Below are 72,089 nucleotides of genomic sequence, written 5' to 3'. Positions count from 1 at the left end.
TTTTTTTAAAGCAAAATAAAGGCAGTTTAAAAAAAAAAAAAAAAAAAAAAAAAGCAAAACGCAAACCGAAACCGTGATCTCAAAACCGAGGTTCAAACCGAACCGTGAGCTAACTGAACCGTTGCACCCCTAGTAGTATACAACAATACTAATGCTATATACTATTTTTAAGAATTGTTTTGAATCATGTTGGAAAGTCGAAGGCGAAGTCAGTGTTCTGAATCTGTTTACACTCCATTCTTTTGCACTACTATCAGCATTTGACCTCATTGTTTATTTGTGATTTATTATTGTTATTTACATCTTTATTTGTACTTTAAGAATTTAAGTGTTCCAAAATGTTTTTGTGAATTTAAACTTCAACAAATATTTCATTGCTAAATTAGTGAAAAAAAAAAAAAGAATTAGATTGGTCAACTAATCGTGAAAATAGTCGGCTGACTAATTGTGTTATGAACGGCAAGCCGTTGATGTGGATCCCAAACACAGACCAGAAGATCAGGTAGAGTAAATGCTTGTATTTAATAAGTACAACAAAGGGAGCACGCTGGAAAACGCGAGTATAACAAATTACAACTAAGAGCGCACGCTGGAAAACCCGAGTATAACAAATTACAACTAAGAGAGCACGCTAGAAAATGCGAGTATAACAAATTACAACTAAGAGAGCACGCAAGAAAAGGCGCGAATATAACAGAGTAAAAATCCTAACTACAAAGTCCAAAAGAGCACAAACGTAAAAATGATCAAACCAGACCACGACCGTAGAATGTCGGGAAGCACGAAGAACGACGAGGAGAACACAGCGGTAAGCAAGGGAGGTAGCAAGCAATAGTCCGACACTAGCAGATGGTGACAGGCTTCCTTAAATATTGAGCTTTCCTAATCAAGCACAGGTGTGTTGCGTTACCCCGCCAGTCTGGCTCAATCAGGTGCTGAATAAAGCAAAAAGAGCTGAGAACACACAAACATGACAAATTGGGAGAAAATTTGTCGTTTGGGACAGCCCTACATACATATCTGTATGCACACTCTCACATGCACATATTTATACCCCATATATACATATATACAGGGGTGCACATAATTTTTTTGCCCAGGTTCTCATAGGAGGACCTGGAGATGTGACTTGGTCCTCATTGAGCTTGAGAGCCGACCCGCCTGATGCGATAAATTTATGACAAGCTTTACTTAGAGCCAATTAACTTTAATTAATTATATTAACAATTAATGCTTGATTAACATCAACTGGCACAACAAAATTGCCATTACTTTGAAGTGAAATGTAAAGAAATAAGAAGCACCAATTCAAAATAAAGGGTATTATGCGGCTCCCACATTAACTCCAAGCTTTTTTAAAAGTGGGATATCCTCCTCATAAGACCTCATTGAACGTGCATGTTTAGCTTTGTAAAATGCGAGCAAAAACACGTTTGTCAGTGCATGTCGCTGTTCATTACCTTTATTCTGCCACTTGTCCATAGGGCGAGTGGGGTCCTGTTTGACATCGATAGTTTGCTTAATTGCCACATGCTCTCTGTTTTTTTCGTGCTTTTCAAAGTTTGGATGGCTGGAATTCTTTCACCCTACATAAAATGCGCTGCTCTTATCGGCGACATTGGGATTCTCACGGCACATTTTGTACCGCATTTCCGTGCGAGCATCATTTGCTTCTAGCCATGGTACCTCCTGTAGCCACTTTTCAGCAAAAGTCCTTTTTTTCGGTAGCTCCGGTGACGTCTCTGTCGTCTGTCTGTCTTTTGACGGGGGTGGGGGAACACGGAAGTAATTTAGTGATGGCCAAATGAAGCCTCATGAAGCAATGAAGCTTTGCAGCCAATTGGTTTGCACATGTAGCAAAGCTTCATGGTGCTTCATTTACCCTATGGCGCCATCAAGTGGTCTAGAAGCCCAAGAGGTCAACATTGTTAAGAATTCAATGGCTATTTGCTTAAGACAAAGATATGAATGTGCTTGTGTTAGTAATTTAGTATGTGAACAAAATACAACAAGTGCTAAGGGTAATTTGTTATTCATTTTTATTTAGAAATAATAGCTTTCCCACAGTGGCTGGCTTTAAACAGTTTCTTTTTTTGGGGGGGGAAAATATTTCACCAGCTTTAGAAAATATTCTTTCACAAGGCACAGATGAAGCTGGGGTGCAGAGAAATGTGAGTGCCAGTTTATATAAATTTGGGTAGGTATTCTTTTGTGCCTCCCAGTACACTAATGGATTGCTCATTCTGTTGATGTTTGGTTCAGATAGGTACACACACACACACACTCACATTTATATTAAAGTAGTTTTTCTCCCTTACCTTATTGAAAGCAATCAAATCAAAATGTTCCCATACAGGGGAGGATCTCTCTTTTCGCGCAGGTTCCATCCCAAGCAAAGGACAAGGCTCGAAAAAAGATTGCACTGGTTGCACTGTTGCGCACAGATGTAACAAGTACAGAAGCCCGAAATCCACAAAATGTGAGATAACAGGCGATCGCCATTGCGGTTTGCAAACAATTTATACCGTAGTCTGTCCTGTTTTTGCAATGTGCGCCAACCGTTGGATCACTTCCGAAGCACTCACGAGATTCAGCCGGCCGGCGGCCGGTCGCCGGCGAGGCTTCCCACGTCATCATTTCCGGGTTTTGCCGAAATGAAGCGCGCCTCGCTACAAGCTTGGTGGAAACCCCCCTCCCATTACTCGACACAAGCTTCGGAACCTCGGCTCATTTCGTCCCATCACTAAAGTAATTACTCAGTGTGGCCTGCCTCTTCAAAATTTTGAGAAGTTATTTTCTCGTGTCCGCCGCAAATACAGTGGTCAGCCATCGGTACGCAAAAGCGTATGGAAGCCGTTGAGGGCCAGCGCATTTGTCTACGTCCAGTACGCATGTGCGCATGCGGACCACTTCTGTGCACCCCTGCATATATACCCACATATCCTCATATCTATATGTACCATATTGGCCCGAATAGATAACGGTGTTTTTTGCATTGAAATAAGACTGAAAAAGAGGTCGTCTTATATTCGCGGTCTAGACATTATACCCATTCACGATGCTAGATGGCGCCAGATTATCATTACACTTCGGCACGGTAAGTATCTTTCAGTCTGGCACTTACATACTCATACATCTCTCCGGGGAGAGTTGGGGAGGGGCCATACAGTCCCGGCCCGGTTCCCCCCGTTTTAAATGCATCACACACCAAGGTAATGGGATGGTTGGGACCTGTTGTGGGGGGGGGGTTACCTCCTCAAGACAGGCCTCGCCATCCCTGCACCTTTTTTAACGCACCAAACACATCATATTCCACAGGAGAGCTCCGGCAGAGGGCGGTGGGACGGGCGGCTGGGTAGAAATTCCATGCTGCGGTCCCACTGCCCCAAGCCAAGCTCTCCTATTTTAATGCATACTGTACTACCCTCCCCTCACAATCCCATCACGGTGCTGGGTAATGGCTGCCAGCCGGGAACCTGGCAGCCACAGTAATAGGGTGGTAGGTGGGTCCAGGGGTCGCGTTAACAGAATATTTTCCGTCGTTGACCGTTTTTTTAAAACGGTGACGAAAAAAAACTGAAGTCCATCCGTCATTTTGACAGGTTGCAATTCACACCCCAGACCACAGGGTGGCGAGTGAGCATATTAATTAGCTATTGTCTCTCTTGATGCATGACGTCGTTGGCCTTACTCGGAAAAATGTCAAGGCAACTGAGCATCCGAACTAAGGCTACGTTCATACTACAGGTCTTAGTGCACGAATCCGATTTTTTCGTGTTTTTCCGACTCGAGTGAGGCATTAACTTGACGGTCTGAGCGTGACAAGTCGCATAGAACGGGACCATTTCAAATCGATCTGGGTCAGTTTCGTATGTGGTCTAAATCCGATCTGGGCCACATTTTTCCAGACTGTCGCGGCGGTCTGTACTGTCCAGTCCCGCAAATCGGATTTAATGCAGCATTTATGTCACCAAAAAGCGAGAGACGGTACGGTAGCTACGGTAGCGATGCAGCAGTGCGTTATTAGCGCCTAGCTTGCCTTGAACATGGCATTTTAGGAAGGGTCGGACTTGACAAGTCATAAAAGAATAAAAATAGGTTTGAGGATAAGCCTGAGAATGATCGGTGTTCTCTCTGCTCCATATAAGCAATATTTCAACATTGCTTACACGGCCGAGAGTCGGGGCAAACTGCCCGTATGTGTGTGTGACATTCACGAACAGCGCATGCATGCTATCGATCCATATACTTTGAATATAAACCTGTACAGGGATTATTTATGCCTGTTATTTGTGTCCGCTTTTTAACAGCAACAAGCCAATGGCTACGTTCATACTACAGGTCTTAATGCACAAATCCGATTTTTTGTCATATCTGCGCACTAATTCGCAGTCCGACATGCGCTGAGCAAGACGACCCGCATACGCAGAAGCATCAAAACAAATGACCATACAATCACACATGCTGGCTGTCATCTGTCATTCCAGGGATATCATATTTTGCTTATTTAAAAAAAAAAAAATTAATGACTTGTCAAGTCCGACCCTTCCTAAAAAGCCGTGTTCAAGGCAAGCTAGGCGCTAATAACGCACAGCTGCTTGATGTGTGATGGCGGTGTGTGGATTCTCTGTTAAGCTTGTTCGGACAGAATATTAATTAAAGGTGAATGAAAACTGAATACTATTGAATATGTCATTATTAACATTTTTAAAATTTAAGTGACGGGTAAAAATAGATTATGACCGGATTTTTATGACCCTGTCAGTCAAAATGACAGACAACGAAAAAGTCTAGCGCAACCTCTGCTTCCCCCTTACTAAAGTTGTTTTTTTTTTTTTTTTACAACAGAAAAGGTAACTGGCAGTCAGATACCATTTTAATTCTTTTCAGGTCATTTATTGTCAGACAGAAGCAGCACTGCACAACATCACGCTAAGAAAGAAGGCAAGGCAAGGCAAATTTATTTATATAGCACAATTCAACACAAGGCAATTCAAAGTGCTTTACATCACATGAAGATCATAAAAATCACATTTAAATCAACACAACGTAAAAACCAAGACAAAAGATCGCATTTAATCACAGAATAAAAATAAATAAATAAAAATAAAACAAAAATAAAAATAAAACAAAAACTACTACTAATAATAATTGAAATCAGCAATGGAGATAAGCACAAGAGGAATAGAAAGCAGCTAGATTGAAATATATAGAGTTATGGATATGCAGTGCTAAACAAAAGCGTTTTTAGCCCTGATTTAAAAGAGCTAACAGTTTGAGCATATTTCAGACGTTCGGGTAGCTTGTTCCAGAGGTGAGGAGGATAATAACTAAATGCTGCCTCACCCTGCTTGGTTCTTGTTCTTGGAACATGCAGAAGACCGGTTCCAGATGACCTTAGGGGTCTAGATGTCTCATAGGAATCTAACAAGTCAAGCATGTATTTTGGTCCAAGGCCATTAAGTGTTTTGTAGGCGAGCAGTAGTATTTTATAGTCTATCCTTTGACTCACTGGAAGCCAGTGTAGCGATTTCAAAACCGGTGTAATGTGGTCCAGCTTCCTTCTATTTGTGAGGACTCTGGCTGCAGCATTCTGTACTAGCTGCAGCTACCTGACTGATTTTTTATCAAGACCTGTAAATATACCGTTGCAATAGTCCAATCTGCTGAAAATGAATGCATGCATAAGTTTTTCCATGTCTTGTTGAGTCAGAAGCCCCTTAATTCTGGTTATATTTTTAGTTAGTTGATGTTTTACAAGTTAAAAACATCAAAATGGCTTACCTCTTTGTCCTCTGAAAGACCATGCCAACCCAACAAAATGTTTACTGCATATGAAATGAGAATGTATTCACCGAGCTGCCGTTAAAAGCAAGTTAATTGATTCTTCACATTTTTTCCTCCCGAGTTTTTGGTTTCGGGAAACGTCAGAAGAAAACATTCTTCAGATGTCGTAATGTCTAGAGTTGTTTCTACAAGTTCCAAAAAAGCAATGTGTGATCAGCATGTTCATTTTTGAAAGATTATCACAGAAAAGTAGCAAAGATAACATTGTTTCTATGCGAGCGTGGGTCTATATTGTCCCACTTCGGCTTTACTTCCGCTTTACGATGCGACCTCACTGACAATGACATTCTCCTGTTTCAACAATCAATCCTTTACTACCACATGCCCTGTCCATCTTATATATTATATCCTCTGGTTGTCTTTCGTCTCTGACCGTTCTTATGGACAATTTAAATTGCTATTTTTGTGTAGCGGTCGCAAATGCTACTCGTTGAGTGCCGACGAACACTTAATTTTTTAATTAATAACAAATCTTAATATTATCATTTATTTACACTTTCCCCTTACTAAAGTGTTTTTTTTTCTTTTACAACAGAAAAGGTAGCAGTGGTAGTCAGATACCATTTTGATCCTTTTCAGGTCATTCATTGTCAGACAAAAGCATATAAGTTAAAAATACCAAAATGGCTTACCTCTTTGTCCACTGAAGGACCATGCCAACCCAACAAATTGTTTACTGCATATGAAATGTGAATGGCTTTACCCAGGGGTGAAAGTGGCTAGAATTTCTTGCCGGAACTCCCCGACGTGAAGGTCGCCACGGAGCCAGAAATTTTATTTGTTTATTCTTTTTTTTTTATGGGGGGTCAAACCATTTAAACTACTGAAATGCATAGAAAGCTGTTTTAGCTGTTATTTCGATAAAAGTCAAAAACTGATTTTCATTCAAAATTGTATTATTTTCAATGATTTGCAAAATAAACATTAACAAAACAGCAATAACCCAACCTACATCTCATAATTTTTATTTTCCCTTGTTTCTTCACATACAAAATGCCAAATTTTAAGTACTTAAGAATATAGGATATATATTAACATTGAAGTTAACGTAAATATTTTTTTTAATAGTAAAGATATAAGTAACATATATTCTGAAAAATAAGTACAAATGACTTATAATATGCAGTGAAATGGAATACATTTTGATCATCGCGCAAACATTGACTTTTTTAAATCATAAGGAAATGAATAAGTAGCCTAACATAAATGAACAAATAGTCCAAAGTGCACATTGACAGCTAAGATGTTCTGAACCTCCCCATCAGCGTAAATAAAACTAAATATGATAAATAAGCCTCCTCATCTCTTTCGTTGCTCTTAAAGATCTGATCCATTATATGTTGCATTGCCCTTTTTTTTTTTTTTTTCCTCGTTGTTCCAGAAAAATGCACATTGGAACCACTCAGAGCTAACCATCTCTGGTGATCACATGTCAGTATGTCAGCCAAATGGATAAATGAGTCCAGGCGTTCTGCTTGGCTGCGTGCATTCGCACATTGACGTGACTCACATCGTCAGACTCAGAAAACTGCAGCAGCTGGGGAAACTTCCATGCCGTCCGTGGAATACAATCAATGATAAATATTGGTGGAAAGGGATTGCGCTACACAAGCCCTTTATTATGCTTATTTTTAACACTTGTGTATGTAAATCTGATGTTGCTAGATTGTTTTCTTCTAGGAGCTGAAATGCATGTGTGGCAGCTTAGAATTTTTTTTTGACAGTTGCTGTTATAGTTTCAGAATGAAAGCACCATGTTCCAGAACAGCATTCCAGCCCTGAATCTTATACCGGAACTGCATTCCTGACCGTTCTGGCCCACTTTCACCCCTGGCTTTACCTAGAATGGCGTTAAATGTCGGCGCAAGTTGATTCATTCTTCACATTTTTTCTTCCTGAGATTTTGGTTTCGGGAAACGTATGAAGAAAACATCCTTCATATGTCGCAATGTCTAGAGTCGTTTCTACAAGTTCCGTGGTAGCAATTTTCGATCGGCATTTTCTTTTTTGAAAGATTACCGGAGAAAACAAGCAGAAATAACATTGATTGTATGCGAGGGCGTGTCAATTATGTCCCGCTTACGCTTTACGTTGCGACGTCACGGTCTAAAAATAGCATTCGTGCGGTACGCTATTTCTTCTACCGCCTCAATTATCGCCATTGAAGTAGTTCTTTGTGTTCTAAACCCATATTGTCCTGCAGTTAGTAGTTGATGTTTCTCCAAGAACTTTTCAAGTCTAGAATTAAAAAAAGTTTTTCTAATTTTTTTTGAAAATTGAGGCAATAAATAAATTGGTCCATAGTTTGTAAACTTGTGTTTATTGTTGCTCTTGAATAATGGTTGTGGTGACCCTTTATTATATGGCATAATTCCCCCACGGAACTTGTGTGGGCGATGTTGTATATTTGGCCGAGCGCGTTTCCAGCTACGTCACAGTCACGTGACAGACACTTAAGAGCCGTGTGTGTTCCGGCTGATTTAGAGAGAGTTCCTAGCGAGTCACAAGAGACACATGAGCAGCTGAACACGGCAACAAGACTCCATCCAACGTCATCCGCTACATGGTATTACTTTAGCAATTTTAATTTTTGGGGAAAAGCAACCAGACTGAAGTGATAAGTTGCAGAAATATGTTTAGGGCTTTATGATGGAAAATATATATTTTTTTTATTGCAAACACGTTGATACCATGATAATCCATTGATGACTTACTTCGACATTTCAGTACGATAATAATTTCCTGATCATCTGTTGGTGTAAAGAACATGGACGATGGTTTCATTTGACAGTTTTTCTCGAATGTCAGAACACATTTCAGGAAACTGTCCTCCGTTTTCTCTAAACTCTAAACACAAAACACTTTTCTCAAGCTAGCTCCACAAAAACTCGCATTCTCTTTGCAAAACGAAACTCTCACTCCAAAACAGGGGTCGCGTTAACCGAATATTTTCCGTCGTTGGCCGGTTTTTTAAAACGGTGACGGAAAAAACTGAAGTCCATCTTTCATTTTGACAGGTTGCAATTCACACCCCAGATCACAGGGTGGCGAGTGAGCATATTCATTAGCTATTGTCTCTCTTGATGCATGACGTCGTTGGCCTTACTCGAAAAAATGTCAAGGCAACTGAGTGCCTCTGCAGCAATCCCACTTGAGACATTTGATTATGCACAAGCGGGCACGCAATGGCGTACCGCACGCAGACCATTTTTAGACCCATGACGTCGCATCGTAAAGCGGAAGTAAAGCCGAAGTGGGACATTTTAGACCTGCCCTTGCATAGACTCAACGTAATTTGTGCTACTTTTCGCCAGTAATCTTTCAAAAACCAACTTGCCGATCATGCATTGCTTTTTTGGAACTTGAAGAAACACTCTTGACATTAAGACACATGAAGGATGTCTTCTTCATACGTTTCCGGAAACCAAAAACTCGGGAGGAAAAAATGTGAAGACTGAATCAACTTGCGCGGACTTTGACACCAGTTCGTTGAATCCATTCACATTTCATATGCATAAAACATTATGTTGGGTTGGCATGGTCTTTCAGAGGACAAAGAGGTAAGCCATTTTTATATTTGTAACTTATTTTTTTAGAGAAACGTTGTGCCGCACTGCTTCTGTCTGACAATGAATGACCTGAAAAGAAATGCAATGGTATCTGACTGCCACTGTTACCGTTTCTGTTATATATATTTAAAAAAAAACAACTTTAGTAAGGGGGAAGTGTAAATAAATTATAGAATTAAGATGTATTATCAATGAAAAAATTAAAAGTGTTCGTTGGCTGTCACTGAGTAGCATTTGCGATCGCTACACAAAGCTAACTAAATTACCCCCAAGAACGGTAAGAGTCGTAGGACAACCAGAGGATATATAAGAAAGACGGGGCTGATGGTAAAGGATAGCTTGTTGAAACAGGAGAATATCATTGTCAGTCGCGTCGATAAAAAAGCTAAAGCTATGCTTAGGTCAGCTCGTTTTTTTTTTTGTCTTTTTCAGCCTTCGACACTCAAGCCATCTCTTTAACTGAACATTTTTATGTTCTTCCACATCTTTGCCAGTGAATTTGACACCAGGCACATCATTTTTGGAGAGAATTGGTAGGTTTAGCCCTGTGAATATCTCCTTTGTACACGATTTCCATTCATTTCCTATTAGGGACAAACGGTGGCTTGTCCCTAATTAGCAACAGTAGCTAATGTCATGAATATTAATGAGCGAAAGTGACTTGTTGCTTGCGGTACGCCATTCAAGTCCATGCGCACCAGGAGGAAGGTGTAAGACTCCGTTCAGGCCACAGCAGGTGAACTGTTAATTTCGTTGTTCCATATGTAGACTACCTACTGGGGCCACAGTCAGCTGTTTTTGTCACTGTGGAGAAAAAGTTACATATTCATCTGCTTCATGTGTGATGGCACGGTGTGGATTCTCTGTTAAGCTTGTTCGGACGGAATATTAATTAAAAATGAATGAAAACTAAATACTATTGAATATGTCATTATTATCATTTTAAAAATTTAAGTGACAGGTAAAAATAGATTATGACCGGATTTTTATGACCCTGTCAGTCAAAATGACAGACAACGAAAAAGTCTAGCGCTACCTCTGCCCCAAAACCCAAACTTTCACCTCAAAACTGTTGCTCCAATGGCCAAGACCAAACTTTGACAACAAAATGGTCCTCACAGCTTGCAAAAATGTAAACACTATTGGATAGCTGTCGCACACTTCAATAAAAATTGAAAACACAATGTTCAGGGTGTGATGTTCTAAGTACCCCATCATCTGTATAGTAATCAATAGTAAGTCACTGATTATTTTTTAGGGGAATTGAACCCCATTTATTGATGACAACCTGTACAAATGTACTTTTCCCAAAACAAATAATTCAAAAGAGAATAAAAGCATACATGGGGATACATGTCACAAATTCTTGTATGTACAGTAAAGAGGTACAATTGTGTCTGGGGGAGGGGGGGGGGGGCATTGCAGGCTATGTTTTCCCTCGCCAGGCAGCGGGGGAAGAAAGTTCTGGCATGCCGGACCTAACCTGAGTAATTCCCCACATCATCACAGGCCAGGTCTATGGCCCTGAGGAGGTTTTCTCCACTATATGGTTCCCGGTCATACACCTTCCACCGCCACGATGAGAGGAACTCCTCTATGGGGTTGGGGAAAGGTGTGTAGGGTGGCAGACATACATTGAGGAATTGTTGGTGTATATTGAACCACTCTCTAATCTGGTTGGTGCGGTGAAAGCCGATGTTGTCCCAGATGATGACATAGATAGGAGGAGGCTGTGCTGGAACCAGATTCTGCTGCTCACGGTCAATCAGGATGTCCTGTAGCTCTCCCAAGAATGTGAGCAGACACTGGTTGTTGAAGGACCCAAGCAGAGCATCAATTTTGAGTCGTTGTGCATTCTCAAGAGGCCAACGTGTATAGTCTCGTGTCTTCAATTTTGAGTTACCGTGTTTAAGCAATGACCCCCATGCTTTCATTGTGTTCAACTTTTGATGTCTGAGTCTGCCATTTTGCATTTTGTGAGCAAAATGTGTTTAGTGAATTAGAATGTGTTCATATAAAAGTTCATATGAAAGCAAAGTGTGTTTTAGCTAGTGCAAAAGTGTTTAGCCTAAGTGTGAATGTGTTTAGAGAATTGCAATTGTGTTTAGAGTTTTATGAAATTGGAGATTGAGGTGAAATGTGTATATAGTTAAGCCAACTATCGGCCTGATTTAATAAATTGTGTTTCGGCAAATGGTCATTGTGCTCAGAGATCAGTTTTGTGATTGTTTTTTAACCCTTAAATGCATAAGTGGGTCAAAAATGACCCGGTGAGGTTGTTTTCTTGAAATATCTTCGGATTGAAAAATTGTTATCAATTCATATTCCAGGTATTCCCCAAAAACATGTTTTTGACATAATGCCATTCAAATTTTTGATGAACTTTTTATACATTTGAAGAAATTTCCATTTTTGTATTACTACCCTAAGCTTCCACAAGTGGGTCAAAAATGACACACATGCATTTTCTATAGATTCCAATGCGAATCTTTCATTTTTATTTACTTTGACTGTTAGGAATAAATTTGCCGTGGACCACACAGACTAGGTATGTAAAATGTGACATCCCTTAAGATTATTTTATTTATTAGATTATTATAGAAGATTATTTTACACAGCAAGAGCTGATACATGTACTGTAAGTATTATGTCCATATAGAATTTTGTGTGTGTCTTTCATTACTTTTTTTTTCTAATTATTTATCAACAAATTAACCTACTTCATAACTAGCTAGCTAACTAAGGCTAGGTTCATACCGCAGGTCCTAATGCACAATTCCGATTTTTTGTCATATCTGTTTTTTTGGCGTGCCTGTTCAGGCTGCCTTTGTCCATTGAGTCTGTTCAAGTATCACACATGCGCACTAATTCACAGTCCGAGATGCGCTGAGCAAACTGGTACGCATGCGCAGGAGCATCAAAACAAATGACTACGCATGATGCACACACGTACGGACGGTTTGCCCCAACACCTCACCGTGTAAGCAATCTTGAAATATTCCTCATTTGAAGCAGAGAGAAAGCACAGCATACTCAGGCTTATTGGCAACCCATTTCATTTTTTTATGACTGTTGTCAAGCCCGCTCCATCTCCAAAAGCCAAGTTCAAGCTCGGCGCTAACGCTAATGCACAGCTGCACCGCTACCGTAGCGCCCTGTCTCTCTCGCTCTTTGCTGACGTTAATTGCTGCATGAATTCCAATTTGGGGGACTTGGCAGTTCAGACCGCAGCCACATTCTGGAAAAATGTGGCCTGGATGCAGGGCCGGAGTGGGACTCATTTTCGGCCCTGGAATTTCATGCCTCAGACCGGCCCACTCGTTTAAAATTATGTCATTATGCATACACGTGTTAAGTTCAGTGTTCTCTAAAGCCGTGTACTGTAATTCTGTGTATTCCAATTCAGTGCAGGTAATGGTTGTTTAACAAGGTGGCTTTATTTTAACAAGTGCAACACAACATATTTTGAACAAATTTAAAAATGGATTTAAAAAAAAAACTATATTAAATGATACATTTGAAAAATAAATTAGGGCTGTCAAACAATTAAAATTTTTGATCGAGTTAATTAGAGCTTAAAAATTAATCGTAATTAATCGCAATTCAAACCATCTATAAAATATGCCATATTTTTCTGTAAATTATTGTTGGAATGGAAAGATAAGACAGAAGATGGATATATACATTCAACATACGGTACATAAGGACTGTATTTGTTTATTATAACAATAAATCAACAAGATGGCATTAACATTATTAACATTCTGTTAAAGCGATCCATGGATAGAAAGACTTGTAGTTCTTAAAAGATAAATGTTAGTACAAGTTATAGAAATTTTGTATTAAAACCCCTCTTAATGTTTTCGTTTTAATAAAATTTGTAAAATTTTCAATCAAAAAATAAACTAGTAGCCCGCCATTGTTGATGTCAATAATTACTTACGCAATGCTCATGGGTGCTGAAGCCTATAAAATCAGTCGCACCCAAGCGCCAGCGGAGGGCGGCAAAACTCCATAAAACACAATTAACAAGTGGGCATGTCATTGTACTGTCATTTAAATCTGTCTGAGCAGGGCATGTGCGTTAATTGCGTCAAATATTTTAACGTGATTCATTTAAAAAATTAATTACCGCCTGTTAACGCGATAATTTTGACAGCCCTAAAATAAATGAATAAATAAGACCTTTTCTGCAACATCAAATGTTAACAAAATGAGTGCTTACAGATGAAACAAACATAGCAACATAACAATATGAAAAATAAAGAATACGTATTGCACATTGTAACAACTTCTAATGATACTATTATCCATTTTCCATTTCCACTTTAAAAACGCCACGTAATTAATTATATTCATTCTAATGTTCACTCGCTGAACGACATGGCAATCCTACCTTCCAGCTCTGCACCTGTGGTGTGTTCATTATGGCTAATGCTTGCTGCTACATATCCCTTGTGAGGTGCTACAAGAAGCCAAAGTTTCCACAATTACATATTGTCGTATCCCACGGAGCAAGTTGCATTTTATTCGCCATCTGGCCTTACCACTTTCGTTGTAATCCTCTGTAGTTTGAGGCAGCAAGGTCGTTGCATGAAAAAAATTAGCTATTTTCGCGCATTTTGCCGATTCTTTCACGAGTGCTTTTCTCTTTTTAATTATTTTTCAGCGCCACCCTTGCTCTTTTTATCCATCCGAGCACCGAGATAGCAGCTAATTTGGCTCAATATAGACTACAACTAGGGGGCGGAGCTGCATGCTGTATTTTTCGTCTGCACATGTGAGGATTTTTTTTAAGACGGCCCACAGGGACAGCGGTAACAGAATGTAAGTTATACTCAGTGACACTGTCATAAATAAATACCAAACAAAAAATTATAACAGTGTAATTTTTTTTTTTTTTAAATAAAACCCAGACCGGCCCATCTGGCCGGCCGGCCCTTCTGGAATCGTCCAGAAGCTCCCGATTAGTCACTCCGGGCCTGCCTGGATGGAATTTTAACCACATACGAAAGTGACCTGGATCAAATTTGAAATGGTCCACTTTTATGCGATTTTTCCCGTTCAGTCGAGTCGGAAAAACACGAACAAATCGGATTCGTGCCTTAAGACCTGCGGTATGAACCTAGTCTAAGTTAGCTAACATTACTGTATATACAGTATATAGTGTGTATGTGTATTTATTTATACAGCTACATATTGATCTATTGAAAACATTACTCTTATGTTTCCTTATCCAAAATGTCGTAGCTGCTAGATTTACAGCTGAAATGGTCCTACAGATGGTGGATAATGGAGAGTCACTGACCGAGTTGGACTCATGTGTTCAGACTATTGTCTAGGTGGCAGTGGCAGTTGTCCACCTGGAAATCCAACTGAACAGGATCAATCTGACTCATTAGATTCCACTTATGTGTCCTCTGAAGAAGAAAGTGTCCAAATCATGACCAACAGAATGAGTTGGCAGGGCTCTTCCTAGAGCGAATGACCTCCCACCAAGGGCAGAACACAGAGCCACAGAGCCACAATATCCTCAGAAATCAGTCAGTGCCTCCACAAGGGCTTAGCACCGCTGTCTCACCAAAAAGATGCATGGGAGCTCTTCATAATTGATGATAAAATACAAGGAAGAATAAAGCCTATTGCCGTCAAAATTAGCTATGCAATATGTGATCAAATTATTAGCATATCCGGGGAGTCATCCTGCTAGGCAGGTCCTTGAGGAGGTGTGGGAGTGGGGGGCTAACAAGACTGTGCCTTATGTATACAAAATGGGTAAAGAGCTGCAAAGGCTGAAACTAGGAGAGGTGGGTGTGGCTCCGAGTGTGATTTGGACTGGTAGTCCACCATGGACTTTACCTACCCCGGATATTGATATGTCGGTGATGGCACTGGCTAAAGAAGGAAGTAATTATGTGGGGCTTGTGGATAAATTGATGGCGAGTAGATGGGAGGGGTTTCTCCAAATTTACACTGATGGGTCAAAGGACCTCAAGTCGGGAAAAACTGGTTTTGCAATTTACGTCCCTGATTATGATGTTCTTCAGTTTAAAAGTATTTCTAATGTGTCTGTATATGCAGCTGAAATTGCAGCAATAATATGTGCTTTACAGTGGGCAGAGAGCAGGGGCGGACTGGTAATCTGTGGGTTCTGGAGGATCACAGAACGGCCGGTGCCCTGGACGGCCGGCAGCCGCCATTCATTATACATCACTGTTTTTATCCCCCCTACCCTCTGATTATCTACAGTTCGCATCCAATCCGACAGGTGGCAGCAATGCGCCTGGCTGTGCACTGCCAATCTGATAGAAGAACGATGAAAGCACAGAGTTCATTGGTTCATTGTGGAAGCAAAATAGCGACGAGCGTCAATATGGATGGTGGTGGCAAAAAAAGAAAAGAGAAGGGGTGGCGCGGAGAAGGTTAGGGAGAAAAAAATCAAGAAACTGGAGAGCCAAGCATTAAAATGTCATAAATTGACAAATATTTTCGCAAGCAGCAGTCTGGCTGCAACAGCCACGTCGGGTAACAAGTCAACAGCCCAGCCCCCGACGATGGTGATTGTGGGAGCGGCAGCCGCTCTGACGTGCAGCCGGTGCAGGGAGAGAGAAAAGAAGAGGGAGGGGGGTAATGATATGGAAGTTCCCCAGACAAGCGCAGGGCAAGTAAGTAGGGATCAAGAGGGTTACTTGCTCGGTATACTGGCAATTGTTATCCACCAGGTAGCTACATTTTAAATGAAATAAATGACAATTAAAGAGTTAGTGCCAGCTAGCCCATGTAGCCGTTTACAATCGTGTCAAGTTACAGTATGCTAGTCCTACTATCACTCTCCTAAGAAAAATATTTTAGCTGTAAAACAACGTATGCACACGCAGCAGCAATATTATTTCAGAAGAAATCTAAAAAAATATTAATAAAATGAATGGTTTTACTTTAAAGTTTAGGTAGTTAAATTGATGTTATATATATTATTAATAATTTATATATCGTTTTGTTTTCTGGTTAATACTTTCCAATGATGGTTATGTATACAGGATTTGTCTTGAAATGTTTATTGTATTTTCATTGAAATTTATTATTTGTATGGCAAGATTAATTATGGCAGGGGTCTCCAAACCGGTCCTCAAGGGCCGCTGTGGGGCCTGTTTTTTTTTTTTTTCAAATGATCGAGTACCGACAGTTTAACCAATGAAGTTTCGGCTAAAACAAGCAGCACCTGACTGCAATCAAAAGATTACACTTGTAAGACATCAGATTGGTGCATAGGTGTTGTCTTGTTTTGTTGGAATGAAATCCTGCGCCCGCTGCGGCCCTATGTGGAATGGTTTGGAGACCACTGAATTATGGCATAAACAATGAAGTCATTTTATAGACAGAGACATATAGAGATATATTATAATCAATTGGATACATAAAACTTGCTTTGAAAAATAAATTCTTTCATTTGTTTATTCAGGTTGATCATAGAGCTAGTACAGAAAATGAATGGATCAGCCTTGCAGTACTTTGAGCGCCCCAAGTCAGACAGTCACAATCTAGACACATTTTCTTCATTTTCTCTCAAAGTGCACGAAATTGATGCATTTTACAATAAAATGTAAAAAGAAAAAAATTCTCCCCGGGGGGGGGGGGCATGCCCCCGGGGGTCCGTGTCTCCCTTCGTATAGCGATTCTTGTGGGCTGGGCTGAGTCAAAGTCCAGGGCTGCTTTTTAGTCCCAGTCCGCCCCTGGCAGAGAGTACAAAACAGGAAAGGGTAGTGGTGTGCACTGATTCAGCATCTGCTCTGGAAGCTTTGGGGGGGAGAGGACAAGGTTCACGACCTGACCTCATCTCAGCATTGCTGTCAATCGTTCATAGAATTGAGAGGGCAGGCGGTGAGGTAGGTTTTGTATGGGTTCCAGCCCATGTGGGGATCTTTGGAAATGAAATGGCCGATATGGCGGCGAAGTGGGCTCTCAAACGGGAAATTCAAGTTGAAATAGTCCCTGGAATTTATGAGTGGAAGGGTAAAATTAAGGCGTATGTGACAGCTGTCTGGCAAAAAATTTGGGAGAGTGACACCAGGGGGCGTCATTACTTTGCTATTAACCCATCTGTCAAATTTACTCCGGTGTATATCGGTAAAGAAAGGAAATATGCCGTCATGTTAACGCGTCTAAGATTGGGTCACTGTGGACTAGCTTGGGATCTGGCCAATATAGGTAAACATCCTGATGGTAAATGTGAGCACTGCAAACAATATCAAACGGTGAAACATGTGCTGATGGAGTGTCCGCTATATAGTGAGCAGCGACGGGAGCTTTTTGGAAAAAGAGGGCCGGCCGTTGCCGCATGGCACTGTGACTATGAACGATCTGTTGTGTCCCGCGGTGGGACAGGGTGGAACGATAAGAGCTTTGGCGGACTTTTTCGTTGCCTCCGGGCTGAGATGGACATAAAGGTCATTACGTGATCTGGCCACATTGGGTAAGGCAGCAATGTGCCAATAGGCATCGAGTCTGCCGGAAATCAACGGAAGAAGAAGAAGAAGAAGCCTATTGCCGTCCCCCCCCCAAAAAAAATCATAACGATATTTCAAGCATGAAATCATTCTTGTGTGGCCCTAAATGTAATACTAATCAATACACAAGGGATTCTTCTTCACCTAAATGGCATAAAAACACATTGGTTCTAATATGGGTCATTTTTGACCCACTTATGGAAGAGTGTAGGGTCCAGTAACTTGTGCATCTAAGGGTTAACAGTGACCTATGGCATGGAATTTCTGCAGCTAACTCAGGGCCAACATTTGTTTTAAAAAACAAAAAACATTGAAACCATTAACTTTATCCTTCATGTTATAAATGTCCCCTTTTCTATTAGTAAAACAATCAGGATGTGATTAAACAATGACGTTTAAGTGCTTTATAGCGTGTGTTTGACACGAATCGCCGCGTCCTAGTTTACGTCAGTTCGTTGTTGACTCGCCACTGATTGCAAATTCAGATGAGAATTTTTAGAAAGATAAAAGTTCCTGAGGACGAAGGTCAGGTAAGAAAAGGACTATTATTGTTGTGGTGGTTTCGGATGGAAGGCGTATGTACACTGGAGCTTTGTAGCTGGTCGCTTTGGTATTATCGGCTTGGATTGGATACGTTTTGACGCTGCGTACGCAACGTCACTTTTTTTTCTTTCTGACGTCAGACGTAGTGCTGCCTTCTGCCAGTGCATGAATTCTCACGTTTGGCGCTGCTAGTTCACTTTCAACTTCTAGCCGCATTTTCCTCGCCCAAAGCTTGGCTTCTTGTCGGCTTCGTGCTTTTCGGTCAATATTACAGCTTTGGCTTCAAGAACAGCGCGTTCTGCGATCGCCTTCCTCTCATCCTGGTAAGGGCCCTTCCATATACACCGGACGCGAATTCGGTCCAGAACAGCTGTTCTGACGAATGGGTAGTATTCCCGCTGTTGATAGCAGCTGATTATTGAGCAAATCTACTTATAAGTTTTGACACGGCTATTTAGATATGTTATTAACAGGTGGATAGAGTAGCCAGAAATTTTACTCAAGGGTAGCGTTACTTCAAAATAATATTACTCAAGTAAAAGTCATCCCAAAAATGTACTCGAGTACAAGTAAAAAAGTATCCAGTGAAAAGAATACTCAAGTGATGAGTAACATTTTGAATAACTGCTTATATATATATATTTATACACATACATACAGGGCCGGCCCAGCCTATACGCAGACTATGCAGCTGCTTAGGGCCCCTGACCGCTAGGGGGGCCCCAATTTGGCAATTGTTTAATTTATATTCTATTTTGTTTACTACAGTTTGCTTTATTTGACTTTTGTGAGTTATGACACTTGATTACAAGCTTGAAAAAATAAAAATTATTCCTTAACTTCTTTGAAGTTCTTCTTTGAAATTTGAAATATGCAGTGCAACAAAATCTGATTAATATACAAAATATGGACGTATGGGTTGGATTGCATGTATGGGTTTCACAGTACACTGTGACGAAATGGTGGGCCAAAAATATGGGCACCTTTGCATTATTTAGCTTAGGGCCCCCAAATGGCCTGGGCGGGCCCTGTATATATACATATATATATATATTTTTTTAACAATGGTATTTTTTCTCAGCACAAACGTATGAGCTGCTGTTCCAATGAGACTGTACAATAACTCATTACGTAACCACATTAAGCCAAAGAAATATATATATTTTTAAATCATTAAATCAAAGAGAGAAAATAATTGTAGTGAGTGATGCATTATTTGTCCAAAGAGCACGAGTGCCCTGTCTTCTAGTGGAGAGAATAGTTCCCAGTTTGAATAGTGATACTGTAGTTCAGGGGTCGGGAACCTATGGCTCACGAGCCAGATGGCTCTTTTGACGGCTGCGTCTGGCTCGGAGACAAATCTTCAATGGTGTACTGCACGCATGCTATTTTTCGACCGTGACGTTGCATCGTAAAGCGGAAGTAAAGCCGAAGTGGGACTATATAGATCCCAATCACCAACGTCACACAATCACGTGATCGCTGTGTTGTGACGCCATATTGTCCGTCATTGTGTGTCCGTATTGTCATTGATCGTAGTTTCTAAAGGTGGATTCACTCGTTGGATGAGTTGCATAAAGGCCGTTATTTGGAAAAGCTTCGGTCGATCCAGTCGCAAGATCCATATTCGATGCCCAAACCGATTTTTCCTCCCATCCAGTCCCGTGCGTCAGAGCTCATCCTGGGACCACAAAATTTCCAATCATACTCCAGTTTATGTCACGATGAGGAGTCGGGTACCCAAAATCGGCACCGGCCCGAATATAAACCGACATTTGGTCAGCTGAGCGTCACCGTTGTCACGATTGTAAAATGAAACTTGATCGACAACGGGCCGGTGTGTGCTGAAAAATAGCTGCCCCGCGTGAAATGTCCTCCTGACGGGAGCACTTATTTATAATGCTTTATTGACGTGAAAATGGCCGCATTACAGTAATGGATTTACGACTGTAAGATCAGTTTTAAATAATTAAATTACACAAAATATTAGTACTGTATTTTAGTAACAAATTGTGGACTGGGCCACATAACCATCTTTGAACAGAAATGTATCAAGCAGAGTAAAATAATCGTTTCTGTGTGGGCGCTCCCGTCAGGGGGGGCATTTCACGCAGGGCGGCTATTTTTCGGCACAACACCTGTTGTTGCGCTCACCTTCTTGCTACGCGACCGTGGCGACGAGCTTCGTAGTCTCCGTCTGATGATGTCTGCGATCGTGTTGGCATCATATTGATGTTTTCGCCGCTGTCTAACGGCTGTTGACACAAACGCATCATGGAACGAGATAAACAAACCGTGCTGCTTTAGAGATATGCCCTTTTTACAATGGTCATACAGCAACCACTAAAATGACCGTTTATCTTCGCTGTTACTGCAACCAACCGCCACACATCCCTTCACCATTTTGATTAATCAATGTTAACGATTGTCAGGAAGGTTTTTGGATTCGTTTAGTAGGCGGTGATTCCTTAGACAAACAGAAAAACGCAGTAATAAGAGGAATGTACATAGCGGTAATATGTAAACACGATGAGCTGACGGACAATATGGCGGCTCCAGTCAGGGGGGCGGAGTTGTGACGTCACGTGATTGGGGTCTATACTAATATTCAATTTCATTGACGGTGCTAGCATGTTCGCTTACCAAATCTGTCTGATTTCCACACGAATGTAAAACACCTATTGTTGATATGCATACAAAAGTATAGCTGTGTTGCACTTATATAAATAAATACATTATTATCATACTGCACACTTGTTTTTTTTCCACCGTTCAGGACTGATAATGAGCATACTGACAACCGATATTGAATCCAGTCATAATAAACCAATATGTGCTATGCATATAAAATACATCTTAAACATGTCCATTCTATAATTTGCTGCTCGGTTCGTGGGACATTTATATGGCGGAATACACTCAGGTGACTTGACTTTCCGCTCTGAGACCCCCAATTTGGCCAAATTTCAAAATTGTCCGATATGCATGTATGATACATCATTGGAAAGCTTAAAAGACTTGTGCCGAATATTACATTGTATGTAATTTTTTGATGGTTTTTGTTTTTACATCAAAGAGAAAGCATAGGGGAAAAAAACAGTACGACTGTTAGATATTTCCTAGGTTCCTAAAACAGGCAGACGTTCAAAAGGCAACCGTGCCGTCATTTCTAAACCTTTGCATTAAGTAGCAAAATAACTTGAATGCACGTGACTCGAAATTACAAAATATGTAACTATTGACTACCATTATAATTAATAAATTTTGATTTATTGTACACCTGATGTATTTTATTGCAATTTCCGTGATTTTCGTATCAATCCTTTCAACGACGGTCAAATAACATGTGAGACGGGTATAGCGTGTATTTACACTCCTAACCATGCAGGTGGCGCAAGAGACCACTAAATGATTTTGCATGCAAACTCCATACTGTTTAAAAGGTGGATTTTCCGCTACTTTTGGTATTTCCATGCTGATGGTTGCTCACTCCTGCTCGTGCATGCACGCGCGTCACCGGTATTGCTTTGCAGGAAAATTGAATTCCATAAGTTATTACTTAAGATTAGTGTCATTTGAAGCATTTCAAGCAACGTGCAGTTGTGTGCGTCTCCACACATGCACGTTGCTTGAAATCATGCTCTTTCATTGATCATGTTGAGGATGTGTGTGGACTCAGGAACACTTTTGTGTGAGGGCGTGCGCGCGCATATGTGAGTGTGTGTGTGTGCGCGCGCGTTGCTTGTTCAATGGGACAGAATGAGTTGACATATGTGACGGTTGACTATGACGCAACTGTGCGAACAATCGAATGCGTTTGCACATGCACGCGCACTCTCAGGTTACCCAGCGTGTGCGCGTATGTGTGTGTGCTTGTACTTTTGTGTATTGCTTTGCAGGAAATTTGAATTCCATAAGTTATTATTGAAATTTAGTCTCATTTGAAATCATGCAGTTGTGTGCGTCTCCACACATGCACGTTGCTTGAAATCATGCTCTTTCATTGGTCATGGACCTATCGAAGGGGCCAGTGTGTGGACTAACCAACACTTGTGTGTGTGTGTGTGTGTGTGTGTGTGTGTGTGTGTGTGTGTGTGTGTGTGTGTGTGTGTGTGTGTGTGTGTGTGTGTGTGTGTGTGTGTGTGTGTAAGTGCGTGTGCGTGCGCGAGTGTGTGTGTTCGCGCGCGTTGCTTGTTCGACTTCAAAGCACTGAAAGCACTTGACTCTGCAGCGTGAGAATTAATTCAAAATGCAGTTGTTTACTGAATCTCAACTTTTCCTGGTAAAATGTTTGAATTTCTTCCTTCTGTTATTGGTCCAGCCAGGAATGGTCAAGTGTTTATTCAGATTGCAGTTGTTTACTCAATCTCAACGCTTACTGGTAGAATGTTTTAATTTTTCCTCCTCCCATTGTCTCAGTGAATGGTCAGGCTTTTTATATGGGGTCCAACGGCTCAACGGCCATTTTACTCCCTGTGACTGATGGTGTGCAGAAATGGCGAGAATAATTTCTCTTGAGGAGGCAAGGCAAGAAGAATGGTGTTGGAGGAGGAATTTCTCACAGACTCAATGAAGAGGATGATGCGTCAGAGGACTGTGCATTGTCCAACTCTGATGACGATTATGAGGCACTTGAAGGAGAGGAGGAAGAGGATTTTGAGGAGGCCATTCTTCATAGCCCATTATTTGGGTTTGTGTGGTACTAAGTGGGGGTGCGGGGGCAAAGTTTTTAAAAATTAAATTAAATATGTATGGATTAAGTCTGATGCGAATGAAAAGTTTGAATGATTGACAGAAAAAAAATATTTTTATTAAATGACTGAGTTATCACTCTTCAAAGTAGCATTTACATGTTAACCCTTTAAGGTCTGGGCCTATTTTGTCTTATTTTGCATGCCTTTGAAGTTGCCTTTATATTTCAAAGAAAGAATTGTTTACGATGGCCTGGTTTGGTCCGTTTTTTTGTGACACCTTATACTTCATGTCCAAACTGTTGTTTACTTCACTGACCAATTATAAATCATCATTTTGGGCCCAAAAAGACCAAAAATTCCAAAATCGTTTTGTCAAAATTTTTAATATTGATGTCCAATTGACAACCAAACATGCGTAACGAACCGTTTTGAAACTTTGTAATATTTATTCAACATGTTAGGATGAACATTCAACCAAAAAAACTTAGAATAAATAGTCTTATATTTGACAATTCAACATAAACAACAGGTATAGCCATAGGCATTTTTTGCCTTTATACATACTCTAGTCAAAACAGGTTATATACAGCAGACCAAACAGTGAAGAACAGTGAAAAAATATACCATCTAACACAAAAAGTGTTTAGAGGCCATCTCTATATGAGTTTAGGTATTGCGGCCCATCACCTGATGAAAACTATGTACACACAATCAAGCTTCTTGAACACACATTTATATACACAAATTGAGAAGACTGTTTGTGGGGGGGAAAAAATATATATATATATAACATTGGGAAAACAAGTATTTTCAAAAATATTTACAATAAATAAGTTAAATTTTTTTCAGGCATGCCACTCCGAAAAGCAGTTTCGTCCTGGAATTAGACACAGGGCTACATCACACAGCCCACACTTCCATGGGGTGTCGGTCCTCTTTCCACCCTTCCATTTTCATTTCACTTTACTTTCATTGTCACTATAAATGTACATGAAAAAAAAAGTCAGTATTTATGAAAATAATAAAGTATAAAATAAAATATATACAGAAATAAATAATAATGGAAATCTATACGTATGACAATAGAAAGAATACCATAGCTGAATATGTGCTACATCCCTAATCTTCATATAGAAGGAAGACCACAAATTATACTTTGATCCGATATGCACATTTTATTATTATATACACAAACACACACTTATATTGCATCAAAATTAACTTTGTCTTGCAATATCAAAAGAAACTTTCAAAAGAAACTTTTTCAGCAGCATAAAAAAAAAAAAAAGTGGGTTGTCTTACCTCTGCTCGTCGATGGCGTCACCCACGTGTTCAAATCCGTCACTATCTTCACTCGAGGACTCTTCCGAAGAAGACGATGATGACGAATTTGGACCATCCTCTTCCTCACGTTGATCAAAAAGCACAATTGCTTGCGCTAAATTTAGTTATCCGTTCATTCTCAAAGTCACACAAAGTCGCTCGCTCGCTCGATTCAAACGGCCGTCGGTCGCCACCTCGCTGCTTCAGAACACTCCTCCCTCTCGTTCGGTGGAACCTCGCACGGCAGTTATATTTATTTAAAAAAAAAAAAAAAAAAACGCATGTTGTGCTTCCACTGTGACTTCGAAAGGGTTCGTTTGATTTGTGTTTTTTTCATGGAGCTTCCGTTTTGAAAAAGGACAAGAAATGATGGAAATATAGACATAAACAAATTATCCATGCAGCGTTTTAATGTTTTTTTGAGAGGACAATAAAACTATAAAACTTAAATGACAATATCTCACGTTTTAGTTGGTCGATTGACTTCAAATAACAACGAGAGTAAACCGCAACTTCCCACTTTAAAACGAGACCAACCAACGGCATGTGGGTGACGTAATTAAAACGCAAGGGCGCTTCTAAGACGACGTGCGCTGAGGACGCGCCGGCGCGTCCTTCGACTCTCAAGGGTTAAGTAACACACAGAGTATTTTCATTCATACGGTTATTGTAAAAAAAAGTTCTATGAATAGATTTTGTTGTTGTTGTGACTTATTGCCTTATTCAAAGCTCTAATTATGTCATATGACATATTTGAAATGATTCAATTTTTTTATACATATATATATATATATATATATATATATATATATATATAATATATATATTTATACAGTACAGTTAGTTGTCTTCATAACCCATTCTTTGGGTTTTTGTGGTCCTAAGTGGGAGGGGGGGGGGTAAATTAAAAACAATAATTAAAATTACATATGTATGGATAGGTCTGATTCCAATAAACATTTTGAGTGATTGACAGAAAAGAAATATTTTTAAATGACTGAGTTATCACTCTTCAAAGTAGCAATTACATATTATGTAAATTCAACACATAAAGGGTATTTTCAGTTATACAGTTATTGTAAAAAAAAAAGTTCTATGCATAGATGTTTTTGTTGTTGTGACTTATTGCCTTATTCAAAGCTCTAATTATGTCATATGACATATTTGAAATTACTTTGTTTTTATATATATATATATATACAGTGGCGGAGATAGACTTTTATTCTTGGGGTGGCCGAGGCTATTTCAGGGGGTCCACAGACTATAACAATACATTTGTTTCTTGACTTATCAATTGCAATCAGAGTGTCAAATGTTGAAATGTACATACTAAGCACACAGGTGATGAGATTTATGTATATAATTTGTTTATTAACTTGATAATAACTATTTTTTACAAAAATGGTGAAAATGCACCACCACATTCACAGTTACTCATACAACCCCCCCCCCCCCCCCCCTTTCTCTCTTATCAACATCTTAATGATGTAAAAAATGTAAAACACAACTTGGTAACAACTTTTCAATCAGTCATTAATAATAACTATTTTTTTACAAAAATGGTGAAAATGCACCAACACATTCAAAGTTACTCACACGACCCCCCACCCCCCACACTTCTCTCTTATCAATATCTTAACGATGTAAAAAAAAAATGTAAAACACAACTAGGTAACAACTTTTCAATCAGTCATTAATAATAACTAATTTTTACAAAAGTAGCGAAAATGCAACAACATATTCATAGTTACTCACACACACAGCAGGCCCGGCCAACTACCGTTTTCACGTGACGTTTCATTTAAGGCAGGGGTCGGCAACCTATGACACGCGTGTCAGCACTGGCACGCGAAGGGTTAACCAGTGACACGCGAGCGCATGGCAAAACAAAACAACAACAAAAATGCGTGTTATGTTTATTGTCAGTTGTATCTTTATCAGTTGCTGAAGCGCCCCATCTTGTGGCCGTTTTATTTATTGGTTCTAAAACAGTAGAAGAAAAATGCAAATAGGAAGTTCTTCAAATGTGATTCAGTGTGTTACATGGCAGCTCCACTCTCACAACTTCTGTGGCATTTGTGTTTGTTAGAGCAACGTCTGTGAGTATTTTGTTGTCAAATTGAGAATTTCACTCTTTATATTGTCTTTAGGTTGCATGTTTGAGGGGAAATGTGTTTGATATTTCTAATTAAGAACTACTGAATACAGGCTAATTGTGTTTGCATATATGGATGGCATTTATGTTATTTGCAGCATTGTTGCTGATTGCATGTATTTTTTCATTGTTTTAGTCTCACGGAGTGTGAACGTTTTCATGTTTAGCTGCTTGGATAAGCGGAAGCGAGCCCATTTACAATGCGCCTTTTTACCGGAAATCAAGGCATTTTCAGATGCGCGCCCTGTTATTTAGGGGCTTTACGGGAGCGCCCCAGTCACCCACTCTGCCTGTGGCGTTATATGCGAGCAGTCATGGATTTTGAGCACACCTCCAGCTCTTCCTCTATTTCTCGACTCCTGCGCTTGTCGGATTTTTTTCTCTGCGCGTTTAATTCAGCCCACGCTACTAACGTGTCACGAAGCCGACCAATCAGAGAGCTGGCGGAAGTACACTGTGTTACTAATTGCACTTTTTGGTAATTGCAGTGGTTTCAACTCTGCACCGTAGTGTGTAGTAGAAAGGCGATTAACGTGGCTTGTTGTCATCGATTCGCCCGGTGCTTACTTCAGAGAGGTGGTGATGTGTATAAAAACACAGTGACACGTTGGATGGCATTTTGCTGGAGACTTTTATTAACAAAACCAAAACCATCATGGGACACAGCCACTTTTCAAGGCGCTCTTCGCACAACTCTCTCTCTCAACACCTTGTTTCGCTGCCTCTCTTTTTCTCACCCTTAACTAGTAAGCCGGTCAAACTGTCGGGGACAGCGGCCCCTTGGGGATGCCGGTAACAACTGGTTGGCTGGTTACTTCCGCTAGCTCTGTGCATTATGCCTCAAGAGCGTTGTGTGTGTGTGTCACACAACAAGTGTCAAACGCCACTATGAGACAAAACATGAAAATTCATGGAAAACAGGGCCAGGGATCACATTAAGGTAGGCATCTTTTGTATTTGTTATATAAAATCTAAAATTGTGCATGGAATTCACTGTTAGTGAACAAGACAAAGTAGTCGCCTCTTCTGACTTTGAAGGTTAAAACAGCCCGCTCTGTACTGTGAGAGACCTGCACTGAGAATCACGCTTGTTCCCGTTTTCTTGCTGGGTTGTGTGTGTGTGATATGTTTACATAAGATGATGCTCAAGTTTTGATTTTTTCTACAATATACATTTATTTTTTTCGTTATTTGATAAAGAATGGTAGTTGTAAGATTTCAACGTATGTTCATGTTGTTTTCTTTGGAGTAAAATTACAGCTCTGTTGAATATAAAAATTCAGATGTGCGTTATTAATCTTGGTGTGGCACACTGATTGACAAGAAAATTTGAAAGTGGCACGCCACACCAAAAAGGTTGCTGACACCTGATTTAAGGAAAGAGAGCATGAGACAGCTGGCTAATGCTCTACAATTATTGGAGAAACATGTATGTAAATAGCGACCCAAATGAATTAAATATAGACGTTAATATCGAGCGGTTGTTGGAAGCTGGACGACATGAGATAACGTTAACGTTTGCTTGATGCCTTGGCTCTCTGTTTTAGCGACAACAAAAAATCTCCTTCCTACAAATTTAAACATTGACTCATTAGATATCAGCATAAAACTTACATTACGACGAGAATTTCAGTGGCTTTAAGGCAGGGTATCCAAGTTCGTCTCCTTGTTTGTTCTTGTCACTTTGTTTATCTTCCGTGTTCCGTTCCGTCAACGATGACCAAGTACTCAAATCTCAAATCTTCCTCCGTTTCAGTGGCGATTCTTCTTCTCCTCATGAAAGCGAATTTGCAACGCCTTATGGTACATAGCGCCAACTACTGTACAAGAAGGACTTAGCAGTCGGTGCCGCGATATGTCATTGTCAATCATCTGGGGTGGCACCTGGGGGGTCCAATCAGATTTTAGGGGGGTCCAGTGCTACCCCGGCCCCCCCTCTAGCTCCGCCACTGTTTCACAGGCCATAATGACTTCAATTCACAAACGCTTCTCATATTACACCCACGACTCAGACATGCATGGCACTCATTTCCTGTACTCACTGCTTTCTGCATAATGTAGATACTCTACAATTCAAGAGGCTCATCATTAGGAAGACAGTTGGCACGTATGCCTTACATGCATAAATATATACAATTTACCTTGGGCGATATTTGAATATTATTAGCCTCTCTATCAGTGTTGTTTTCGTCAACGACGACGACAACAAAAACATTTTGTTAACGAACATTTTTTTTATGACGATGACGTAATGATGACGTCATGAAAACGCGTCATGGATAACTACAACGTGACGAAAAGGTTAGCAGTTTACGTCTGACGAGACAAGAACATGAAAATGCGCCATCTTTTCTGTCATATGTTCACAATGCGTGACATTTGAGAGCTGTGTGTTTTTTTTTGTTGTTTTTTTTTTTTAATTGTGCGCGTACTAGTCAGATTGCTTCTGCGCCATGTTTTGCCTCGTTCACGTGACGTGCCGAGCGCTGCGCGCGTGCCCAAACTACACCAAGGCAGTGAGTGCACAAGAACGGTGGCCTTGGCCTACTATCATTCAACAATGGCAGCTGTAAGATCGCTTGGTGGTCGGAAACAGCGCGAGGATTTGTGGTCTCATTTTAAATATAATCCCAGTGAAAGAAAAACTCAATGCACTGTCCCCGTGGGTGAGCAAGGGCAGAAGTGTGGCTATATACTTGGTGGAAAAAATACCACGAACCTAAAGTGGCACCTCAGAGCTCGGCACGCTCATATTTATGCGAAGGTAAGTTGTTACAACTCTTTAAGTTTTAAGACATCCTAGACCTGTAATTTTATTCAAGCAAATGGTCTGTTATAATTTTAATATACTATATATTTTCCACATTTTTGGCGTAAATGGAGCGCCAAGTTTAGGCTAATATTTTATCTTACTTGCGCTGCTGTTATTGAGCCTTTACGTGCAAACAACGTGCAGCCTGCTAACAGTATGTATGGGGAGAACATTTGGCCATATTGGAGCACACAGTATACGCTTTAACCTGCAATTGGACGGTCTAAAACTTAGGGTAAAGACGTGATGCTGTGCAACATATTTGTCCATGTGTCCAAAGTTCCAAACAATGACAGTCTCTCTTTTTATACATTGTCTACATTTTTTGTAAATTTTGGAATTTCTCATCTTAAATCAAAGACAAAGCATATTAAAAAAAACACCAGAGAGCTGCCATTTCCAGGGGGTGTCTAAAATGTCCTGAATTTCAAAATGCCACCTGCTGAGCTTTCTAAGGCATTGCAGCAATGAGATTTTACTTTTGATACTGAAACATAGCATTTTTACATTTTTTGTAGCATAGAAACCCATTATAATTCCAATTTTTGAATGCATTGTAAACCTAATGTGCAAAAATGCATTTCCCGCAATTACCACATCAATTGCTTTATTTACACTTGTTCAGACGTATGCATGCCAATTTTTTGGGTTGAGAGCATTTACACCCCTTCACCATTAGGTAACGCCAGAGGCTCGCAAATGATTTTGCCTTTTTGCAGCCGGCTGCAAAATTTTGCATCTTTGTTCAACAATTCCGGTCGGGATTTTAGTAGGGCTTGGTGGGGACCTCCAGATATGACTGGCCGAGTTCTTTTTCAAAAAATAAAGTGTTAGTTTGAATTTTGTACGTCTACGCAATACGCATGCGTGTGAGCGTCTTTAGTTCAAACGGATGTTCTGCATAGAGATTGGCTCAGATTTTAAATTCAAAGGTTACGTTTTGAGTTACGTTTTTGAATCTCAACTATGATTGGTCCGCCTCGTGTTTGAATTTATTAGCCCGCAATGTTTTTGAATCTCAACTATGATTGGTCCGCCTCGTGTTTGAATTTATTAGCCCGCGATTGGTCATGCTCCGATTGGTAGAAAGAGGAGGCGCTCCTCTTCTTACACAGCGTCATATAGCGAGCGTCAGGATGACAGGAGTCATAATAGTCGGGTCGGATCCATCGGGCAGCGCCGATCATACTTATGGAACTCGGAAAACAAAAAAGTGATATGCCATCCAACCAACGAAGTGGCTGGACATTACGTCCCTGCGCGAATCCCCACGCCTGGCCCCACGTTGTATGCAGTATGATGCCAGATGAGCAGTCGGGAGACGGCGTTTGCGTTGTTTGTGAACCAGGAGATCGTCGCGAAAATAGTCGCAATGACCAACATCCAAGGGCTCCGATCGCTCAAGAACTGGTCTCCCCTCACGCCTTAAGACCTGCGCGCGTATATCGGACTGCTTATCCTGGCTGGAATGTACCGCTCCAGGCATGAAACGACGAGCAGCTTGTGGGGCGTCAAGACCGGGCGTTCGACGTTCCCCGACGCCATGGCTCATCGGGGGTTCATGGAGATCAACCGAATGCTCCGGTTCGATGATAAGCTGCTCAGACGTCAGCGGTACCATGCAAGCAAACTGTCGCCGATTTAAGATTTGTGGATCAGCTGGATTTTCCGGCTGCAGGAAATGTATAACGTGGGACGTGACGCGTGCGTGGACGAACAGCTAATTGCCTTTAGAGGACGCTGCAGCTTCAAACAATCTATGCCGTCAAAGCCCGCAAAGTATGGCATTAAGATTTGGGCCCTCTGTGACGCTCGAACCTCCTACGCATCAAAGCTGGAGGTCTACACCGGCAACCCTACAGGGGGGTTGAACACAACGTGGGATTGCTTGTGGTGCAGGGACGCACTGACTGATTGCTTTATATAAATTCTGTTATAAATTCTTCATAGCTGTTGTGACTTTCCTTTTCAAGGTTATAGTGTATGGATAGCTCTGACTCCAGAGAACATTTTGAGTGGTTGAAAGTAAAAAAATATTCATAAATGACTTAGTTATCACACCTCAAAACATTTACAATTATTGTAAAAATTGCATGTTTAGGGGTATTATACACAAAAATGGCCATCACAAAAAATAGGCATGCATTAAAAAAAATTGTTATAACTCATTGACCTTTTCAAGGCTCTAATTGTGTGATATGAAATTTTCCAATTCATGTTTCACATATATATGTATGCAGCATAGTTTGTTTTGGTTATAGCACAGTACTGCTTTTATTGTCCATAGAGGGCAAAACATACAAATAAAAAAATAAAAACTATATATGTATGGATAGCTCTGAGGCCACTGAATCATTTTGAGTGGTTGAATGTAAAAAAATATTTAGAAATGACTTAGTTACAATTACAATTATTGTAAACAATTGTATGTTTAGGGGTATTATACACAAAAACGGCCATTGCCAAAAGTGGGCATGGATTTAAAAAAATCTGTTGTTATAACTCTTTGACCTTTTCAAGGCTCTAATGGTGTGATATGAAATTTTCCAATTTAATTTTCTTTTATACATATATATCCAACATAGTTAGTTTTGGTCGTAGCACAGTACTGCTTTTATTGTCCACAGAGGGCAAAAAATACAAATAAAAGAATAAAAACTATATATGTATGGATAGCGCTGAAGCCACTGAATCATTTTGAGGGGTTGAATGTAAAAAAATATTCAGAAATGACTTAGTTATCGCACCTCAAAACATTTACAATTATTGTAAACAATTGTATGTTTGGGGGTATTATACACAAAAACGGCCATTGCCAAAAATGGGCATGGATAAAAAAAATTCTGTTGTTATAACTTTTTGACCTTTTTAAGGCTCTAATTGTGTGATCTGAAATTTTCCAATTTAATTTTCTTTTATACATATATATCCAACATAGTTAGTTTTGGTCGTAGCACAGTACTGCTTTTATTGTCCACAGAGGGCAAAAAATACAAATAAAAGAAAACTATATATGTATGGATAGCTCTGAAGCCACTGAATCATTTTGAGGGGTTGAATGTAAAAAATATTCAGAAATGACTTAGTTATCGCACATCAAAACATTTACAATTATTGTAAACAATTGTATGTTTAGGGGTATTATACACAAAAACGGCCATTGCCAAAAATGGGCATGGATAAAAAAAATTCTGTTATTATAACTCTTTGACCTTTTCAAGGCTCTGATAGTGTGATATGAAATTTTCCAGTTCAATTTTGTTTTATACATATATATCCAACATAGTTAGTTTTGGTCGTAGCACATTTTATACATATATATCCAACATAGTTAGTTTTGGTCGTAGCACAGTACTGCTTTTATTGTCAATAGAGGGCAAAAAAGTACAAATTAAAAATAAAAACTATATGTGAATAGATAGCTCTGATGCCACTGAACATTTTGAGTGATTGAAAGTAAAAAAATATTCAGAAATAACTTAGTTATCACACTTAAAAAACGTTTACAATTTTTGTAAAAATTTGTATGATGCGTAAATTTTTTTTTTTTGCTAACACAAGCACATTGGCTGTGTGCTACATGGGATTATCGTAACAGTCAGTAGTAACGGAGCCCAATTTAGATGTTTTCTTGATTGATAATTTTATAGTTAACTCATTCAGTGCAATTGACGATTTTCATCCTTCTGAAGTGAAGTTCAGTCAGTTTATAGTTTATAGTGGGCTAATATAGATACATATAGCATGTCTTTCCTTCACTATAAGGCATATATAAGCCTTTTTTGTGTTTTTGCGGGTCCAGACATATTTGTACTTTGTTATTTTCGTCCAATATGGCTCTTTCAATATTTTGGGTTGCCGACCCCTGATCTAGTGGATGTGTAACGCAACCCGACCACCACTACAAGTTTTAAACAGTTTTTAAATAGGCCATTCATTGAAGGTGTGCCTTATAGTGTGAAAACTACGGTAATTTCAGTACATTATAGTCCTTTTATCAAACAGAATTTTTTTTTTTTTAAGAACTCTGTAATAAAGACCATTTAAATATTCAAAATTTTGTTGTGCACACACTCCAACTTGTGGTGAACATGGTTCACAAAGAGCCAAGCATAAAGAGACTTCTAAGCAAAGCTCGGCAGCTTGTCAAGCTCTTTCGCAAGTCATCCGTCGCAACTGAAAGACTGCTACAATCCTGTCAACTTACTCTGGTCAAAGACTGCCCTACTAGATGGTCTAGCACATATCTCATGATCACACGCCTTCTCCAAATCAAAGAATCAGTTGCTCAGGTTGCAGATGGGTTGAACTGGGACTATCTCATGCTGACAGCTCTGAAAGAATTACTCGTTCCCTTTGCTGAGCATACTAAAATGCTACAGAATGACGCACAGTCTTTATCCTTGGTGTTGCCTGCACTTCTGGACCTCCAGGTTCACTTGTCTGTGTTCCCCTATGCCCAAGGATCTAACTTTAAGGACCTAGCATGCCTTGCAAAAAACAAATGAAGGCAAACATGAACAATTGTTTCAGCTATTTCCTTGATCCCACAAACTCCACGTTTTCTCCACTCAGCACAGCTGCATGCCTCCTTGACCCTATTGTTGCACCTGAAGCGCTCCTTGAAAATGATGATGAGCCGATTCAGGTGCTTCTGGGAAAAGCGGAAGATTTCATCATTCAACTGATACCACCAGTACGAGATGAGGAGGAAGCTGAGGATAGCGATCTTGAGGAGGTAGATGATCCCAAACCAGAACCACAGGGAAAGCGGTCCAGGTTTAAATACTTATCAAAATCAAGACCAAGATCAAAGTTTATTCGTACAAAGCCAAGTGTCAGGGAGGAAATAAAAAAAATCAAGGATCAGTTGTCATAGGAGGAAACAAACCAAGAAACCGGACTTCAATTTTGGGCTACACAATCAGATTCTATTTATCCAAACCTAAAACCCATTGCCTTAGATCTCCCATCCATGCCAGCCTCACAAGCATTTGCTGGGAGAGTCTTTAGTATAACAGGTGATCTTAGTCGAGGCCATCGAAACAGAGCTCGTATAATTTTAAAGAGAAGTGCCTTCCTCAAACTGAATAAAGTTCGTTAAGATCTTTTAGCTGACAGTCGGTGGTTGTTTATGCACAGAATGTTATTGCAGTGCAATTTGGACTTCTGAGAGGGCCAGGAGTATTACTAACGTAGCATTATTGTTGCATTGTTTTGTATTGTACACTAAGTTTGTACTGTTGTCAGAGTTTGGCTTTGGCCTTTTTATTATTATTAATATAATATTATTGCTGCATTGCTTTGTATTGTTGTACACTTTGTACAGTTATCAGAGTTTGGCTTTGCCCTATTATTATTTAAGTTCTAAACTTGGTATGTCTCCTACCTCCCTGCACATCAGGATTTTTTTTTTTACTGCAGATTTCTGTGAAATAAAGCCAGTGTTGTGAAACTAACTGTTTACTCATGTGTCAATGTTTATTTCAAATTGTTGGATTTAAAAAATATATATATATTATTAAACCTTGTGTATCCGTCAACTAATATTAGACAAAAATATTTTTGTTTCGTCATCTAAAACTACACTAAAACTGGTTTAAATATTCGTTGACTAAAACTAGACTAAAACTAACACATTTCGAAATGCCTAAAATATGACTAAGACCAACAAGTATTTTTGTCCAAAAGACTAAGACTAAAATTAAAAGGGCTGCCAAAAACAACACTGCTCTCTATGCTCCGGTCAGTAGTTGTGAATGGAATGTTGCTTGGAAATAAGTAATAAATTCACGATATCAATGTAATAAACTCTTGACAAATTAAAGCTACACCCCACCTCTTAACCTTCCTCTAAATGTGGTAGGCCCCAGGATCCCAAATAGAGTCTACCCACGCACCACGTGTTCGCTGTAGGGTTCCGCCCACTTGTCCGTCATTTTGACTCTGTATTTGCATTGTTTTCAATTGATGGCGCAATTTAAAATGCATTTCATGGAAGACCCGGTGCTTTCTGATGCCGCAAACTCACTGGATCTGTTGCATAAAAGGCGTTATGAGGAAAAGCTTCGTTCTATACAGTCGCCAGATCCATATTTGATGCCCAAATCGATGTTTTTCGACCCACTGTCTTCGCCCTGTCTGCCTGACATCTGCTACGCTGATATTTAAAATGATCTTGTCCACACAAAATCAGCCTATTCTCACGAAAAACTTCAAGAGCTTGGACGCTTATAAATACTTCGTTGCTGGTTGGGTGAAACAGGTCCTCGTTTGGCAGGAATCTATCTTGTGCTTGGAAAGGTGAGTTACGAAATTTTCAATTCGAATTCTTTTGTTATTGCTAACATCCACTGTCAAGTCTAATGTATTTCATGTCGTTTGTCAATGGAGTTAAGGCTTTTAATGTTTATATGGTTTAGCGATAGCACGCACAACATACATACGTGTATGTTGTCGGCGATTAGCCTAGCAATGATCTTTATTGTGGTTATTTGTCAGCCCCGTAGACGAGGCCAGTTTCCCTCACTTGGTACCAGCTAAATATTATTCAAAAAATAACGATGGTGGAAGAAAGGGAAGTCACAAACATCTTGAATTTGAAACTATGTCGTACTACGTCGTATGTTGTCGGCGATTAGCCTAGCAATGATCTTAATTGTGGTTATTTGTCAGCCCCGTAGACGAGGCCAGTTTCTTTTTGTCATATTTGTGTGTGTTCTCAGCTCTTTTTTTCTTTATGCAGCACCTGATCGAGTCAGATTGGCGGGGTAATGCGACACACCTGTGCTTGATTAGGAAAGCTCAGTATTTAAGGAAACCTGTCACCATCTGCAAGTGTCGGACTATTGCTTGCTACTTGCCTTGCTTACCGCCTGTGTGTTCATCGTCAGCCTTTGAGTTTCCCGACGTTCTACGGTCGTATTTTGGTTTGGTCATCTTTAGTTTAGTGCTCTTTTGGGCTTTGTAGTTTGATTCTTGTACTCTGTTATATTCATGCATATTTCGCATGCTCCCTTTGTTGTACTTTATTATTATACTCGCGTTTATTTGCGTGCTCTCTCAGTTTGTTATATCCGCATTTTTCGCGTGCTCCCTTTGTTGTAATTTATTATTACACTCGCGTTTATTGGCGTGCTCTCTCAGTTTGTTAAACCCGCATTTTTGGCGTGCTCCCTTTGTTGTACTTATTAAACACAAACTTTAGCTTTACCTGATCTCTTGGTCTGTTTTTGGGATTCACATCAACGGCTTGCCGTTCTTGACAGAATAGTCCGACCACATGGATCCCACGGACTCGGAGGATCTTTTCCGTGCTCTCGCTGGTCACGACCAAATGATCAGTCAACACGAGCAATCGATATGCAAATTAGTGGATGTGATCAGCTCGCTCACCACAAGAGTTGCGAATATGGCTCCGCCTGTAAAACCCGGAGGTATAATTGACGCTACCGCGGCGCCCGACCTGCCCGCCCCTCCTCCGATGAGCCCGCCGGCGTCTTTTCGGGAGCCTATGTTGCCACACCCTCATCGTTATGAGGGAGAGCCAGGTGCTTGCCGACAGTTTTTGCATCAGTGCTCCCTTATTTTTGACCAGCAGCCTTTTACGTTTGCTAGTGATAGATCCCGTGTAGCTTATGTAATGAGTCTCCTCACCGGTAAAGCGGCTACATGGGCCATGGCGGTAAGCAACACAAGGCCCGTGGTCCGTAATTGTTTTGAAACTTTCGAGACTGAGTTCGTGAGAGTTTTTGATCATCCGGTTAGGGGCAAGGAGGCAGCCAGCCGCCTGTTGGATTTTTTTCAGGGCGATCTGACGGTAGCAGACTACTCTATTCAGTTTCGCATTTTGGCCGCGGAGTGCGGTTTTGGAGAAGCGGCGCTGTGTGGGATTTTTCGGCGTGGGCTGTCTTCTGCAGTGAAGGACGAGTTAGCGGCCCGGGACGATTCGTCGAATCTGGAGGACCTGATTTCCTTGTCCGTGCTTTTGGACAATCGTCTGAAGGAACGGGAGAGGGAACGTGCCATGGAGCCTCGGGGACGTCGTTGGTCGTCGTCGCGGAGCAGCCCGACTGCGGTCCATAAAGACGGCTTCGTCGAGCCGCCGTCCGACTCTACGCCGACGCAGAGTCCAGTCCCGACGGGACGGGAGCCTACACAACTCGGTGGCGGGCGCCTTTCTGCTGCGGAGCGACGGAGGCGGTTGGAGGCAGGCTTGTGTCTCTATTGTGGCTCGCTGGGACACCCTATCGCCGCCTGTGACGCTGTTCCTTCGCGTCGACCTGGATCTTCGGTTCCTGGGGTTCCCCTCGCCCGAGGGGGGCCGAGGTTCGTACATGACAGCAATCCGTCAAGTGAGTTGCCCCACGACGACATAAAGGAACCCAGACACCCCCAAGGCGTTATGAGACTGCAACTGCCGTGTGAATTGTCACATGGTGGGGTTAATTTTAAGTTTACTGCTCTGATCGATTCGGGGGCAGATGATTGTTTTGTAGACCAGAGTGTTGTGGACGCTCTTGGCTGTACGTTAATAAGACTTGCTAGGCCAAAACGGGTTTTAGATCTCGATGGGCGACCCCTGGCGGATATTAGGTTTATTACGCCTCCACTCAAAACAAAACTGTCGGGCAATCATTTTGAGGTCCGAAGCTTTTTGGTTATGCCGTGTAAATCTGCTCCAGTAGTACTGGGGCTCCCCTGGTTGAAAGTACATAACCCCAATATTGACTGGGCTAAAACGCAAATAGTAACTTGGAGTACTTTCTGTTATGCACACTGTTTACGGTCGGCGTGTCTACTTCCCGCTCAAGCACACGTGACGACCGAGCCAGTTAATTTGGTCAATGTTCCTACTGATTATCACGATCTCAAATACGTTTTTAGTAAAGAGCATGCTATGACCCTACCGCCGCACCGTCCCTACGATTGTGCCATTAACTTGCTGCCCAATGCCCCACTGCCCAATTCAAGGTTATATCAGGTCTCTAAACCGGAGCAGGAGGCAATGAGGGAATACATCTCCTCTTCCTTAGCTGCTGGCCTTATTCGCCCTTCGTCTTCTCCTTTGGGGGCAGGGTTTTTCTTTGTCGGCAAAAAAGATGGGGGTCTTAGGCCGTGCGTTGACTACCGGGGTCTCAATGAGATTACTATAAAGAACAAATACCCCTTACCATTGTTGGATTCGGCTTTCGCCCCATTAAAATCAGCCACCATTTTCACGAAATTAGATTTGCGCAGTGCTTACCACCTGGTCAGGATTCGTGAAGGGGATGAGTGGAAAACCGCTTTCAAAACACCGCTCGGGCATTTTGAATACCTGGTCATGCCTTTCGGTCTGACTAACGCGCCTGCGGTATTCCAGAGCCTCATAAACGATGTGTTACGCGACATGTTGAATGTATTCTGTTTTGTATATCTGGACGATATTTTAATCTTCTCAAGAAGCCTGCAGGAACATCAGCAACATGTCCGCCTGGTTCTGCAAAGACTTCTGGAAAACAAACTATTTGTCAAAGCAGAGAAGTGCGAGTTTCACCAGGATTCAATACAGTTTCTGGGGTTTATTGTGGAAAAGGGACAGCTCCGGCCTGATCCCGCTAAAATTCAGTCAGTAGCCGAGTGGCCGACTCCAACATCGCGTAAGCAACTACAAAAGTTTCTCGGGTTCGCCAACTTTTACAGACGTTTCATTCGTAACTATAGTATGAGGGCCGAGCCCCTTACTAGACTAACCTCCAACAAAAGGCCGTTTACGTGGTCTTCGGTGGCAGAGGCCGCATTTGTAGGCCTTAAACGGGCATTTACGAGTTCACCTGTCCTGGTCCATGCTGATTCTGATCTTCCGTTTGTGGTCGAGGTTGACGCATCGAGTTCCGGAGTGGGGGCCGTCCTGTCCCAGAGGTCTACCGTCGACCAGAGACTGCACCCATGCGCATTCTACTCCCGCCGCCTCACCCCAGCGGAAGCAAACTATGATGTCGGCAACCGGGAGCTACTCGCCATTGTGCAGGCTTTGCAGGAATGGAGGCACTGGTTGGAGGGGACTGAAGAGCCGTTCCAGATACTCACAGACCACAAAAACTTGGAGTACCTTCGGGCTGCCAGACGCCTCAACTCTCGCCAGGCCCGTTGGTCGTTGTTCCTGACCCGCTTTAACTTTGCAATTACTTACCGTCCAGGGTCAAGGAATGGAAAGGCTGACGCGCTATCAAGGATCCATGAACCGGTGGAGGAGGGTCCTTCAGAGGAGCCGGTCGTACCTGACCGCCTGATTGTTGGGGCGCTACGGTGGGAGGTCGAGCGTCTGGTGGAGGAGGCCTTGCGGGGTGTAACGGTGCCTGGAGGCTGCCCCGCTGACAAGTTATTCGTTCCAGATGCTCAACGTGCAGGAGTGCTGAAATGGGGTCACACTTCCAAGTTCGCCTGCCACCCAGGTGTGTCTCGCACTCATTTTCCAGAGGTTTTGGTGGCCGGGTATGCGCAGGGACGTCATGGACTACGTCGCTGCTTGTACCATCTGCGCTCGAGGCAAGGCGGTTCATCGTCCCCCAGCTGGATTGCTGCATCCACTTCCTGTTCCATCTCGCCCTTGGTCCCATGTGGCACTGGACTTCATCACTGGACTCCCGCGCTCCAAAGGTCTTTCTGTCATCTTGACTGTGGTGGACCGTTTCTCAAAGATGGCACACTTTGTCGCACTCCCCAAGTTACCCTCAGCTCTGGAGACTGCTGATTTGTTGGTGGCGCACATATTCCGGGCTCACGGCATTCCTACTGACCTGGTCTCTGATAGGGGGCCACAATTCGTCTCAAAAGTTTGGGGGGCGTTCTGCAAGGCATTGGGGGCCACGTCAAGCCGGTCTTCTGGTTACCACCCGCAATCGAATGGACAGACAGAACGGGTCAATCAGGAGCTAGAGGCCGCCCTCCGCTGTGTTTGTCAACTGCATCCAGCCTCCTGGTCAGCACACCTCCCGTGGGTGGAGTATGCCCACAACACCCTCGTTTGCTCAGCCACCGGGAGGTCACCATTCATGACCGCATACGGATTCCAACCTCCATTGTTCCCGTCGCAGGAAGCAGAAGTAGTTGTGCCGTCTGTCCAGGTCCACCTGAGGAGGGCCCATAAAGTCTGGAGGAACACAAGGGCTGCACTGGTCCGCACGGCAGCACGCAACCGCCAGATAGCTGACCGCCACAGAAGGCCTGCTCCGGTCTATCGTCCAGGCGAGATGGTCTGGCTGTCGTCGAGGGATTTGCACCTTGCTGGGACTTCTAGGAAGCTGAGCCCTAGATACGTTGGTCCGTTTGCTGTGGATGCTGTGGTCAATCCGGTCTCTGTCAGGCTGAAGCTTCCTAGCTCCATGAGGGTCCACCCAGTTTTCCATGTGTCCCTGCTCAAACCGGTCTCCACCTGCCCCTTGAACCCTCCGCCAGTGCCTCCTCCTGCTCCTCGCGTGGTCGACGGTGGGCCGGTGTATACGGTGCGTACCATTCTTGATTCTAGGAGGCGGGGTAGAGGGGTGCAGTACCTGGTCGACTGGGAAGGTTATGGCCCAGAGGAACGCCAATGGGTCCCCCGCTCCTGGATCCTCGATCCGTCGCTGCTGCGGGATTTCCACTCCTTTCATCCCTCGAAACCAGGTGGTCCGCCAGGGGGCGTCCATTGAGGGGGGGGTTCTGTCATATTTGTGTGTGTTCTCAGCTCTTTTTTTCTTTATGCAGCACCTGATCGAGTCAGATTGGCGGGGTAATGCGACACACCTGTGCTTGATTAGGAAAGCTCAGTATTTAAGGAAACCTGTCACCATCTGCAAGTGTCGGACTATTGCTTGCTACTTGCCTTGCTTACCGCCTGTGTGTTCATCGTCAGCCTTCGAGTTTCCCGACGTTCTACGGTCGTATTTTGGTTTGGTCATCTTTACTTTAGTGCTCTTTTGGGCTTTGTAGTTTGATTCTTGTACTCTGTTATATTCATGCATATTTCGCATGCTCCCTTTGTTGTACTTTATTATTATACTCGCGTTTATTTGCGTGCTCTCTCAGTTTGTTATATCCGCATTTTTCGCGTGCTCCCTTTGTTGTAATTTATTATTACACTCGCGTTTATTGGCGTGCTCTCTCAGTTTGTTAAACCCGCATTTTTGGCGTGCTCCCTTTGTTGTACTTATTAAACACAAACTTTAGCTTTACCTGATCTCTTGGTCTGTTTTTGGGATTCACATCAACGGCTTGCCGTTCTTGACACTTTTACTTGGTACCAGCTAAATATTATTCAAAAAATAACGATGGTGGAAGATAGGGAAGTCACAAACATCTTGAATTTGAAACTATGTCGTACTACGTCGTATGTTGTCGGCGATTAGCCTAGCAATGATCTTAATTGTGGTTGTCAGGCCAAAACCCTCTAAATATATATTAAATGCATCTTACCGGATATAAAATGACTACTACATAGTCTGTGGTGATTTTTTGGCGTCCAATTTTCACGTCGAATTGCAGCCGTCCATTTCGCTCTTCTATTTGGATCCCTCGGAATATGGTAAAATTTCAAGTCTCTCCTTCCATCTTCTCTGTTAGTGCAACCAACAGCCACACACGCCTTCACCATTTTGATTATTAATGTTAAGGAGCAGAAAAACACGCCGTAAATAGGAGAAATGTACGTAGCCGTAATAGGTTAACACTATGTTTTGACGGACAAGTGGGCGGAACCCTACGCGAACACGTGGTACGTGGGTAGACTCTATAGGAAAGGTGGTATAAAAAAATGGATGGATGCAGACTATAATCCTCGTGTGCGTATGCTGGCATACTGTATTTTGTCCGTTGTCCCGGTAAAATGGTAGAAAATCCACTAGGGAGAGCGCTTACCCGTATGTTTTCATTGCTTGTTGCATCTTGAAATGTGGTTAATGAGAGCAGTGAGAGTGAACTAAAGTTTAATTTGCAGGCTGGAAAAAACAGAAGACGCCAGATGGCTAGGGTAAGCTTGACTTTCATCACTGCTACTGCCCCTTTCGTTTGACATCCTGCAAATAATTGAGTAAAAGCACATTTCTGATATAGAGAGGCCAGGATGATAGATTCCACATCAATCGCCATCCAATGTCCTCCTCACTGGGGCACGACTTCATGCCGAGGAGTCCTGCCCGCCCAACAAGCTGGCTCCCGGATATTAATATACGTCCTGCACCTCCTGGGCCGACGTTTGAAGTTAATAGAAGGATGGTAACATTGGAAGAAATGGAATCTGGTAATGCTATTTTTACTCAATAACATGGGTCACAAAATTATGAACTGCAAGCCATCATATTTTCATCAGTTTTTTAAGTTGTGAAAGTCCATCGTCCAATCGTCCATTACAACGTCATTATAACATATCTATTTTTATTTATTCATTATTATGATAATTATTTTGAAGTTCTTGAACCTCAAAATAGCCCTCTTATTATTAGTCTTGAAAAACACGTGCATTTTGTTTCCATTTTCTGAAAGTTTTTCCATTAACAGCAGTGTAAGTAGCACAGCTTATAAAATTGGAATTAGGAGCAAACAATCCTTTTGGGAGGGGGTGGTGGGTTTACAATTTGTTTATTATGTTTGCAAGTCTGACTTTTGGTGCTTCACTGTCTCAGCTCAATTTAGGCTGTCTGGAAGGAATGCTGTAAAGAACATCGTATCAGCTCGAGTCTACATGAAAAGCATGTTAAGGAAAAAAAAAAAAAACTTGCACTAGCGCAGGTGAGCGGTGTTGCAGCAGCCAATCAAAAAGGCCCGAAGAGTATTTGCGTGAACTTTCAAAACCAAATCATAGTAATCCAGTTTTGTGGAGATTTAGCTGGTTGCCATTGCCAAGTTGTACCAAAGTTTTGCTGCGCGAATACACCTTAGTAACCTATGGAGGTCCAGGAGTGCAAAAATTAAATACACAATTAAATAGGTCATTAAAAGTGTTATTAAAATGCTTCTATTTCAGTATGTTTTTTTTTTCTTCAACTTTTAATTATTTTAATATTTTATTTCAATTTGTATTTATTTCAATTTTTATTTATATTTTTCACTTTATTTTTTCCAATTTATATTTATTTCATTTTTATTGATATTTTTCACTATTTATTCCAATTTATATTTATTTCAATTAATATTAATTTCATTATTTATTTCAGTTTTCATTTCCATTTTTATTGATGTATTTGAACATTTATTCCGATATATATTTATTTATTTTAATTTTTATTTCAATTTTTATTTATTTCATTATTTGTTTATTTCACTTTTTATTTATTTCATTCTTTCACTCTTGTTCCCCCCTGTGGCCGCGGGAAATGATTTTATCTGTCTTTGGCCCATCAAACTCGATGGGGGGGCATGACCTAGGCGGGGTTTGAGTTGAACGAGTCTAGCTACATGGCTCTGGAGTCAAGCTAGTTCTCTTTCCATGCGCATTCTCTGACAATAAACTAGGGCTGTCCCAAACGACTGATTTTCTCCCGATTAGTCAGCCGACTATTTTTACGATCAGTCGACTAATCTAATAATTTTTAAAAATAATTTTTTTTTTGGTTTTTGTTTACTAATTTAGCAATGAAATTTTTGTTGACGCTTATCAATTCACAAAAAACATATTGGAACACTTAAAATATTTATTAAAGTACAAATAAACACCTAAATAACAATAATAAATCACAAATAAACAATGAGTTCAAATGCTGATAGAATTAACTAGTGTAGCATTCCAATTGAAAAGGTGGTCTCTTAAACTGATGGTTTACAACTTTTATTCCATCCTTGATGTAATCACACCGTAAGAGCTGCGGTGCACACAAATAAAACAACACAATTAGAAATTAACAAAAACTTTTCACCTTTTTCCTTTTAAACCTTATTTATATATCAATGAATTGCCTTTACCTTAATTTATTACTTTATCATTGACAATCTCTCCCTTGAGTGCAATTACTGTATATACTGTATATATTTATGACCTTTTAACCTTATATAATTTTCTATACCATAAAATAAACCATAACATGAAATAAACCTTTCAGTTAGCATTAAGGACAATACTAATAGCACTTACAGGCCCTTTGTCAATGAAACATTATTATTCAGTAAGGCGACAGCACCCTCTGGTGTACAAAAAATGAAAAAAAAAAAATTACAAACTGGGTGACGGCATTTGAGGTGTTTATTTCACGGCCGACGAGCAGCCAAGCTTGGCATTGAAGAGACAGGACAGAACAGTGTACCCTCCGTTGTTTCTTTGAAATTAGTCAATGTTTTGGACACTCTGGTGCGCTTTTTTTGGCTTTGTTCCGCTTTCCCCGCTTGCATACAGAGCATCCGACATTCTGAACTTTCCACGCATATATATATTTTTTTTAACCCTTCATTAACCGTCGACGGGATGTTGTGCTCGTCGACGGATTTACGTCATCGATGACGTCGACTATGTCGACTAGTCGGGACAGCTCTACAATAAACCGCTGTGTTTTGTAAGCCACATGCTCATGGTCCGAATTTCCTGCGTCAACATGTTCTGCTAAGTCTAACCTGTCCGTTATGAAATCCTGAGAAAGCTGATGCAGAACCTCAGCAGTCGATGCCATGTTGAGAAGGAGCGCTATCTTGACTAGCGAGACTCGTTCAACTCAACCCTCGCCTAGTTCACGCCCGCCCACTGAGTTTGATTAGCTAATGACAGAACACATTGTTTCATGCGGCCACACGGGGAACAAGAGTGATAGAATGAAATACATAAAAAGTTAAATAAATAAATGTTGAAATAAATAATAAAATAAATTTTAACTTAAAAAAATGTAGCAAATATTTAATGATTTGAAATAAATAAATAATTGAAATAAATATATTGGAATAAACAAATGTTGAAATAAATAGTATAAAATATAAAAATTTAAATATATATTGAAATAAATATAAATTGAAATAAATGAATATTAAATAAAAGTCTAAATAAATCTTGAAATAAATAAAGTCAAAGTCAAAGTTTGCTTTATTGTCAATTCTACCACATGTGCAAGGACAGACAGAGAATTGAAATTGCGTGACTCTCTAACCTCAGTGGCAGTAAATATGAAATAAAAGAAATAAATATATATAAAAATAGATATTGAAATAGAAGCGTTTTAATGACACTTTTAAATATTTATTTATTTGTGTATTTATTTGTTTAAACCTGTCCTGTTCTGCTGGTTGACACGGAGAATGGAAGTCTAAGTGTCCTGTTGGTCTGAACTGTTTTAATGTTTCACATTGAGAGTATGACATACTCCCATTGTGATCATTCAACAGACCTCGTTTATTATGACAAAGCAGCGAACAGGAAGGGGCTATGGGACAGGAAGGGGCTTTTGGGGAACAGGAGAAAAGAAACACAGGAGAAGAAAGAAAAACACAACAAGAAATACATAGAACGCCTACACTAAATATTAATATGTTGGTGCTATCGTCAGCTAGATGTATTTCCGGTTGACACTATGTGGCGGCAGCGCAGCCCATCCCTCCTCCCGAAAGGGGCCACCCCCCCCCCCCCCCCCCCCCCGGGGTCCAGGGTGGTCCCCTGCCTTCAGGGATGGAAAGAGGGGACGCACCACCTATCCCAACCCCACCCCCGTCCGCCCACCAGGCCCACGAGCCACATCCGCAGCCCCCCAACTGGCACGCCACGGGACCCCCAGCGGCCCACCAAGCCCAGAGCAGGGCAGGGTCCCCCGCCGAGCAGGCAACATCCAGCCGATACACCGGCGCCCAGCCAGCGACCTGTGACTGAGCGCAGGGCGGATACCCAGTCAGAGAAGAGAGGGGAAGGCGGAGGCAGGAGAAAGCCGAGGAGCTGCCGCGGGGCGACGCGAGATCGGAGCCCCGACCCGTATTTATTTATTTAAATTTTGCACCCCAGGTCCTCCAAAAGTAACTTCACTGCTCGGAACCCTCAAAAGAAACTGCTAAGGTTTTAAGCCTGAGAGGTGTGGCTGGGACGCTGTCGCAGGAATTGCCATTATTACATGTACGCCCGTGGGAGGTCTTTTATGACAAACATTGCCCACAGACACACCAATGGCTTATCAGAGTGAAACATTAATATTCATATATTGGATATTTAAATTGGAACCAGGCGGCCAAGTATTAGCGAGGTTCCACTTTTGCAGAGGCAGGCAGAAAGAACAAACTAAAATAGCTTGAAAAAGACATTCTTGCAAACCTGATAAATGGACATTAAAGATCAATTATGCATTGTATTTTCTTGTATTTGCCTAAATGAGAAAGACATTGGAGTTGTTTGCACTTTCTTTGTAGCCATGGAAAAGATGAAATTTGAGATGAAAACTTCCATCGCAAGGCTGTTCCAAGCATACACAATATACTTCCTCGATCAAGTAGAGCAGTAAGTGCCCAAGTCATCCATCATCAGTTCAGTGTCAGCCTCTTTGTTTGACAAGCCAAGGTAGTACGACCTGTAGAGTGCTGTATATTCATTCTTTAAAAACCTTTTTAATTGAACAATGTTAAATCATGTTTGTCAATGCAACTACAAGTCATTCTGATGACTATATTTACAGAACCCTTGTGGCATTTTAGTCATGTCGTACACAAAACTGAACACCTATTAGTTGTAATGATTTCGGGTGTTTGTGTTAATGGTAGTATTTTTATAGTTTTGATTTTTTTGGTACTTTCTGGCACTTGAGCAACAGAATTAGCAGAGGAGAATTTGGATCTGTGGATATTTCATGTCTGTTGTCTTTTCCCCCCTCTTTTAAAGATTTAACAAAATTGTACAGGTGATGTTAGCAGGGGAATTTAAATTAGGTGTATACACTTAGTTATTCAATTAAAGCAAATCATTGATTTACAACTAGTAGAGGAAAGCATATTCTGTCCGATGTATAAAGTTTTTTTCCTGTTCAGTATTATGAATGATTTCGAAGAGCGGATAAGAAGAGTTGTGCGCGAAGAGCTCGAGGATCTCCGAATGAGGGACCAGGGTGGCAGAGCAAGAAGAGGTGCAGCCCCTCCAGCAAGGCCGGCCCAGCCTAAACGCAGACTATGCAGCTGCTTAGGGCCCCAGACCACTAGGGGGCCCCCAATCTGGTAACCTCATTTTTTACGTTGTAAATAGAGCATCGTGAATAATGTCGCGCGCATTGCCGTTTATCTATGCAAACATCCGTTTACTACAGTTTGCTTTATTTGACTTCTGTGAGTTTTGATACTTGATTACAAGCTTAAAAAAATAAAAGTTCTTCATTAACTTATTTCTTTTCCTCTTTTGGAAAACGGTTTGGCGCCATCTACTGTAAATACTGACAAGCATTTGGGGTGAAAAGTTTGAAGTATGCAGTGCAACAAAATCTGATTAATGTATAAAATATGGACGTATGGGTTGGATTGCATGTATGGGTTTCACAGTACACTGTGACGAAATGGTGTGCCAAAAATATGGGCCGCTTGGCATTATTTTTCTTAGGGCCCCCAAATGGCCTGGGCCGGCCCTGCCCTCCAGCCCTGAATCCCCTCCGGGAGAAAGAAATTCGATTCCATCGGCTTGTTCGTGAGGAATTCTTTGAACAGGCTTTGAGAGAGGTAACACACAACTTAATTGCTTTGACATCAACAAAGCTGAATATTTTTGGGCCTATTTGTGATATAGGTAATTGTCCAACATAAAAAATCAGTACTTTCATGCCAAAAATGAAGCAGCAGATACATACATAATGTTGATTATTTTCGTTCCCATATCGTCAGCGCACCCTTATGACCACACATAGTACAACTCGGCCTGTCGCGATAACATATTGTAGTGTGCGATAATATATTTAATAAATTATTGCGACATGCGATAATATTGCCCCCCCCCCCCATTTAAACGCAATAAATGTTTACTCTTAAATTCAAAAATACTTTTTTCAGAAATCACAACTAAAAACAATAGACCATGCCTCCTTTAAGTCAGTGCTTCTCAATTATTTTCTGTTATGCCCCCCCAGGACAACGTAAACGTTCCGCGCCCCCCCCTCCCCCCCAACTCTCTGCCACCAATGTAAATATACTGTAGTATCATTTGAATATAAACTTATTATTATAAGTACACCTCTGCTTAACATTGTGTTCTTTTTAATGTTAAACAAAAAAGTAATATACATCAACTTACAAAAGTGCAAAAAGGAAAAAAAACACACATCCATACTGTAAAAATACACTCAAGATAAATTTTTTGACCGTTTGATACTGAAAAATAAAACGTAAGAAAATCAACAAATAATGATAAATTCAAATTGATTAACAACATTAACTCACGAGGACAATATGCCAAACAATTAGACGAAAAAACAAAAATTAATAGAACAAAAAACGACAATGTCATTGGACAGAGGGACAGTTTTAATTTTTACTGCAGGCAGTATCAGCTCCTTTACTATGGTGTGGGGTTATTTTGCACTGAGCAACTTGGTATGCCACCTTATATGATGCTGACAGTGCTCGCTGGTTTATTGATGTAACACTGACAAAGTGGTAGCATTGTTGACAATATTCGGCATACTTTCGCTGAAAAAAACTATTTCTTGCCGTCCGCTGCAAAGTTTTTTAGACAAAGGAAACAGACTGGCGTTTCCTCATCTCCCACTGTACTAAAAGTCAAAGGCAAATGCTAAATACGCTTCGTCATATTTCCTTGTCTTAGCTTTTCATATCTCCAGTACTCTTTGCTGCGTGCTCTTGTTTGGTTAAAAAATATTGTGCACACGCTGAAAATGAGAGCGGCACTGCCATCAACTGAGTGGATGTGCAATTACACTTTATTCTAGTACGGTAAAAAAGTATGTTCCCCAAGCTCACATGCGCCACCCCCAGCATCGCTCTGTGCCCCCCTGTGGGGGCCCGCCCCACTATTTGAGAAGTACTGCTTTAAGTAAAAGACAACAATATTAATACTGCACCGAAACACAGAATAAATAATGTTTAAGAAAAAAAAAAAAAAATTCAACTTAATAATTTAGGCATCTAGGCAAATGAAAACTTTTCCCCTCATAGCTTCTGCTATGGCGTTCCACGTGTAATACAGTGGTACCTCTACATACGAAGTTAATTCGTTCCAGGAGCTTGTTTGTAAGTCGAAATGGTCATATGTCGAGCAGGATTTTCCCATAAGAATAGATGATAATTCCATTAATTCGTTCCACAGCCCAAAAACCCACACTACATCCTTAATAAATACTGCTGTTACTATTGCCAATAGCAATTACAAAGAGCAAAGAAAATAAAATATGAATAAAAATCTGAATAAAAATAATATAATAATAGCAATAATATTAATAATACAGTACAGTACCTGTAATAATGTAACGAATCGGGTTCTATTGTGGCGGACTTTTTTTGCTGTACCTGAACGCACCGCGGGGCTGACGGCGAGCAGGAGAGCGCTATTTTACTTTCTGTTCCGATCCTGGCGTCAACAGCAGTGGACACTCGGCGAGTGAATGGAATAAATGATTAGAAACCTGATGAAGCTGGCGATTTCTTTGGCGATGTTACCACAATATGAACTGTCACCTTAGCTTATAAAGACTGGCGAACGGACGAGTACCGCCCGAAATTGACATTCTACGGCCCTATTGTCGACGCAGTTCATGGATGCAGACACTATGCTTATATTTTGCTATCATTTACATCTTAATTTCAATGGTAAGCGTCACATTTTCTTTTTTTTCTCCACCTGCACTAAACTTAAACTGCACTAAACTAAAAAATGAATCATCCGGCGGGCTCTGGCACGCCGGAGATGGTCCTCAGTCAATCCGGAGCACTTATGCGGCCGGTAGGCTATACGTTGAACAATAGGATATAATGGGAACAAATTGGCTCCGGCGCTATTTTTTGCCGGACCCAGAATGAAAATGCATTTTGCGTAGTTGGTAACAAGGAAGCCGAACTTATAACAGCACGTCAGCCGCACACGCACGTGCACGGGAGGCGATAAATCGCAGCGGAAAAATTACCGCCTGCATTTTTATTTACCGTGCGATAAATGGAATTATTGCATATTGCGACAGGCTTAAGTACAACAATTAAAACTGTCACGCCACGTCGTTTCCGGTTTCATTTTGAAGGCTTCGCCCTCTTCGTGTTCATGTCCTTGCCCTTCCTCTTGTCACCTAACAACCTATTGTTTCCAACTGTTCCCCATGACCTTGTGTGTACATATTGCCTTAGTTTCCCTTGTCTTGTGCAGTAGTGTCTTTTTCCCCAGGTCAGTCATGTCAGCCTCTCGCCATAGCTATCATAGTTATCTTGTATATTATCCTCCATTTGGAAAGCTTTTTGTTCTAACTTTTTGATCCTAGTTATCTTGACTTTTTCCTCTATTCAGAGCGTTTGATGTTTTTACCTTTCCTCCCTTTTGGAATGCTTTGTGTTTGAACTTTTTGATCGTAGTTATCCTGACTAATTCCTCCGTTGGAGCGCTTTATGTTTGTACTTTTCCTCATCCCCGCATGCCAGCGGAAGAACCTTGGTTTTCATTCATAAACTTTATTGCCTGTACTCCGCAACCAGTGTTGTCACAGATTACTTAAAAAATTTAATTACAGATTACACCTCAAAAGAAGTAATCTAGTTACTTTACCGATTACTTTATTATCAAAGTAACTAAGTTACTTTAAAATTAACTTATCAGTTACTTTTTACCAATTTTTCTCCATTTGCTGCCTCAACATAAAAATGACAACAAAAAAATGTCATCACATGGAATTGAATTTTTCACATAAGGCTTAATCTTTGAGTTAGCAGGGGTTTAATTAGTCGATGGAGTTGATTTCAACCACCATTGACTCGCGCTAGCTTAGCCACCCCAGAGCCCTGAAACTAACAAATAACTGACAAACTGTACGGAATTTGTTCAAATCAACTCCAACGACTAAATAAACCCCCGCTAACTCCAAAATAAAGCCTAATGTCAAAAATTCCCCTTTAAAATAAAGACCTACCTGTTAAAATATTTTCTATAAAAGTTGTAAAGCAATAAAACAAACAACAAAAATTAATGAACAAGAATCGTTCAACGTATTTCATAATGGGTCAAAATCATTTTTCGAGCAGATCATTTGACTGGCACCTAAGACAGTAGCTTTTGCTTTGCTAAGCCAAAACTACACCTGTGGAGGCAAGATGGATATTTAGAAGTTCTGTAAACCTAAGCTTTCAAACGCCACCAACAACAACTGAGCTTGAACAGTTTTGTACATATGTATATATACAGTATTGGCCAAAAGTTTGGCGACACCTCAAAGGTGGATACTTTGAAGAATGTAGAATATAAAACCTGTTTTCAGTTATTTCACTTTTTTTGGCCATTCCACATGTTCGTTCATAGTTTTGATGTATTCAGAAAGGATTTACAATGTAGTGAAAATATATAAAACGTAAAAATGTTTAGGTGTGTCCAAACTTTTGGCTTTTGTTTGTCATCAGCATGCTTTACCCCCAGCCCCACAAAAGTAAAACTCCGCCTATGGTTACAAACACTGACCATAAAATGTGCATAAAGGCTGGTTACAAACTGTAGAGGTGCTGGCTGTCTTGTACCTGTAGGCTGTTTCGAAATTTGTCACGTTGTATTGTAATTCCAAGTGCTTTAGCGGCCGACAGTCATTTTCAGCCAGCGTAAAGTTTGCAACGCACGGAGATATTTTTGTGTGAAGTAATGGCTGTTTTCCAGTGAGCAAAGGCATCCATTTGCGGTATATATCCTGCCTTTCACTGTTAGCCTCGCTGCCTTGTCAGAATGCTATGTTGCTGACCGCCGTGGCAGACAGCGCTCAGCCTCAGACAGCACCGTAATACACGTGACTAGGGTTGTTCCGATCATGTTCTTTGCTCTCGATCCGATCCCGATCGTTTTAGTTTGCGTATCTGCGGATGCCGATGGTTTTTTTTTTCTCCCGATTCAATTCCAATCATTCCCGATAATTTTTCCCGATCATATACATTTTGGCAATGCATTAAGAAAAAAATGAATAAAACTTGGACGAATATATACATTCAACATACAGTACATAAGTACTGTATTTGTTTATTATGACAATAAATTCTCAAGATGGCATTTACATTATTAACATTCTTTCTGTGAGAGGGAGCCACGGATAGAAAGACTTGTAATTCTTAAAGGATAAATGTGACTTTGTATATTGTGACTAAATACTGCCACCTAGTGTATTTGTTGAGCTTTCAGTAAATGATACTGCTGCCATTTAACTTCTGCCCAAATGCATGATGGGAAGTGCAACCATGACTGTGCGTCATGGTACCAATTGATATATCTTCTCTGCGTTGGGAAATAACAGGGTGTTAAGAAAAAGATCAACTACTACCTTTCTTTCCCACATTGCTTGCCACGATATTTGTAATGGTTGAGAGAGGGATTGTAAAGCATTAGCCAATTAAAAAAAGGCTTCAAAGGCTGCCAAAATTCTCTCTACTCATTTTACGTTGCCTTTTAACTCTATGAATACGTAAGATGGGGCCATTATAGATTGAACGCGAAAATGCGTGAGTGGGTAGTGCAGCGCATGCGTTCATTTCATTAAATATTTAAATGTTATAACCGCCGTTAACTCGATAAATTTGATAGCCCTACTTTAAGCCAAAATTACAGACTCTGGATGAGTGTAAGACATTTTGTCTGTAACGTTACATACAATTAGAAAACGATTTAATTAAAAAATATACAGTACTGTGCAAAAGTTTTAGGCAGGACACCTGCCTAAAACGTTTGCACAGTACTGTATTTTTTTTTTTAATTAATTATTAAATTTATCAGGATCATGGAAGCTTCCACTTGGGGAAAATATGTACATACAGTATATCCTGTATATACATAATATAATGAATATATACAGTACTGTGCAAAAGTTTTAGGCAGGTGCCCTGCCTAAAACTTTTGCACAGGTGAAAAATGACCAACTTTTAGTTATATGGGCTTAATAAAAACAAATGGTAATATTTATTTAAAGTAAACGGAAAAATTTGACCCATTAATCTATTACCTAGTCTTTAACACTCCAAACAAGATGGAAAAAAATATTCATCTAGATTTAAATAAAATTAGCAGAGTAAGACGTTATAAATTTGCAGTGTGAAAGTTAGTATAAGTCAATACAGATTTATTTTGCATTGATTATTTAGCCTATCCTTTAATAAGGTTTAAATTTGTGAGAAATGTAACCCTGACCCCCGTTCACCCAATCTTTTTGGTCTTATTCATGTCCCGTCCCCGGCAAAAAGTGTACATGCAGGTTATATCCGTTATATCGTCCCTACCAATATTGAGACCAAACCTACGTCCTTGGCAGGAGCCTACTGTGTATATTCAGAAATGTGTAATTCCCTTGGGTTCACAAACTTCACTACATAGTCTTTTGCCACTGTCTATTGCATGGACAGGACTAATATTATGTAATAGTATACATCTGATGGATAATACTTTAACATCCCACATCGCTACCTAAGCCATGTCAGAAGAAAATGGAGGTTTGCATGTGATGGTATGAGAGGTTACCGACACCCAACAAGCATTTAAAGAGGACCCCCTTCACTTACAGCCAAAACTTTCTCCTGCTACTTACAAACTCTCACGGCTGGTTTTCGGGATGGACATTACATACACTCCTGATCAAAATCTTAAAGTAGAAATGTGAAGTAATTTCATAACATGCCAAATAGGGTCGCAATTAAAGTATTTAAACATTGTCCAACAAATAAAGCATGAAAAAATAATTTATATGTTGTATATTTGACAAAATAATCGCGTTTCCGAAGTTCGAACCTGAAAGGGGGCGAACCCGGAAGTGATACGTCACACCGAGAAGAGCGATGGCAGCGCGCCATACATACAGCGCCATACAAAGCCCTTCAAACAATAATTCAAACAGCGATATAAGCGATAGATCGAGCGCAAGGGAGGAGATCCAAGTTTTTGAAGAGTTGGAGGAAGAAGAGGAGGTATGAATTTAATTTAGGACCTAACATGTATCAAGCCAGACGCTAATGAGGATGCAAACAATGTGCCTAGACTACCTGACATGGAATGGGGAAAAGACACATCGAGATTACAAGATTGGTAAGATATAGGCTGTTGTTATTTTCATGATTTGAAGATGCAGGCATTTGCACATAATTTTATGTTTTTGCCTATCTGATGACATTGTTAAAAAAATAATAATCAGACTTCATTTTGGCAGATCTGGCAGCTCTCGTGCATATTAAATAATAATATAAAAACATTGGGGGGAAAGGAGATGAGTCATTGATGGCTTTCCCCACTTTATTGTGGCAACAATAAGAAAACAAAATAATAGACTGCCGCCACATTCGACCGCACAGTTTTGCTTCTCGCTCATCTTCCCCTCGCCTCCTACTAATCACAGCTCTCCAGTCCCAGCGTCTCTTAAACTGATCGTGCATAGTGTCTTGAGCTTTTTGTTGACAAAGGTATCGAACACACGACGTGCTGACAACTTTGTTTCTTTATTAACACATGGAGCTAACAGTACGAACACGGCTCGGGGCTCTCGGCAGGAAGTGGCGTCTAATGGCGTGAGGAAATGTAGTTTTTTCACACAAGCAAACAGATTACAAAGCACCACTTCAGTGTTGTCCCGAGACTACATTTCCCATGATTCACTGCGTGACCTGCGCGCTCGCTGATTCGCTGCGAGACATTAAAACCAACACGATTGTTGTCAAATGTCACCTGTCCATGGCTCTCGTAAAACACAAACTAGAAGGCTATCAAGCGATCACCGTGAACGAAACGCCGAACTGTACAAATGCAATGCAGTGCTTGAAGCATTAAGGTGGAAATACATAATACAAATACAAATAAATGTGCACAAACTCACCGGCGGTGTGTGTCTCTTACGGCTACGTGACCGTGAATTACCGCGACGCCGACCCGCTCATATACACATCCACACCCCTTTCCCGATTGACAGTGGATTAATCCTTTCAGACAAGATCGTAGATGACGCACAATTTAAACACGCCTAACCTAGCGAACGCAACAACAACTATGATCGGGGATTGCCACGAGTTAGCGTTTGGCTAATGTCGCTAGCTTCTACGGTTCATTCCACAACAGTTGGCAGCTCTGCTTTGACAAAGTCATCAGTCATCTATCCAAAAATCACACTTATTTTTGGGCAAATCCTTCATCATAAGCAGACCGGTTAAGGAAGCAGGCATCTTTGAAGTCTTTGTAGCAGAGAACACTATTCAATGATGGCGTGAAATTCATTCGCTTCGTGCGAACTAAAGATGTTCATTTACGTGCCCTGCTATCCTTTGGCCACTTATACAACTTTTCGTTTGAGTGAGAATAAAACATCGCCACACACCGCCGTGGCACGTACCTAGAAGCAATGCAACAAACAATACTGTTCTATGGCGGACTTCCCTGTGACGTGATTTCCGAAGATTGTCGAAGAAAAGCATTTTCGTTGTCAAGGGCGTTGCTATGGGTTAAACAAAGAATCTGGAAGGGTTGCATTAAAAAAAAAAAAAAAAAAAAAAAAAAAAAGAAAGAAAATATGCTTATAATTGTTTAGCCATTGATATTATTCAAAAACATGGTTGGCCAACCTTAGTTCACATTTCTGCTTTAAGACCAGTTAAAAAATTACAAGAATTTGCATTTTGTACCGTTGCATCTTAAGAAGGCTCTAAGTAGAGTTTCAAAATGCAAAAAGAAGAAATGGGAACAAGAGACCAAATGTTTTAAGCAGCAATTTATTGAAAAGAACCCGACTCTGTATCGTCACTAGCCCCGTAGTTTAGATTAGTTTGTGTTTACAATAGCTTTAGCATTCCAGCTAGCAGCAGCCTCGTATTCGTTCCAAAAATCTTTGGCTGCTGGGTTAGTGGTGTTGAATGAAGACGCTTTCGTTCAGCCTCGTGGAACTTCTGCGGTGCATGTTTTGCAGATGGCGAGAGCGTCTTTTTCACCCACGATAAATCCAGCCAGGCTAGTAACAGCCGCCATAATATACAACTGGTTCTTGGCATGTAACTCCGCCTCCTCAACCCCTCCTCCCTCAGGGGTTTCAGAGAGGGGAGGGGCTGAGGAGGCCGCGTGCTGAATTCTTCGGTGGCACACATTTGGAGGCTAAATCAAGTATATAATTATCGGATTGCATTATCGGTTGAATTTTTTATTATCTGGATTATCTGTGTGAGGTCATAATTGCCGGTGACTGATGTTATCCTGCATCTTTACTCTACACAATTGGAAACGTCCCAATTACGTCATCACTCCAAGCCCTCAAGACATGGCACCAACTACTATCAAAATATGGACTAAATATTATAAAGTATTGCCATTGATTTAACATTTTATGTGTTTCTAACAACATATTTTAGAACAAGAGAACAATTGTGGTTTATTAGAGCCTACATGTCTAAGATCGAAGATCCCTTTAAATACTGTCTGCAATAGGGCATGAATATTGTCCATACTAAACCGCACACTGTTATGTACTTACTTATGAAATGATATGAGCACATCGTATTTGCATGTTCGATGAGTAATGTCTGCTCGTCACAGCACACGGAAGTTGGAGCATTAGCAGCAAGCGGGAGACAGCTGATGGAAAGCCCGCAAGTGTACAGTGAATGTGGATGCTCTTCTGTTCTGTAACTAAAGATCTGTCAGTTAAAAAACATCAACTCTTTCAGTAAGTTGTCTTATTCAAGAACCCCACAAATACAAAATAACACATGGTGACAGAAGTGGTCTGGAAGAGGTCGTTAAAAGGAAGTGGAACGACAGATTCTACGGAGGGATGTGAAAGTTAGGTGGGGGAATGGTGGTGGGAAAATTAATACCCAACCTGTCAGAGAAAATTGCCCCACTAAGAACTAACAGAGAACAACACTGAATGGCAATTGAACCATGAGAATGAAAAGGCATGGAATGACCTAAGGAAACTTCTCACAAAAGAACCGGTCCTGAAATTCTATGATCCGGAGAAAGCTATCAAAATATCATTGGATGCGTCACAGAGTGGGCTCAGTGCATTATTTCTGGCAACCTGTAGCATTTGCATCACGCTTGATGACAGATATGGAAACACGTTATGCACAAATTGAAAAAGAACTGCTCAGCATCACATATGCCTGCGAAAGATTTCATCAGTTTGTGTCAGGACAAGAAATCAGTGTGGAGACTGATCACAAGCCCCTGATTACATTGTTTCAAAAGCCACTAAATGATTGTCCATTCCAAATCCAACTAATGATGATAAAACAACGTTACTCACTGAAAGTTGCATACACCCTAGGTAAACTTATGTATACAGCTGACACGCTATCCAGAGCTGTTGACCCAAAGGAGCGTTCGAACACTAAACTGGATGAAGATGTGAATGCTTATGTACATATGGTCACAGGTGCACTGCCAGTAGCAGATGCAAAGATGGAGCTCATACGGACTGAGACTATCAAAGATGAAAGACTGAAACAACTGGAGGAAATAATCAGAAATGGATGGCCTGACGTGAAACAGAATTGCTCACCAGACATAGCGGAGTATTGGAACTACAGGGCTGAGCTATCTGAGGTTAAGACTATCTTATTGTCACAGACTATTACTCCGTGTATCCAGAAATCTCTAAACTGCATGCCACCACAGCAGAAGCTGTGATAACATGTATGAAAGCCATATTCCAAAGGAACGGTATCCCAAACCAGATTTTTTCAGATAATGGCCCACAATTTTCTAATGACAAGTTCCAATCCTTTGCCAAGAAATGGGACTTAAAGCATGTAACATCAAGTCCACACTTTCCACAGTCCAATGGCTTAGTGGAAAGGTCCGTCAAAACGGTGAAACGGCTGATGCACAAAGCAGCTGAAAGTGGTACGTATGTCTACCGGAGCTTGCTGGTGTACCGTACAACACCGCTCGAGGGTGGTATGTCCCTGGCCCAGCTCATGGGACGCATGCTAGACATTTTCGTTGTCTGTCATTTTGACTGACAGGGTCATAAAAATCCGGTCATAATCTATTTTTACCAGTCACTTAAATTTTTAAAATGATAATGATGACATATTCAATAGTATTTAGTTTTCATTCATTTTTAATTAATATTGTAACACTTGCTTGGCGGCGAAAAATTAGACACGGAAGTTGTATTTTTCTCCCTCTTTTTACTCTGCTTACCGCCAACAACACCAACAAAACAACTCCACTCAAAGAAAAAGAGGCAACTATATAGACCCCAATCACCAACGTCACACAATGATCTTAATCGTGGTTGTCAGCCCAAAATCTTCTAAATATATATTAAATGCATCTTACCAGATATAAAATGACTACTACATAGTCTGTGGTGATCGTTTGGTGCCCAGATTTCTTGTCGAATTACAGCAGTACATCTCGCTCTCCTCTTCGGGTCTCTCAGAATACGGTAGAACTTCAAGTCTCTCCGTCTATCTTCTCTGTTACTGCAACCAACCGCCACACACGCCTTCGCCATTTTGATGATTAATGTTATCGAGCAGAAAAACACGCCGTGTACGTAGCGGTAATGTGTAAACACGACGAGCTGACGGACAATATGGCTGCTCAAGTCAGGGGGCAGAGTTGTGACGTCATGTGATTGGGGTCTATAGACCCTACCCACGTGACGTCACAACTCCGCTCTCCTGAATGGTACCGCCCAATTGTCCGTCAAAACATAGTGTTAACCTGTTACGGCTACGTACATTCCTCCTATTTACGGCGTGTTTTTCTGCTCCTTAACATTAATAATCAAAATGGTGAAGGCGTGTGTGGCTGTTGGTTGCACTAACAGAGAAGATGGAAGGAGAGACTTGAAGTTTTACCGTATTCTGAGGGATCCAAAGAGGAGAGCGAAATGGACGGCTGCAATTCGACGTGAAAACTGGGCACCAAAAAAATCACCGCAGACTATGTAGTAGTCATTTTATATCCGGTAAGATGCATTTAAGATATACTTAGAGGGTTTTGGGCTGACAAATAACCACAACTAAGATCATTGCTAGGCTAATCGCCGACAACATACACGTATGTATGTAGTGAGAGTGCTATCGCTAAACCATATAAACATTAAAAGCCTTAACTCCATTGACAAACGACATGAAATACATTAGACTTGACAGTGGATGTTAGCAATAACAAAAGATTTTGAATTGAAAATTTCGTAACTCACCTTTCCAAGCACAAGATAGATTCCTGCCGAATTTTCGTGGACGAGGACCTGTTTCACCCAACCAGCAACAAAGTATTTATAAGCCTCCAAGCTCTTGAAGTTTTTCAAATTTTCGCGAGAATAGGCTGATTTTGTGTGGACAAGATAATTGTAAATATCAGCGTAGCAGATGTCAGGCAGACAGGGCGAAGACAGTGGGTCGAAAAACATCGATTTGGGCATCAAATATGGATCTGGCGACTGTATAGAACGAAGCTTTTCCACATAACGCCTTTTATGCAACACATCCAGTGAGTTTACGGCATCAGAAAGCACCGGGTCTTCCATGAAATGCATTTTAAATTCCTCGATCAATTGAAACCAATGCTAATACAGAGACAAAATGACGGACAAGTGGGCGGAACCATACAGCGAGCACGTGGTTTTGTGACGTCGGTGGGTAGGGTCTATAGACAAGTTTCCTGAGCGAAATATGGGCGCCGCCATCTTGGAAAATGTCTGCTTCGCACTTCCGGTCCGGTTGAGTAGCAGTGTATTAGCAGTGCATTGACGACGATAAAACTACGAAATCAAGCCAGAGCAACCCATGGAATCTTTAAAAATTTATTCAGCACGACCTAGATGACACGTAGATGAGATTGGATGGCAGTTCGTGTCACTTCGTTGATCATTCACGGACAAAATTATTAACAACGGTCAGCCTGTGTTAACGTGAGGAATGGATTGATACTACGGCCATTAGTGACGAAAATGTGGTGAAATTACAAGTAATATTACATGTGCCGACTGCAGAAGGGCTGACATGGATTGTTTTGTTAGAAGTGTAATATGGTGAGGGTGTAGCCCTGAATTCGCCCCCACAATGGTTCACAAAATTCACAAGAAAGGACTGGTGTAGTAGAAATAACAATTTATTGAGCAACAAAAATGAAATTAAACAAGCGGCATTAAAGTAATGGCTTCCCCAAAAGTCGTCCCGGACACCCAATAATAGCCCACTCTAGGGTTCAACTTGCCTTTAACAATATGGGCAAAGATCACTTTACATCAATTAAAACACAGCACTCCAATAAAATAATTCACTGCACTCCAGTACAACGAGTCACTGCACAGCAAACATCAAACAATGATGTAAACGAAAATGATCCACCACAGAAACCCCCCCCCCCCTTCTTTTTATAGGCTCTATAGACCCTACTCACGTGACGTCACAGCCACGCCCCGCGCCATGATGTCCGCATACTCGTCATAGAAATGCATTAGCGCTTCGTAAATTCTTCCTATTATTGCACGTTTTACTGCTCGTCAACATTAATACTAGTGATGGCCAAATGAAGCCTTATGAAGCAATGAAGCTTTGCAGCCAATTGGTTTGCACATGTAGCAAAGCTTCATTGTGCTTCATTTACTCTATGGCGCCATCAAGTGGTCTACAAGCCCAAGAGGTCAACATTGTTAAGAATTCAATGGTTATTTGATTATGAGAAAGATATGAATGTGCTTATGTTAGTAATTTAGTATGTGAACAAAATAACAAAACAAAAATAACAAAACAAGTACTAAGGATAATTTGTTATTCATTTTTGTTGAGAAATAATAGCTTTCCCACAGTGGTTGGCTTTAAACGGTTTCTTTTTTTTGGACAATATTTCACCAGCTTTAGAAAATATTCTTCTTTCACAAGGCACAGATGAAGCTGGGGTGCTGATAAATGTGAGTGTCAGTTTTTATAAATTTGGGTAGGTATTCTTTTGTGCCTCCCAGTACACTAATGGATTGTTCATTCTGTTGATGTTTGGTTCAGATAGGTACACACACTCACATTTATATTAATGTAGTTCTTCTCCCTTACCTTATTGAAAGCAATCAAATGAAAATGTTCCCATACAGGGGAGGATCGCTTTTTTTTTTTGCGCAATTTCCATCGCAAGCAAAGGACAAGGCTCGAAAAAAAATTGCACTGGTTGCACTTGTTAGGTTTTGTGTTTGGTTTCTCCTTGTGTGACTTGTCCTGTGATTACCCATTGCTCTCACCTGTGTGTGTTTTCCCAGTGTATTCTGCAATCTGCATCCACCTGTGTTACCCAGCTGTTCCTTGTCTCGTTATCCCTTGTCTGCTTGTGTGTATATATGCTCCCATTTTCTGTTCACTCCTTGCTGCGTCATTGTCTATGTCTATGTCCGTCTCTGCCAAACTTCAAGTCCGTTCCAAGCCCTCGTGTACCAGTCCCTCTGATTTAAGTAAGTTTTGTTTTAATCTTGCCCTTTGATCCCCAGTGGTTTTGTTTGTACTTTGTGTTTTTGTTAGTTATAATTAAAACGTTTTTTGAGTTCATTGCCTTCTGCCTCCTGCCTTGCATTTTGTTTCCTGCGTTTGGGTCCACACACACCTGCCTGCCCAGCATTCCCTGACAGCACTGTTGCGCACAGATCATGTAACAAGTACAGGAGCCCGAAATGCACAAAATGTGAGATAACAGGCGATCGCCATTGCGTTTTGCAACCAATTTATACCGTAGTCTGTAGCCTACTGTGTTTGCAATGCGCGCCGAACGTCGGATCACTTCCGAAGCGTACATCAACTTCAGCCGGCCGGCGAGGCTTCTCACGTCATCATTTCCGGGTTCTGCCGAAATGACGCGCGCCTCGCTACAAGCCTCGTGGAAACACCCCTCCCATTACTCGACACAAGCTTCGGAACCTCGGCCCATTTCGTCCCATCACTAATTAATACTCAAAATGGTGAAGTCGTGTGTGGCGGTCGGTTGCAAAAACAGAGAAGATAGACGGAGAGACTTGAAGTTTTACCGTATTCCGAGAGACCCGGAGGGGAGAGCGAGATTGACTGCTGCAATTCGACGAGAAAACTGGGCTCCAAACGACTACGACTACTACAAACGTAGTCATTTTATATCTGGTAAGATGCATTTAATATATATTTAGAGGGTTTTGGGCTGACAACCACAATTAAGATCATTGCTAGGCTAATCGCCGACAACATACACGTATGTATGTAGTTAGTGCTATCGCTAAACCATATAAACATTAAAAGCCCTAGCTCCATTGACAAATGACATGAAATACATTAGACTTGACAGTGGATGTTAGCAAGAACAAAAGATTTTGAATTGAAAATTTCGTAACTCACCTTCCGAGCACAAGATTCCTGCCGAATTTTCGTGTACGAGGACGTGTTTCACCCAACCAGCAACGTAGCATTTATAAGCCTCCAAGCTCTTAAAGTTTTTCAAACTTTCGTGAGAATAGGCTGATTTTGTGTGGGTATCAGATGTCAGGCGAAGCCAGCGGGTCGAAAAACATCGATTTAGGCATCAAATACGGATCTGGCGAATGGATAAACTGAAGCTTTTCCACGTAACGCCTTTTATGCAACGGATCCAATGAGTTTACAGCGTCAGATAACACCGGGGCTTCCATGAATTGCTCTATAACTTGCTCGACTAATTGAAAACAATGAGAATAGGTCTTGTCATTACCCGATCGTGACGGGCGCATCGATTGTGACGGTTGCTACTGCGCACGCCCAGATCGACGCCATTTTCTCCCGAGCGATGACGGGAGATATAGACATATATGATAAGACTTCCGGCAAGATGGCGGACCGGACAAGCTGTTGTTTTTAAGCTTCTGTAATAAAGCCCCGAAATTTACATCAAAATTCGTTAATTTTCAACCGGACTCAAACTGATGTTTAAGTGGAGGTTTTTGTAACCGTTTGGTGGACATTGTTTTACACAACTGGGAAACTTAACAAGCACTTTTGAACCGACATGTCCTCTGGAAAGCCACAAGCTAAACCAATGGTAACTGCGGACAAAAATTACCTGGGCGAGCACTCTTATGCAGAAATGGAAGTCACAGCGACAGGGGCATTAAAGAGGAAAGATCCTCTGCGCACTCCGACAAAAAGTACCATGCCACCCTCGAAGGTAAAGTCTCTTCAAGAACCGCCTGTAGGATCGAACGAGGCTCTCGTCAGGGCTATAGAAAAGCTAACGGACAGAATTGATACCTTCGCTGTGCAACTGAGAGAAAACTCCGTCATGGTGGCTAACGTAGCCAAAGCAGTGGAGATAAATGCTGCTGACATCAAAGAGTGTAAGGAATCCATTAAAGCGGTTAAAGATGACGTGCCACGTCTCGTTGAGGAAAATGAGATGTTAAAAGAAAAGGTGCTGGAGCTGGAGCGATACAAGAGGCGATGGAACCTCAGGATTCATGGCCTTAAAGAAAAAGATGACGAGCGCATCCGAGATGATATCATGGAGATCCTGTCCAAAATTGTGCCAGAGTGGGATTCATCAATGGAGACTGTGATCGATACCGTTCATCGCCTTGGAAGAAGACAAGACGGAAGGCACTGCCAAATCATCTTACAATTCACAATGAGACACTATAGGGATGCTGTTTGGAAGCTGACCAAAAACTGTAAAGTCTGCAGGGACTTGGGAATCCACTTCAAGCAAGATTTCTGCAAAGCTGACCGGGAGGCTCGTGCTGCAGCGTGGCCGAAGATGGAGCGAGCCCGGGCAGAAGGGAAGAATGTGTACTTCAGAGGTGGTGTGGGGTACATTAATGGTAACAGGGTGGTTCTGAATTAGATCCTTTACAATATGTCGGAAATAATGTGCCTTCTATAACGTTGGATCCTTCCTTGGTAATTCCCAGATGTTTTGGATGTTCAAGAGTTTGCAATATTCTGCATTTTTTGTCAGCTAATCTAGAGTTTTATTTTCATACAATATGCTGTTCTCAAATGAGAGTTTAGTTAATTCCCCATCCTATAAACCAGATTTTAGGACTTAGATTATTTTGGTTAGGGGGGAATGATAAAAAAAAAAAAAAAAAACGTCAGATTTGTCCTAATTCTGACATTGTATGTTTTGATATGGATATTGGATTTGTAATTAACGATCTAACAGTGTTTGATAGGGGTATAGTTACAGTGCTTAGTTTAAACAAACTTTCTTACTTGTAAATTTTCTATTTATTTATTTTTTCAAACGGTCTTTTTTCAGTTCAAAGTTCTCCTTTATTTCTCTTAATGCTAGGGGTCTCAGAGATTCTGTTAAAAGAAAATCTATTTTCTTGTTTTGCAAAAATGAAAAATCGCAGTGTATTCTTCTGCAAGAAACGCATTCTAATGATAACGACGAAAAGTTTTGGTCAAATCAATGGGGTGATAAAATCCTGTTCAATCATGGCACGAACAAATCGGCAGGCGTAGCGATTCTATTAAATAATTTCCAGGGGAAAATTTTGACTACTAGCAAGGACCCTTTCGGCCACTGGATTACTTGTGTCCTTGAAACAAATGGGGATATGCTCATTATCGGAAACATTTATGGTTATAACAACCTTAAAGAGCATACGACACCAGAAAAAAAGTCTTACATGGCATTATTATGTGAATTAGAATCATATTTTGAGACGATTTGACTATATACAACAATTTAGCAAAGCGCAGATGACGAGAAATTAGTCTTTTAATCTGCCGGTTAGCCACGCCTACAATTATAGGGCTTTAGCGTCCCCAACAGGTGGATGACGTCAGCGGTAGACTAGGCTCATCGGTTTTACTATTCAGCCCATTGAGGGGGAATTGTTCAGAACGAGGAAAACGAGACGAAGAGAGCTGCAAAATGTCATTGTTTCAGTCTCTCTACTCCCAATATTTTTACAGGATATTCTTTTTATCCAAGTATTTTCCCCAATAGCTATATAAATGGCTTGAGAAGGACCAGTCAGCCCGTCGAGGGGGAACTATTCACAATGAGGAAAACGCGACGAAGAGAGCGGCAAAATGTCATTGTTTCTGTCTCTTTACTTCAATATTTTTACAGGATATTCTTTTTATCCAAGTATTTTTCCCCAATAGCTATATAAATGGATTGAGAAGGACCAGTCAGCCCGTCGAGGGGGAACTATTCACAATGAGGAAAACGCGACGAAGAGAGCGGCAAAATGTCATTGTTTCTGTCTCTTTACTTCAATATTTTTACAGGGTATTCTTTTTACCCAAGTACTTTCCCCAATTGCTAAATAAATGGCATGGTCATGACAAATAACTTGTGCTAAATGGAATATAAAATAATAAAAATCCATTTATTCAAGACGACATGGCAAAATTACTCCATAATGGTCAAAACAGTCGACTTTACCTTTACTGTCACACCTGCCGAACGATATTTTATGACACCTAAATCGGACATATGTCATTTCCCTTCCCCGGCTTCGGAGAATGTAAACAGACCAGAAGGAGTGACAGCTAGCCGACATGCTAACCCGAACCGAGGGATGTTTCAAAGTCTTCGAAGTGGAAAATCACACATAACTAGCCTGGATTATTTGACATGACGACCCGGTTGTCGAGTTTCTTTGCGGATCGGCAAACCGCCCGGCGGAGAGCAATTTACAGTTCGTTCCCTGGAGGAGGGTGGCTGGAATTGTTGTGTAGCTAACGTGCTAACAGCTAACTGCTAATGAGCGTGAGGATAGCTTTTTACATGCCTATCAATGATCAAACGTAAGTAGTCCTTTATTTAAAGGAATTTTATAGTGTTTACTTTGTAATCACTGTATTCGTATTTGACATAATACAAAACAAGATGTTTACTCACTTCCTTGTATGTCCAATGGTCCCACAGTAAATATCCACGGTGAATGGGAACCTTTTGAAACTCCAAAAAGGCGCATACGCCTCTCCCGCATACAGAATGATTTTTCTGCAGCCGTTTGGCTGGCGTGATGCAAAAAATAAAAGTATTAATCCGCAAAATCAGCTGAATCCTTCGTCCTCATACACAACAGTACACTGTAGCATGAAGAGGACGTCTTCTACCGTACACGTCACAGCGCCCTCCTCCTCAATGCAAGACCGAAGCCGGAAGTCACTCATTTTCCTGGCGCGGGATTCAAAAAACTAAATAAATATAGCGATCGCTTCCACACACATCCAAGCGGTCCATATCATTCAGGAGCATAAAATACCGCGTGTATTATGAAATAAACATGCTTTTTCGTGTCACAAGCACTTTAAGTTAAACAGTAAATTGATTGCTGAACTCTCTCAAACTGTAAATGATCTTTATCAAAGGTATCCAACAAAAATATCATTCTGGGTGGTGATTACAATATGGTGATGGATGAATGGCTGGATAGGTATCCATCAAAATACCAAACACTCTCTTACAATCCTGTTCTGATGGATTTTTGCAGGAAATTCAATTTGAAAGATGTGTGGCGCATTGATAATCCAGATTCCCAATTTTATACTTGGTTCAAACCCAATGGTTCAATGAAATCCAGAATTGATTACTGGCTTGTGTCTGAATTTGGCCAGGGGATTGAGGCAAAGATTTCAATTTCGGCTGCACCTCTAACAGATCATAGTTTGGTTAAACTATCACCTCATGCTCACAATATAAGAAAGGTTTTTGGAAATTTAACTCAAATTTATTGAAGAATGAATTTTCTGCGATGCAATTATAAAGGAGATAAATACTATAGTTGGAGACACAAACTATGAAACTTATCGAGAAAAATGGGAGTATTTGAAATACAAGATACGTCAGATTTCAATATCGAAAAGTAAGTTGATGAATAGGAATGTAAAGAAAAAAGAAATTGAAATAATTAAAGAAATAAACAGTATTTGCACTAAACCTTTACTAATTGAGGATGACAGACAAAGACTGTTCAATTTACAAACTTCATTGGATGACATTTATATCTCTAAAGCCAAAGGTGCCTACATTAGGTCAAGAGCGAAATGGATAGAAGAAGGAGAGAGGAGTTCAGCATATTTTTGTAAACTAGAGAAGAAAAGACAAGAAAGGAATGCTATAAGAAGTTTATTGATTGATGGTCAAATGTGTTCCGATCCAAATTTAATTTCTAGAGAAGTCTTCAATTTCTATAGTAAACTTTATTCATCCTCTTATTCGCCCACAGATGCCGAAGCCTTTTTTAAGTATGTTAAGGAATGGACCCCCAGAATAGATGAATGTTTTAAATTGGTTTGTGAGGCAGATATTATTATGGTTGAAGTAGAAAAAGCTTTACAGTGTTTAGCCGTGGACAGGTCGCCAGGTTCAGATGGCCTAACAAGCAATTTTTATAGACATTTTTGGGGACATCTTAAGGAATTATTCTTTCAAATGTTGAGAGAAATATCTGAATCCCTCACTCTTCCCACGACTATGAAGCAAGGAATTATAACGCTCATTCCTAAGCCTGGTAGGGACCATAAAATTATTGACAATTTCAGACCTATAACTCTACTTAATAATGATTATAAAATTTTGACTCATATATATGCAAACAGGCTGAAAACAGGCATCACCCAAATCATTTCGGAAGCACAATCTGGATTTGTTAAAGGGCGTTCAATCCATAACAATATAAGACTTATATTAGACTTGCTTCAATATAATCATTTAATTGAAGATGAAGGTTTCATATTATTTTTAGATTTCTTTAAAGCATTTGACACAGTAGAGCATGATTTCATGTTCAGTACTTTGGAACTATTTGGCTTTGGAGATAAATTTATTAGCATAGTCAAATTAATTTACAAGGATACAAATAGTGCGGTTATTTTACCACAAGGTACTTGTCCAAGATTCTCGATAAGCAAAGGAATTAAACAAGGTTGCCCGATTTCTCCTTTACTTTTTATTGCAGCAGCAGAAATGCTTTCCATTCTTGTCAAAAATGCAGACTTTAAGAAACTAACGGTGTGTGGCAGACAATTGGCAATAAGCCAACTAGCAGACGATACAACAATTTTCATGAAGAATTTGGATGAGGTCCCTAAGGTCCTGGATATAATTGAATTTTTTTCGAAGGCGTCTGGTTTAATGTTAAACCTTAAGAAATGTGAGTTGTTGCCAATTCATGATTCTCATCTGAAAACAATTCATAATATACCAGTTAATTCTACAGTTAAATACTTGGGCATACACATTTCTAAGGATGCTGACGTTTTAAATAACCAAAATATTTGGAAAAATTTAGAAAAATGTAAATCAATTCTGAATATCTGGTCTCAAAGGGACATCTCTATCATAGGTCGAATATTTCTGACGAAGATGGAATGCCTTTCTAGATTCATTTACCCAGCCTATTCTCTTCCACTTCCAAGAACAGTGACCAAAGCTATAAATCAGGCTAATTTCAATTACATTTGGAATAGAAAAGCACATTATATTAGGAAAGGTACTTTGATTAAAGATTATGGAAAAGGAGGCCTTAGAGCTATTGATGTTGATTGTATTAATGGTACTATTAAAATTAATTGGTTGCGATCCTTTTTGAAAAGTCAGGACGAAATATGGTTTCACATCCCAAACTACATATTTAACCAGTTGGGAGGTATTGAATTCTTTTTGAGATGTGATTTTGATATTAATAAAATTCCCATAAAATTGTCTATGTACCACCAACAAGTTTTGCTGTATTGGAGAATGATCTATAAACACAACTTCAGTCCCCACAATACCCCGTTATGGAATTGTCGATATATTCTGTTCAAAAATAAATCACTGATTTATCGCAATTGGATAGAGGGAGGAATTTGGTCGGTAATGCACCTCTTAGATGATTCTGGACATATTGCGTCTTTTGAAAATCTATCTTCCAAACATAATTGGATTGATAAAAAAACAATATAACAGTCTTATTAAAGCAATACCCAAGTCGATTATTAAGATGTCTTATACTTTGTTTCAAATGAAGCTAGAGTCGACGCTTCCTTTGCTGTTGGTAAATGGATTCAATATCAAGGATTCAAAATTACCCAATGTCAAAATTCGGAAAATTCTTGTGAATGAAATGTACCCATTTTCGTCGAACAGAACTTCGATTTTGAATTTTTTTTCTAAAAACGATGTTGAAATTTTGAGATCCAAATTCTTTAAATTTCCAATTTTGCCAAAGGCTAAGGAAGTTCACTATAAAATTATTAACAAAGTATATCCTTCAGCAGAATTTCTGAGGCTCCGTTTCAATTTGGACTGCAACAACTGTGTTTTTTGTAATGAAGACATCGAAACGATTGACCACTTATTTTTTGATTGTAAATATGTCACTGCGTTTTGGGAAGATTTGTATGACTGGTTATTTCCTAAATTGGCAAATTTGTCTAGTTTCACGAAAGAAAATGTTTTATATGGTATTTCTGTATCAGAGTCATCGCACGACCTGGTTATCAATATAAGTTTAATTCTTGGGAAATTTTTCATACATAAAAATAAATATTTCAAGTCTATTCCTACTTTTACTAATTTCACAAAGAATTATGTCATTATTTTTCTTCTTTGAAACATATGAAGGGGAAAATTGCTTTAAAACTGTGTGAAATTGCTGAGGAGCTGGACTTGGCTGATAGACCCTAGTGTTTTTTTGCTTTTACTAATATTTATTTTGTATGTATATATGTATATTTTATTTTATTTTATTAATTTTTTTTGGGTGTAATTTTTGTTGTTATGTAGATGATTATGTTCTTGGCTTGTCTGTTAATTTTAAAGTGGTTTAACATTGTACCATGCCACTTATGTTGTAATGTTTTTTGTTGTTTGTCAATAAAAAAAAAAAAAAAAAGATATAGACATATATGTGATAGACTCAATGATCGAAATACATTTAAAATATATATTTTTTTAAATCGGTAGGGCATTTGAGGTACACCCTGATCCAAGCAATGCATGTGTACACAAAAAGAAAACCTTAAGACTTTATTTAATCATGAATAAATCTTAGGCAGGCCTCGATTGGTTCTGCGCATGCGCGTAGTGCACCGCCCCCACTTAAGCCACGATGCCTCAAGAGTGTTTTATGTGGTAGATTCTGACATATAAAAAATTATTAATCAACCTAAAGACAAATCGAAGAATAGTGAATTTTTATGTCTGAATCTCTTGCGTTTATAAGCGTAAAGACTTTGAAGGAAGTGACGTGTGCAGTCACGTGAGAGACGGTCGCGATCGGGTAGCTATCTGCGCATGCGCGTTTAAGTTCTTCGTTTTTTTTTTTTAATTAATCGCGAATTTTGGTGCATACTGCCATCTACTGTATAAAAATGTACATCATCTACAGTTTGCCTCCACCCTTATCTCTGTATCAATATAGTAATAATAATTCTTTTTAAAAAATTGAAAAAGTGCTTTCCTTACATACTTAAATGTCTTCCCCTCCCCTCACCCCCAGTAACCCCTTCAGAGACCATTCACGCTGGTTAAATTTAAAAGAAAAACTTTAAACCTTACGGACTTTGTTATAACATACGTTTCTCAATGGTATTACAAATAGAAATTGTTATTGTAATAATGTACGAAGGCTTCAGAGTCCTAGATTTGTATGGTGAGTATAGTTTAGTCCTTAACAGTAACAATTAAAAAGAGCCTCTATTTTGACTTTTTTATATTTGGTATATATACAAAATTTTGTTAAAGCCCATGTTATGATTTAATTCTGCAGCTAAATCCAGCAATAAAATGTTTTTGTTTTGTATATATTTTGGTATATTCGTAGTTTCATGTAATTCGCTGTGATTATAAAAAACAAAACATTATCACTGTCAAATTTATTGTTGTAATATTTTGACCATTTTATAAGGATTCAAGGATTTTTATTCTCATCAGTTCACATTTACATGTTAATGGTGAGAAATTAGAACTCAGGTCCAGTTTTAAAAATCAATATAAATGCAGAGTGAGTATAAAAGAGCAAAATTGTAAGGTGCATACAAAAATAACAAGCAAGAAAGACAAAAAACGCTGGATAGAAGTATTAAAATATGTAACTACTAAAACAATTTAGCAGTTGGCTGACTTGGGCTTGTTAGGGGCTAAGATGTGCGTGAGGTATATAGACATGATCATAGTAGTCCAGTAATATTGGGGGTCTACGGAGCATGGCAAGAGTTCAACAGTCTGACAGCTTTAGGGAAAAACAACAGAAAATTTATGATAACACTGAAAACTATGTGGCAGTCATTCTATAGTCCAAAATACATAATACAAACCTACAAATGCATAAATATAATTAGAAATACTCTTGAGGATAAACAGTAGAGAAGGTAAATAAACAAATAAAAGCTGTAAGGTGACATTTATTGCTGTATTAAATTTAGGAAAAAAATAAAGTTTCATAGGAAAGCATCCAATGATTATGCCGTAGATTGAAGAAAACAAAATGCCTTAAGCTGAAACAGTTTTAATGTGCATGTGTAGAACAAACTCAAACAAAAACATTAAAGTTTAATGCATTGGACAGCAGGAACAACTGCAGTATCCTGTAGGTGTTTCCTCCTCGCAGTAAAACGCCGTTACTTTACCCCTTTTCTCCTCTCCGACAAATCCTATAA

At 40.4% G+C, this 72,089-nt stretch overlaps 2 protein-coding genes across 3 annotated transcripts; both read left to right on the top strand.

Moving 5' to 3' along the window:
• Positions 1 to 18,323: 18,323 nt before the first annotated feature.
• Positions 18,324 to 58,804, top strand: LOC130916259 (uncharacterized). Of its 2 annotated transcripts, none has more exons than XM_057836838.1 (7): positions 18,324 to 18,450; positions 42,403 to 42,435; positions 42,519 to 42,705; positions 46,770 to 46,857; positions 47,382 to 47,564; positions 47,941 to 48,056; positions 57,070 to 58,804. In XM_057836838.1, exons 1-6 carry the CDS (start codon positions 18,406 to 18,408, stop codon positions 48,026 to 48,028), a joined length of 624 nt encoding a protein of 207 aa, XP_057692821.1. In that variant the 5' UTR covers positions 18,324 to 18,405; the 3' UTR covers positions 48,029 to 48,056; positions 57,070 to 58,804. The 2 variants fall into 2 exon arrangements, with proteins under 2 accessions (XP_057692821.1, XP_057692822.1); XM_057836839.1 differs by lacking the exon at positions 18,324 to 18,450 and adding an exon at positions 18,592 to 18,786.
• On the top strand, positions 25,406 to 42,396 carry LOC130916258 (uncharacterized). The gene has a single exon (XM_057836837.1). The coding sequence runs from the start codon at positions 36,730 to 36,732 to the stop codon at positions 40,180 to 40,182; it is 3,453 nt and encodes a 1,150-aa protein (XP_057692820.1). The 5' UTR covers positions 25,406 to 36,729; the 3' UTR covers positions 40,183 to 42,396.
• Positions 58,805 to 72,089: the final 13,285 nt, after the last annotated feature.

This window comes from Corythoichthys intestinalis, chromosome 5, assembly GCF_030265065.1.
Source record: "Corythoichthys intestinalis isolate RoL2023-P3 chromosome 5, ASM3026506v1, whole genome shotgun sequence".
NCBI classification, from domain to species: Eukaryota; Metazoa; Chordata; class Actinopteri; order Syngnathiformes; family Syngnathidae; genus Corythoichthys; species Corythoichthys intestinalis.
The sequence above is the reverse complement of the archived record's forward strand: the minus strand, read 5'-3'. Positions and strand labels throughout refer to the sequence as shown.

Coding starts and splice junctions, on each gene's coding strand:
- LOC130916259 (XM_057836838.1), top strand. CDS start 18,406: ATGAGAATTTTTAGAAAGATAAAAGTTCCTGAGGACGAAGGTCAG. Junction 18,451..42,402: donor TTCCTGAGGACGAAGGTCAG/GTAAGAAAAGGA, acceptor TTTAATTTGCAG/GCTGGAAAAAACAGAAGACG. Junction 47,565..47,940: donor ACTAGGGGGCCCCCAATCTG/GTAACCTCATTT, acceptor TATTTTTCTTAG/GGCCCCCAAATGGCCTGGGC.
- LOC130916258 (XM_057836837.1), top strand. CDS start 36,730: ATGGATCCCACGGACTCGGAGGATCTTTTCCGTGCTCTCGCTGGTCAC.